Raw genomic sequence first — 70444 nt, forward strand, 5'->3', positions numbered from 1 at the left:
ATATTGGGGTTATTCATGCTCATCAAAACTCTAAGCCGGCCATCTTTCCAGGTCATACTTGTTTGTAATCTCTTCTGTTTTGCGCAGAGATTCTTTATCATTTTTCGTCTTCTCGCCGATTATTAGATATTTATCAGTATTTATTTCTTTGCCCTCGCTGTCAGCACCTTCCAATTTTTCATTTTACTGTCGATATATGTGTCCAATTCCAAAATACATGTACATGCAGTTATAATAGATACAACCCTGTTGGTATCGTGTTGCATGGACTACCTGCCATCACGCAGGAGCCAGGACTTTTGCACGCAACCACTCCAGGTCCCGGACACACACACACACTGATCGTCAGTAAAAAAAATTGGTCAGTAAGCAGCAAGCTGTCTAATCCGATGAGGAAAAAAAGAAAAGGGTACATGATTGATGATAAGCCTGGGCAAGCATGCAGATGAACAGTGTGGGTTAGGTGAACATTGGTTCCTTCAGCGAATGCGACCAGTGGTAATGACAGCACATCATAGGTGTGGTCACCCGATCGACGCTTTTTGTATGGCAAAGTGAGAGTACTGCATGATTGCATACGGCCTGCTAGGCAGGCAATCCTGCAGTCCTACAGGCTGGCCTGCTAGGCAGGCGATCCTGCAGTCCTACAGGCTGGCCTGCTAGGCAGGCAATCCTGCAGTCCTACAGGCTCGTCAGTGAGAGAACCGAAGGTACCAGCAGAGTGACAGTGTAGAGAAGCGGCAAGTTCTTAAGATAAATTTGCGTAGGAGAGCTGCTATGTACAGTACAGTGGAATTGGTATCGGTGATTGCTGTCAGTTGCTACGATAAACATTATGTAGAGCTACTAAGCTACGGGTGAAACAAAGAATGCCATCTCCGACGCACTAGACCGTGGCGATATGTGGTGCAAACGGCAAGAAGAATAAGAATGCTTGGGAGAGAGAGAGAGAGAGAGAGAGAGAGAGAGAGAGAGAGAGAGAGAGAGAGAGAGAGAGACAGAGAGAGAGAGGGAGAGAGAGAGAGAGGGAGAGAGAGAGAGAGAGAGAGAGAGGGAGAGATGTGAGATGTCAGCGCATGCGTGATGAGTGATATAGTTCAACCGTTGTGTCCGCGGACAGTCTTGTTCATGCAGTGAGATCATCATGATAAATATAGTCACCAAAGTAGCAGCAGTAGCACCAGTACGCGTTGTGCTTCTACTCAACAGCAGCTGGTATTCCGCTTCTACACGTGCCTAATTTGGCACTCGGGTGTCTTAAAGCCTGGCTATCTAGCTCATGGCTTTTTGGATGGGGATTGTTTCTTAGCCACGTGTTCCAGCTGCAGCTTGCTTGCCTGCGCAGACGTCGAGGAAGCCCGCGTTGGCCGCATGTAGCTGGGCACATGAGCAGAAGTGCTGGTGCTTGGGGACGTCTTGCGCGCACTCTGGGATACAGCGGGTGCCAGAACACGTGCATGTCAAGTATGAAAACATTGAAACCTCCATCATTTTGTACGATTGCCAAAGTACACTTTATCATAATTATAACAAGAGAAATTTCGGCCAATGTTACCAGGTGTTGTTGACAAATACTCTACTCAGTGCACAAAAACTGCACCTCCACACAGCCAATTTCATAGATGTAATCACCGAGAGTATTCATGGAACTATCACAGCTTGCCTTCCGTTTCAATGCACAACTGCTGGTTCTCTTGTCCACAGTCTGGCTTACACAACAACCATTCAATTAGTACACACAGCTCCACCATGGGCTGCTCCAAGTCTGGGCATGAGAACCACCAAGATTATCAATGTGCCAATCACCACAGTCTGCAATCCACATTCCTTTGGTGCTCTGAGATATCACACTGGAGTTAGCAACACTGCACACCGCACACACGAAGCTACAGTACTCACCGAAGGTCTTGCAGCCGCTGAAGCACCTCCATTCGGGACACCCAGGGTGGCCGAACTCTTGCTTTTTACCTGGTACGGGAACATGTTGATAACATTACACGACAGAGACTCAATCGCATTTGTATTGAAAGACTTTCGCATTGACCGGTATCAGCATTGATAGACATTCGTATTGATAGACATTGGCATTGAAGGACATCGGTTGTGAACGCATGCTGAATATATTTTTTTGCGTCTTGCAAAGGCGCAGATCTCCAATCACAGGCAGTGAATGCCGATGGTATCTTAGCCGTTGTCTAGGAGTTTACATGGCTGTACGGAGTGCCTTACCCCAAGCCATCTGTTGTACACCAGCAAGTACCATGGCAAGAGAACTCGTCTTGCAGTCATGTCTGTACAACTAAATGAAAAGCCAACCTCGTTCTATGCAGGCCATGTACTTGTTCTGACTGAAGATTTCTATGTGATCTGTAGTACATCAATTCGGAATCAGGTACATGTACTACTACACTGTAGTACTTTGCTACAGTTTCTTCAAACTACAGTACAGTTGACAGTTGTCTTCAGTGACGTCATCCTTCACTACTAGCAAGTATGTAGAGTAAAACCTGTCAAGGTGACCACCTCGGCACCTGTCCTAGAGGTTCACCGAATCCAGGACCAAAGGGTATCACTTCCACTAAAATGACCCTGGCATAGGGAACCACCTGAACACGGGGACTAGAGTTTTGGGGTCCCATGAGTTGTCGGCTCAGACAGGTTTCACTGTGCACACACACGCACGCACGCACGCGCACGCACACACACACACACTTCAATGACCACTAAAGACTTACCGTTTTCAAGCCATGCTGCGGTGACAGTTTAGTGGGATCCTGCGCCTGCAGCTCACTTTGTGCATGGGAGTGCTCTTCACTGGACTCATCCTATAGGCAACCATTACACAATCCATAAACAACAATCACCAGTGCTTCGTGTATTCATCTTGGGCTGCAGTAGGGACGACATGCTAAAACAACGCATATTCCACAGACGGCATTATTCGTTTGTCGACATGGCTATACTATAAGGAGCCATGTTTGTTGGCCAAGGACCAGTTGAAAACACTTGCTATTCTGCCGATGGTGGATTGTCCTTAGTGGATGCACTGTAGGTTGTGGGATTAGGTAGCACTGACTCACCAATTTGGATTTCTGCTCCAAGCTCATCCCTTGACTCATCTCGCTCATCAGTTGCAGTACATTCAACTTGTAGTCTCCCTTGCGGCCCTGTTGCACATGTTGCACACGATACACACAGCAGATGGCACAATTCAATTACATGGGACCGGCAGAAACACAGATCATGCATGCACGCATGCGCCACTTATCTAACACAGGACGATATTGGTGATTCAATTTCCAAATTATGCCAGTCCATCCCTGGCACGACTACGACGAAGACACACCACAGGCTCTTACCGTTATCCAGGGGTGTTGTAACGCTTCCTGGGCTGTGGTCCTCTTTGCCGGACTGACGTCCAGAAGCTGTAGAAGAAGCTCTTTCGCTGCAGGTAGTAGTGAATGGAAAATAGGCAAAGGACAAGGGGACACAGTCAAGTCACATATGGGTAGTTGTGGGTAGATGTCAAGTGCACATGTTAGCAAGAACAATACAAATCAATGAAAGGTGATGCATCATCATACATCATCTATTGACATTTCCCCTCGAACCCTCTCCACAATGGTGAACCATTGAGCAGGCTAGAACGAAGCAGTGCGGTTTTCTTTTCTGACCTTCCTTGTTCACTTTGTGCCATATCGCTGCCGACATGTCAATGTTGCCCTTCATGATCTCCTTGGTCAGGTCCGCTGCTGTTGTGGATTTGAATGGCATTGATCCAGAGAGTCTGAGCAGTCAGCACACGCAGAGCAATAATGATAAAGAGCTGCTTTGCTTCTAAAGCTACAAACGTCAATAGACCTCATGTTACTATTATTATCTTGCAGAAAAGTACATTGCTAAATGAAATGATCTACTGCCTATGGCTGTGCGAAGTATGTCGTGGAATAGTTTGTCCAGTGCCCCCAATCCAACGTTTAACAACATGCCTTTGCAGCGACTCTAACACTTGAAGTGTTGGCGATATTGAACAATGGTCGGTGCACTTCATTAGCTACTCCTCTCCCTTCTGTTTGCTTTCACATACGTCAACACGTCCTTCAGTGCCACCATGAGTACATGATCGATAGCTTGCAACTTGCCAATGCCTAGCTTCGCTCACGGTGGAATTTTATTGATGACATCAATCTGTTGAAGACAAAGTCTGACACGACTCGTAGGTAAGCCCATCACAACTCAAGATAGGAGTTGAACACCCTTGAAATGGTGTACTCTAGCAAATGTACTTTTGACTGTGGCTATGATTATTGCATAGAGTTACGCCATTTTGTACCAGGGTATCTGGTGCCGGGACTGTTGTATAAAAAAGTGCAGTGTTTTATGCCACTGCGGCTAGTCTACGATGTTGAATTGTTATACTCACAGCTTGAACATAATGATGCCTAGACTCCACACATCACACTGCTTCGTGTAGGTGCGGAATGAGTCCAGTACCTCCGGTGCTGCAGGAAAGGATACAATTACATACGGGCATCACAAGTGAGTTGACAAGAGTTCATGTGTGCAACCAAGTGGCGGTATGATAGTAGGTTGTCATTTATTGTACAGGCGCAACATGTTGATAAGGAAGAACATGAGAATGAGGATGACCTGATCATTGGCATACATACCCATGTAGAGAGGTGTGCCGCAGTAGCTCTGCATTATTGCCTCCGGATTGTTTCCTTTCTCCACCAGACAGGACAGGCCAAAGTCCGTCACCTGCAGCGCAGAATGCACAGGATGCGGCAGTGGATTCACGACCAGCAACACTGCCAGCTTTTAAAATAGCTCCTTAACCATGAGTGGTGCCGCTGGTCCAAATAAAACTTGTACACACGTCACAATCAATGCTTCAAGTTTCAACACCGTGCATCACACACATACATGTAAATACAAGCCATATGCATGTGCTATGAACTTCAACATTGCAAATAGATTCTCCGGTCTTCTTCAAGCTATGTGTACAAACACATAGTATGCTTTGAAAACGTTGAGGAGGAGGTCGCATTCGCTTTCCTTGACGCACAAGAGGAGAGCTTCTATTCGGCTGGAATAGTATGTATGCTGATATGAGAAGTACATCAGGGTTTCGTGTTTGATTTTGTGGCAAAGGCTCAAAGCTTTACAAACCCCCTTGATATGTCTCCAGCATCAAGCTACGCTACCTTGATGTCCCAGGGATCGTCCTCGGTGACCTTCAGCAGTATATTCTCCAACTTGAGATCACGGTGCACCATTTTGTTGTCGTGCATGTAGCCGACTGCACTGAACAAGCGGGTCATGACCGTCTTGGCTTCCTGCAGGGCACGCATCATAGTGCAGTCAGTACATACATGTATACCGTGCACACAGTGCATGCACATGCATACACATGGATACAGTGCAAACACACACACATCATCATACACATGCATCCATGTACAGCACATGTCACAGGGCATAGCTTAAGGATTTCATTTAGATCGGACAAACGTCCTTCCATTTTGAAATCTGTCCGGACATGCCCGGACATTTTCCACAGCACATTTTCAGGGCGTTTCTTCTTTTTTTTTTAGTAGTACAGTGAAAGAGTGAAAAATAAAAGATGACATCTTCCTCTCAAGAGCGAACAACTGCACTAGCAGTCCAACCCATCGATTCAAGTGCGAAGTCGACACCAACGGTCGAAAGTGTGAATTGACTGTAGCAACAATGCGTTGGTACAGGTGGATCAAGTAAATAATTATAGTGAAGTCTACGCCTGAGACTACGGTGTACGTGTTAGTTGTACGATATGCAAGTCGCATTTCGCGGCAACGAAGCTCCGAAGAAAGCCCATCTCTGCATGAAAAGGTCGAAAGGTCGCTGCTCTTTTTTTACTTTTTGACCGGACACTATGTCCGGTGAAATTGAAAACGTCCAGTCAGTGGCCGAAAATGGCCAGAAAATGTCCGATGTCCGGCCGTTAATCTATGCCCTGTGTCACGGACAACACATGCATGTACGTACAAGGACATACAATTAACATGTGACGGTATCTGTGTACGGATAGCTGGCACCATTTCAAAGCCAAATTGGGATAATGGTCATCACTTCTGGACTTACAATGACAGCTTGGAATTGTTCTTACATGTACAGGATAACTTTCCCGTAGCAGGCACTTCTCAACTCAGGACACCTCCACATTCTGGACACAGTTGTTGAGTTCCAACCTGGTACTGGTGTTCTCCCGCGATCTCTATAAACCATGCCCTGCGTCAGATCTCATAACAAACTTTTAAATCTCCAGTGCCAGACACAATGCTACCCTCGCTTGTTCCGTGGCGTGTTAAATAGATGGAGGACAAAGACAACAGAAGTGACTTACGTCATTTGCTAATCTCTTTCTGACAGCCAATACAGCTTCCAGGTCTCCACCGCCGCAAAACTCAAGGACCATCATTGTTTGCTGCGAGAAAGTTGCACACAATGACAATTGACAAGACACCTAGCTTGTTGACCTGTATCTAAAGAACAGCACTTACAATGCCATCCTGTGCCCGCAGTTTCCCTGGCAAGTCAAGAACAGTGGGTTTCTAGTAACTTTCTACGCTTGGCATTGTAATTAGTATTACCCGGTAATTTACACCCTCGCCAAGACATGTATATCCAGTAGATGCGGAATTCGTGACAACATGAAGATGAGCAAAGGAACAAGAACAATACTTGGTGCGGTGATGAATATTGCTACCTCGGTGTACGACTAAGAACTCTGTAGCCTCCGTTTATCGAAGTGCATGCTTCTAAATTTGTCAGCCGCTCGGAGTGGAGTTTCATCTCGTACAGTAGTCATTGCACAACACGAAACATCTCTACTCTCTACCAGTCAGTAGTCATTGCACAACACACGAAACATCTCTATTATCTACCAGACTGCAGTTGCAGGGCTGCTCACGTACCTGGTGGGTTTCGAAGACTTCGTGCAGACAGACGATGTGCGGGTGCTCGACTTTGCGCAAGATCGTCAGCTCGTTCTCCATCATCTGCACGGCCCGTGTACCCGCCTGTCCAGTGGAAACAATCATAGTCACAGCAGCCACAGTAAAGAAGAATACGCATAAGATAATCACATTTGCAAATCATCACAGGCCTGGCAAAACACAACTGAGCATGAGCATCAGAGTGGGGTGCTGCAGTACTGCCGGGCGCCGGAGAACGCATAGGCTGGGATATCACCAAGCACAGCATAACGATATTCATGTACATGTATGTGCAGTGACTCTGCTGCGCAGAGACTGTACATGAAATAAGAACGAACTGCCTGGGCTACGAGGCTGACGCCCAGTTCTCTGGCACCTGACAGTATTGTATCATGGGCCTACTTGGGCCCTTTCATACACTTTTTATCCCTGGATTCTCTGCATGATGTTGCCAGTCGGTTGGCTTACGACTCATACATCCGGCGAAACGAAGAAGTGACAAATGCGGTCTTGTCAATATCAACATCTCAATATGAATGGTGGTAGCGTGCCAGTGCAGTGGATCATGCAGCCAAAAGAGAGTGCTGCATGGAATGGGAGAGTGGACTAACGGGTTGTTGTTGTTGTTGTTGTTGTTGTTGTTGTTGTCTTTATTTTAAGTGCATCACGAAAACAAACCTGACATACATGCAGTTGCTATTTTTCTCTGGGCACAAGACAATGTCAAAGAACCCGCAGAGCTAATTGCCGGCCCAAGAAGGCAATTGGAGCATGTCGAGGCACTACGTGCCGTGCATGATTGCAAACTCCTTTACAAGTAAGTAAGTACCAAACTGCATCTCGAACTGTACTTTACTTCAGTAGCAGGAGAATTTCGTGTGCTGGATGGCCTACATACATGATTGTACAAGATTGTACATCTAGGAAGGATGGTCTGTTGCAGTGGATGATAGATTGTTATTGTGTTGGCATTATATCACATTAATTTAATTTTTTATTATCTTATCACAGGACGCCTTCCGGATTCAATGGATATAATCAGCATGTCATGATCCAAGAAAATCTAGGGCCGTTGGTGCTTTGCCATTGATAACATTTCGAAGTGTTACGTTTATTACAGACTCCACTAAGAATAGGTAAGACCACTCCCTCCAAGTTCCATAGCAAAACAACAATGATGGATCATACACGACGTTGTCACCGTGTAGACTACGTGTGTAACTGGGTATCACATTTTTGCATCCGAATGGCAATTCATCTGATCTTCCTCATCTCAACCAAATGCCTCGAACATGATCCCAGGCACAACGAAAGTTGACTACAGTGTAAAATGGAGGAGAACACGTCGCCCATTCATTGTGCTGCCTTTGTACGCAGGTTTCGACGCTATTTTGGAAATGCTGGGGAAAGTCTCAAGGGCATGATTATTTGAACACAATTGTTGTGCGAAGAATACAAAGTACATGTACCTCTGCTTTGACGACGATTTTCACTGCCACCACTAGGCTGCTGACCAGGTGCTCAGCTCGATGGACAACGCCGAACGTGCCATGGCCAATCGGTTCGCGGTCCACTCGGTAGTAGCTGGCCATCTGATTGGCTTCTTCCAGACGCGTCGTCTTGACCACTCGGTTGCTAACAGACGGCCGCCGCCATCTCGGCCAGGGTTCCTTGCTGGGGTCGTCCAGCCTCGACCCGCCACCGGACATTGTGACGAGAATGCGTCGGGTGTCAGCCAATGGCTCTTGTTTTCTCCGCGGCTAGATAGTAGTGAATGGACGTGCCGCACTGCTGGGAGGAACAATCCTTCCAAGCTACAGGAAAGAACGATCGCTGCACCTTTTCTACATTGTGCTATTTGTGGCTAATTTTTCCAGTGAAAACGCTGTCTTCTGTGTCACTCGTTCAGAGTCGTTGAGCTGAGCGAGTCGTGCCAGCATACCTACTACGTAACCTACAAAATGTACAGTGTAGTACCTGCTGTCCAGCTTAGCAGCTAGCTGAGACTGAGAGTCAGACTTGTGAGAGTTCAATCATGCAGAACGGATGAAGGATCGATTGTAACTGAATGTTGAAACAACATTCAACATACATCTAGATCTGCAGACTGCGCATGCCATGGCACTTGTCATGTCGATCCACAGACATGTCTGTCTTCGAAGCTTCGCGAGACTGGTCTGCGGTCCATGCACGTACACGAGTAAAACAATAAAAATAAAAGTAGTCATGACTCTTGTCTGTGCCATGGCCATGGTCATTATAAAAATATAATACAAAGACTAGTATTATAGTATACTGTGGAAAGGAAGCAAGTAAGTTAGTTTTACGGCTTGTCTTTATTCAAACAACAATGTTCTGATGTGCTAGGAGGTAAAGTTCCCAGCTCGGCCATCGACCCGTATTGTAGGCTGTACTGGCCCGGCTGTGTCGACCATAAACGTGTGTGTGTCACATTCACATGAACTCACGACCTTTACTGACACTATTTGACTAGTCTCTACTCACGACTACACGAGTAGGTCTACTAGTAGTACTGAGTCTGTTTGTCATCAGATCTTATTGCAAATCTCACGTCAGTGACAAGAGACAAGGAAGAAATGGTGAGAATTGGAAAGCCTTTCCACGGTAACGCCAAGTTAGTCGCCGTGTGCTTCGCTGCGACCAATCAGAAGGCGAAATGTGGCTTCTTTGTTTTAATGCACCGGCGGGAAGAACCAAAACAGTAGACACTGACAGGATGTATCCACGGTTACAGGACAGCATGTATTGCATCACAGGATTCTGCACTGGTTATATGAGACAAACAATTATGCATGGTGTTACAGCCCATAAACAGAGAAAACAGAGGAGAGAGTGTGCACGCAAATGACTGGTCCCTCGCAGCTCAACGTGAAACCGTGACAACAGGCTGTCACTTCTTTTGGTGCTTCACATCCTAGCCTAGGTTCATGAAATAGTTATTTATGTCACACGTAGATCTACTGGTCAAACTGGATCAAGAGAGCAACTGCCTGGTCTACCAGACCGCTATATCATATGTACTCTTTGCATCAAAAGCGTGGAGTGCACAGGGGTCACCTTGGTTTCAGAGGTAGCCCTTGGCGGATTATGCCGGCATAATATTTGGCATAATCTTGGGATTTCGTCAAAAAATTATGCTCCGGCATAATATACGGATTCCAACGTGTAAGGTCGGCATAATCTTTCGGTTTAGACAAACATTATGCTTAGGGGCATAATACAGCTTTGTCAGAAAGCCTGCAGATGTTTTTTTTTTAAATACCCCAGTTACGATTCCTTGTCATAGCCCTTGGCGGATTATGCCGGCATAATATTTGGCATAATCTTGGGATTTCGTCAAAAAATTATGCTCCGGCATAATATACGGATTCCAACGTGCAAGGTCGGCATAATCTTTCGGTTTGACAAAAATTATGCTAAGGGCAGGGCCGTGTGTGTATGCGTGGTTTCTCAATCCTCTATGTACAGCGTGAATACATCGTGGAACCGAGCATAGTTCAGCATAATTCAGCATATTTGTTGGCATAATTGTGGCATAATTGTGGCATAATCAAAAGCATAATTTGACGATTAGCTGAGCATAGTCCGCCAATGGCTATTCAGAGGCCACCTTTGGCCAGTTCTATGGGTGACTATTGAAACCAGGTTTTGTTTCAACATTGTGAGAGCGGAAGGTAACAGGTTGTCAGCACGATGTACAAAAGGCTAAAGTACATGTGAGTGGGGTGGCATTTGTACAGTTGAGCGAGAACTAGAACACCTACCTATTGTGCACCGTTATTATCACAGCGCCGAATGATAGAATGCATGGTGCGCTGTAGTGTCTATATTGGTGAAGAACGTGTACATGGTGATAAGAAAATCTCTAAGTTCGCTAGTAGTCGCCAGACGGAAGTGACTTACATACACTGATCGTACTGTACACACAGTATGTTCACTATTGGTTCGTTTTATTTACCTGGCTATGAGCCTATGCTGTAAAGATTGCCCATTTAATTCCCAAACAGAGACCAACAATGATCGCACGTCCATAAATCTTACCTCTTGCACAACCTGAACAGCCCAGCAACTCCGTCAACCAATGCTCTGTAGTATTGTCAGGCCTGCCAGGGTCGACTCATAACCGTCTCGTATTTATCCATTCGTGGTTATCCTAGTTCTTCAACTGTTTCACTCATCATTGTCCAGAACTTCCGGACACTGCGACGACAATGCAAACTTCTCACGCGTCGTAAGCAAGCCACTTTAGACATGGTCAGCATTTTACCGTTCACACTATTTTCGGCGGTAGGCCTGCACCGTTTTTTTGTGTGTGTAGACATGGCATTTTGCAGTTCACGCGCTAAATCCAACGGTACTCGTACCCCAAACCCAAAATACCGTCGGTTTGGTACCGTTTCGACGATAGAAAGCTGTTTTTAGCGGGAGAACGAAACGGTAAGATTCTAACTTTGGTTACCTCACACGTCTCTCGTTGCGTCAGGAGTCAGGACTCAGAAGCCGAACTGCTAACCGTGTCTCGAAAACACATCAAAAACAGTAGACTCGCCCTCTACACGCCGACCGTCGAAATAGCGTGAACGGTAAAATGCTAACCAGGTCTATTCTTTCAGGACGAATTTATTTACAATAGGAAGAACCCCAGAGGCCAATGGAATGTTCTAAACACTCTGTTCTAAGCACTCTGCTTGGTCGAATCAAGATCCACCTTGAACCAGGTGCAGAGGTCAAAGCCATCACAGCTACATTCTCCGAAATAGCATCACCGGGTTCGCCAAATGCACCAACCGCTATAACGCACACTACACTGCCACTAGGTCCGATTCCTGAACACAACTAACTAATTACTTACCGGTATGTTACTTCTGCACTTTTCATCGCATCCCGACATGGACAAGCCTCGTAGAATTCTACCTAAAGCCAGTAAAGGCGTGAAGCGGTTGGACTGCCGCAAAGCGTGCTGTCCCGACAACGTACCGGCAGCAATCTACAAGTCTGCAGCTGACGGGATTGCCCCTGTTCTCGCTCCGCTATTTTCAGTCTCACTGCAATCTGGAACTTTCCCAACTCCTTACAAACAGGCTAACCTCCGGCCAATACATACGCGAGGTGACCCCAGCAATCCTACTACAAGTAATTACAGACCAATATCGCTCCTTCCGCAAATGTCCAAGCTGTTAGAACGCTGCGCCCTTGACCAGCTAATGGAATTCGTAGATCTACGCGACGCTCCACAAACAAACCAAGCACTGCCGCCCGAACAGTTCGCCTACAGAAGACAACACTCCTGCGATGACTTGCTAGCCTTGGTGGCGAATGACTGGCAGCAAAGTCTGGATGCCGGTAAATACGTGGTGGCAGCGTTTCTTGATATGTCGAAAGCAGGGAGTCGTAAAGGCTTTTACGACTCCCTGGTCGAAAGCATTTGACACGGTCAATCACGACATGCTACTGCAGGAGCCGGAGCTTTTCGAGATCGGCGTTGGAGGTAGTGCACTGCAATGGTTTGCGAGGTACCTACACTGTAGGAGGCATGCAGGCCGGGAGTCGTAAAAGCCCGGTTTACCCGTAGATCTACCCACACGACGACGGTTGTTGTTCGCACGTTTTCCTCCGGCAGGCTGCTCGTCTAAACCGTCTGTCTCAGTCTTACTATCTTCTCCATGCGCTGAAAGGTGCCAACCGCAAACCGACTTTACACTAGAGTCTACGGACGGCGGTCTGTGCGTAGAAGTCCCAGTTCGAGTAGCGTGGCCTACATCATACAGTACATGATTGTAGATCTACATGAATGCCCGCGAAACCAAAATCCTCGGTGTGATTCTGTGAATAGGCCGAGCAGCAGCCAGGCGCAGCACTTTCCTACCTTGTGAAACTTTCCCGCGCAGGTTTCTCGTCGACAGCTGAGCTTGATGAAAAGAAAACCATGTGCTTGACTTCGCCATTCTCTTATTCTGCATGCACTGCGCGACACGACATTTGCAGCGCTTTGTCGAAAAAGGAGCGAGAAGTAGAAGCTTGTTTTCCGCTCCTCCTTCCGTAAGAACTTGAAGAAGCCCTTCCTCCCTTATTCCTCCTAAATAACTATTACTTCAAAGAACGTTCCAGGCCCCTTCTCTTCCGCACCGTACACGCTATGTTGACTTCACAAGGAGCGTGGCACTGTTAGCGGTAAGTCGGTACATGAGAGCTTTTCTCTCTTTTGATACTGTTTTTCCGTGTTGTCGTGCTTTAGTGAAATACTTGCTGACGACGCTCTAAGTCTGACTTACCAGGCGCAAAGCGTTGTCCTCACTTCCAGTGCTTCCAAACACTGCTATTTAGTTATTCTGTTGTTCGCTCTCACCACCAGTTTCCGCACCTTGCTGTGCTGTAATGTTTACGAGTGTCCTCATCTCTCCTGACTTTCCCCGTTTCACTTCCTCAATGAAAAGAATTCGGGTGGACACACCCAATCCCATAGCGCTGCACATCACATCCGAACCAGTTCCGTTATTGTTATTACCTGACGATGGCCGGGTGCCGAAACGTTGTAAAAATAACGGAACTGGTTCGGATGTGATGTGCAGCGCTATGGGAATGGGTGTGTCCACCCGAATTCTTTTCACAGATGAAGCTGCAGGAAGCCTCAGCCCTTCTTCAAACTCACTTCCTCAAACTTACGAATTTCTCTTTCTCGCACTTATCACTTGCTCGCAGAAGACGGCATGCCTGGTTACCAATATTTACTGCAACCTTCCAAGATGAAAGCATAGACTCCGCATATCCGCAGCAAGTAACGTTAGTCGAGTCGGTTGTTCTGACTTGCTGAGGACTACACCATGAACATGTACTGTGGCGCGGAGCGTATCACGTGGCAGAAGATACTACTACGATTATGGTGAGTTTCGCTAGAACACAGGCATAACCATGACTTGGCAATTAGTCCAATCCTGTCGTCGGAATGCATTACAGCACCCGTGTATCGTTGAACAGTCCCGGTGAAGAACCCTACAAAATTGTAGTCACTGTGCTCGTATGCACTACATGTAGAGGAGACGGCTCGATACCGGGACGTTTTGACAGCCAAATTTGTATAGACCCAAACCGATCATCAGCGTTGATTTTTCACTCGAAATATGTTTGTGGAAGGAAACTGGCATGTTGAAGTTTGCTCTGGGGCCAGAGTCAATCGAACTGAGCCACTCCTTTGTGTTGACCCATTGCCTCCAAGTTGCCCAATTTTTCGCTTCAAAAAAGTTCAAATCAGAGGTGGCTCCAAACCGGACACGTTTTAGAGTGCACGTCAAATTCACTCTGGGTCTGAAATTAGGTAATTGCTATCGCTCCACGACGGCCAGTATAGAGTAACAATAAGCCTTGTGTGTGCTTCCATTAGTTTTGATTGGTATGCGGTGCTTTATTGGCGAGAGGCGAGCCGCTGTTTACCTGCGACAAGAAGTTGATTTTTCGAAAGTCGTAAAACTCAAGTCGCAGTGCGAAGCAACACGTCAAAAACTCACCTGCTTGATATGGCGCTTCTGGTCATCGCAGAGCCATGAAATTTTGGCTCGGAGTATAACACATAGTAGTCTCACTGTGACATATGTTTTCTAATCAAAATACCAAGAGAGAAAGTGAATATTGAGTCCGTTCCGGTTTGCAACCGGTGTCCTATTTGAAACCGTCCCCTCTACATGTAATGTAAAGCTGGCTGGTATCATTCATGGTACATGGCGTGGCTTTCTATGACTTTTTTCTGCAAACTGGAATGACCTTCCTCCCAAGTACTTGTCCATTGGCACAATAAGGGTAGAATGTACCTGCACAATTATTCTTTGCCAGTTAGTGCATCCATGATCAGTAGTGCGCATGCGTGCATATGTGACTCTCTGCATGTAACTGACGCCCTGTTGACGCCCTGTTGACCCAAACATGGTGCTAGTTCTGTGCACACGTACCAATGCTGTGCTTGTCCTGTACATTGTACTGTGTGGGTAACTCATACCAGTCTGCATGCTTTTCGTACCTCCTTGCATTGAAATTACAGAAGTCAACAGTCAACACACCTGCGGGCATATTGCATCTACCGATCACCGATCACCTTCGCATCCCAGTCATTTGCTGTACTCGTCTACATACTTGGTACTGCCTGGCAACTGCACAACACCGTGCACCTTCCCGCACCCGACAAGCACGGCGGGGTTCGCTATCAACGTCCCTGCCATAGTCGCCGCTGATGAAAAGCTGAGCCAGGCTGATGATCGGGATTCAAACTGCAAGCAATGTCAATGTAAGACTGCTGTACCTAAGCTGAGCTTAGTGATTCCTTCCTAGACTAACACGACCTGTGTTGCCTGTGCGCGCATGTCTTGCTCTTACAAGTGCTTCATGAGCTAGATCCGAGTTCGTGTCTTTTGTACTGCAGTGCTGGATAAGCTAGTGTCATCATTCATGACGATGCATAGCGGGGACTGACAGATGAAACGGGTGCAATGACTACATACATCTACTTGTAAAACAGATTTACTAGGTCCATCCAATCCCAATCCAACGAGGGGTGTTCACTATAAACATACATCGGTGAATAGTAGTGTTCACCAATGTACAGTCATGGTCAAAGAAATCCGACCCATGTGCCAAAAGCAGCGCCAAGGCTCATGCGGCCCCCTGCAGCCCTCAGATCTGTTTTCGGAGCAGGCATGATGTAATTTAAAAATGGAAACACAGCACTACTTTTGGCTCATAGGTGGGATAGGTGGGATTTATTTGGCCACAACTGTATGTTTACAGCTGGAGCATCGTTCCATTGCAGCTTCAGTGCCATACATGTACATTATCCATATAAAAATCGCTCTGTGAGCGGTTCTGAAAAACCTTTACTGGTACTGCCCCGTCGTAAAAGTAAGAAATTAGAACTGGCCCATTGTCCCCCCAAATGCGAACTGATCCACCTAAATCGCGAATGACGGGACCCGAACGCACCAGTAGCACGAGGTTCCTACCTGTGGATGCAGATGGGGACGTTGGTCCGGACCATAGGCCATGTACTGTACTCATGGTACTAGCGGTAGGCTTCCCTATCAAAATAATAAATTCTACTACTACTACTGGTGTTAACTGTTACCCTATGAAGTATGATAATTGCCGTGATCCTGTGCCCTCCCGGCCTCGTGCTACTGGTGCGTTCGGGTCCCGTCATTCGCGATTTAGGTGGATCAGTTCGCATTTGGGGGGACAATGGGCCAGTTCTAATTTCTTACTTTTACGACGGGGCAGTACCAGTAAAGGTTTTTCAGAACCGCTCACAGAGCGATTTTTATATGGATAATTTCAGCTCTTTTTCCGTTCCCTCCCCACCCCAACCCCGAAGGTAAACATGATGACCACGCCCGCGATGTACTGTATGTAGCCATGCGACTGCAATAACACACTGATACATACCAGCCCTCCCCGCCTCGCTACCCCGCACACAGATACACAAACATGTGTGTGCACATGGCACACACACGTGGCCACGCACACATACGCACATGCACACGACACAAACAGGAAATTCTTCATGTATAATGCCATGCAAAGCAGTGGCCACCGTACTTGAGGAAGTCAGTTGTGAAACAAAAATAATTCAACTACAGCGTGTAGACAAGCTGACGGCCAAAGCACAACATAGCAAACATGACATTTGCCCAAGGATTGCAGTTTGCAGACCATGCCATGGAAGCAGCGAATACAGAATGTAATATCATACAAAGTGACAAGCAAGGACGTGGCCATCATACACCAGAAACTTGCAGAAAGTCACATATCCAACAGATAGAGAAGTGAACAGCAATCTGATACAGCCCACACAGGACAAAGCGGACCTGATACTCGTCCCAGGATCGCAAGTGGCAAACCCTTTTCAATGCATAACATGCAGGTGTATGTTAGACGCATGAACATCTGACCGTGTCGCCAGCATACAATGTCATAACATGTTTACCCCACAATTTACACACATGCACAGTAGAAGCACAATGAAAGCAATGGAAAAGTACGATGTAGTTGCTGAAGCATCTTCAGACTTCAAATTCAGACTTCAATGTGGTCGTCACGGGATGATATACCTGCAAGATACAAGTGATGAAGAAAGAAAGCAGAAGGTCGTGAGGTAGGCTATGAGACACCACAAACGGTTCACCTACATGTCTGTTCAGGGCTAGTGCACTCACACGGAGAATTGTCATAATCGAGCATTTCCCAAACTGAGAAGTGCAATGAAATCCACTTGCATGCACAGGAGCAATTTTGCAATATTATGATGCGCAATTCGACACGATCTGCGATGCTGCGTGCGATGTGCCCTGCTGTCATGATAGTGACAGTCACCGCGGTATGTTTTGTCAACGTCGCCCTTGCACTCTTCTGTCAAGTCCAAAGTGCTCACATACTTGGCAATGTTTTTGCAGTGATTAACTTTTATCCTAGTTATGTCACGGGTAACTTTAAAGGGGAAGTTAAGGCAAAAATTAAAATTTCACCATTTGTAGTCTTCGGGGTGCGGAGTCGAATGGTCTTGGTCCGAGAAAGCTGAGACGCTCCCTTCCTACTTGAATCCCAATCGAACTCACCCACTTCCACCGAAACTGGGTGACTGCGCCCTACTAGATGGGGATTTGTATGCAAAATGTCACTAAAAGCGCCATTTCGTTCTTATAAAAGCACGGATGACCGCGATTGGCCCATATGTTGCAGTCTTTTGGACGCTGAGTCGACTGGTTTTGGTCCGAAAAGGCTGCGATGCAGCGTTCCTCCTTTATTCCCAATCGGTCACGTGCTCCTGGATGCCCAAATCACCTGGTCACCACGCCAGCAGGCGACAACTTTCACACCAAGGTTCAACTCGAGGTCAACTCGAGTGACAGGACTGCACCCAAAAAAGGTCAAACAGGCTAGTAAGTTGTACCCTGCAGGCACGGTGACCAGGTGACTGGTGTACGCAGGAGCAAATCCCCATCTAGTAGGGCGCAGTAACCCAGTTTCGGTGGAAGTGCGCGAGTTCGATTGGGATTCAAGTAGGAAGGGAGCGTCTCAGCTTTCTCGGACCAAGACCATTCGACTCAGCACCCCGAAGACTACAAATGGTGAAATTTTAATTTTTGCCTTAACTTCCCCTTTAATGAAGTACTAGTACAGTGTACCCGCAGGCTGTGTCGATCTGCACATCGTCCACTCTCTCATGTACTTGGCCTGCTTTGTCTGTGTATCCATTTCATGTGCGATCCACAAAATCGACTAGAGAGTGGGTGCAATACGCTCTCTACCTGAAGACGTTCTTCTGGCGACATCTCGCCATGTACTTGGCCTGGCTTTGTCTGTGTATCCATTTCATGTTCGATCAACAAAATCTCAATGCACTACAGAGACTAGACAGTGGGTGCAATACGCTCTCTATCTGAAGACGTGAACCATTAAATTTTTTGGAAAAGTTATAAGTACACCTGAAACGTAATGAAGTACAGGAATAGAGAGAGTGACTACAATACGCTCTCGACCTGATAATAGTGATAACGTGAGTACAAGACACTCTCCACCTGATAACGTGTTAGAAGGTAACATGTCTACAGTCACACCGTACCCTTCCGACACGACTGTAGACCATTGCATTTTTTTGAGAAGTAACTTAGTTATACGTACACCTTAAACGTAATGAAGTACAGGAATAGAGAGAGTGACTACAATACGCTCTCGACCTGATAACGTGAGTACAAGACACTCTCCACGTGATAACGTGTTAGTAGAAGGTAACAGGTCTACAGTCCCACCGTACCCTTCATCATTCCTCATTCACCATCGCGCCGATACCCTGGCACACACTGGCAACATATCAATTAAATGGGGTGCCTTACCGTCGTCTAGAGGAGACGTCTTCGCAGCAATATTTTCCCTCCTGCGCATTCAGTCGCCGACGCGACAGCGTTCACGGGGCCGTTCCAGTTGCGGAAGACATTCGATTCATCGGGCCAATTCAGAAACAGGGCCGTGGACACACAGGGGGCAGAGGAGAGACATTGTTAGTGGACAAGAAATATGCAGTGGCAAGTGGCGAGTGCCGCATGGATGTCAAGTTGTCATGCACAATTCAGCTATTACTTACGGTCCAGGTAGTCCTGCCATTGCTCGCTCGTCCTGGTTCCTCCTCGTTCGTCTTCCTGCACGTCTGCACTTCTCCTTCCCCACCGTTGGCTTTGCGGTACGAGGGTGCCGGAAGGAATTCCCACCATGTATCCATGTACATGAAGTCCCACCATGACTCTCCATGTACATGTCCACGGCCACGTCAGCAGTTTGTATAGTACCGGAAGGAGTTCCCACGATGTCTCCAAAGGCCTAGAGCGGACGTCTTTGCAGCAATTCTTTTCGCCCTGCGCATTCAGTTCGCCGACGATGTCTCCAAAGGCAAAGGCCTAGAGCCTAGTAGAGGGGACGTCTTTGCAGCAATTCTTTTCACCCTAGTACCCTGCACATTCACTCCGCCGACACGACAGCGTTTACGGGGCCGTTCCAGGTGCAAAAGGTCCACGTCAGCAGTTCTCAACTATTTCGCGTACGGGATAGTCGCCGCGACAGCGTTTAAGGGGTCGTTCCAGGTGCAAAAGCTTTGAAAAGGTATCCATCAATGGCACTTTGCAGTATGGGGTACGGAAAAGGGGCCTCCTCGTTCGACTTCGTCGACTTCTGCAGTTCTCCTTCCCGTCAGGGGTACCGAAAGGGGCCTCCTCGCAGTTGTCCTTGCCGTCAGGTCCACGTCATGCAGTTCTCAACTATTTCGCGTACGGGATAGTCGTCTTTGTCGTACGCGACATCGGCGTTTACCGAGTGGCATTGGCACAAAGCAGACCGTTGACGGGGTCACGTGTCAAAAAAGTATCAACAACGTGTCGACTACGTGTCGACCACGTGTATAGCGGTACACTCAGCGGTACACTAATTCTCGTGCCATTCTCGTGTCACAAAACTGGAACATCGAGTACCAGTATGGAAAGGCTTCAGACAGGAAGCCTTTCCAATCCAAGGACCATGATATCTGTACTTCATGGAGCTTATGGCTTTTTATTAGTGGACTGTGCACTCATGGTACAAGGCAAGGTTATATTCCAGCCTGGGTGTGCTGGTTTGCTGCGTCAAAATTATATCACTGACGCTCGTAGTCGCCATTTGTGCATAAATAATAGGGCTCAAACGATTAGTCCGATTAACCGGTTGCAGACCGGTTACGAAGAATTAACGGTTAACCGATAAAGATAACGGTTACGCAGTAACTTTTCAGTCAATTTTTCAAGTATCAGGTCGTTGCAAAGTGTGCACTTTCGCGGGCTGTCGCGCGCGTACGCAATTTCTGGGCTGTCAACTCGGTCATATCTGGTCTCTTGGTGTGAGAGTATGTATGAATGAGCATGCAAGAGAATGCACACGTGTGCGTTGTACTGAATAGGGTACATTTTTTGAATGAGTATAGTCAAATATACGGTTAAAAAAGAGTCCGCAGGATTGCCGTGGCTTATAGGTTATAACCGGTTAACCGACCGTTAGCTTAGCAGTTAACCGTCAGGGGTAAAACCGTGACCGTTTGAGCCCTAATAAATAACTGTTGCCACGGAGGCCGGTTGACGTGCGCTGTGAAGTATACACAGATTTAAAAAATCAAAATCCAACCCGAAATCGGGTTTTCCTTTGCTCGAGATAGCATTTTCAAAACGCAGTTTTACTAAAATTTGACAAACAAATTTTCGTAAGGAAAACTGCTCCACACGTGATCCATCAGCTCAAACGCGGGAACTCTAGCTTCTTCTTCACCCTTTTTTCAGCGCATTATAGATCTTATTAGGGAGGGTACCCGGGTGGGACTGTTATATCTCCGCTCTCCGCTCCTCATACAATCCCCACTTCACATCACAATGCACAAGGCAACGTTCTTCGAAGTACTTTGTATCTGATAGAAACAGAAGTATAATGTATGCCTCATGGTACCTCATACCAAAGTCACTTTACTCTAGATTTCAAGACCCTTGGTACTAACGGCTATTCTGTTTGCTGTTTGTGCACTTCTGCTGCAGAATTCAAACATGAGCCGAAGTTGCAATGCCCATGAGGATTGCAATACCCCTTCAGGCCGATGTCAACAACTCTAACTCAATGGACAATTGGATAATGGACTGTGGACAATTCTCTCGTTCAACTAAATCTGGTTATACGTACCATGCACACATAGTGTCACCAGTGGCTTAGCACTATAGATAGGTACACGCCAAGGAACAGATACATGGACCATAGCCAGGTGCGAACTGGCTTAGCTTAGGGCCAGGACAGATGCATGGATCATAGCCGGGTGCGAACTGGCTTAGCTTAGGGCCGAGATACCTTAGGGCACACGCTGAGCCACTACTTTTCCAGGCATAACGTGTAGGATTGTAGATAGGAATGGACATGTCTGTGGTGGGCATGGTAAGGTGAAGATCAATCCAATCCTGGTGGTGGACAACTACGCCACTATTCGTCATGTACAATGCATTTATTTTGATTTTCGTGACCACTCTCACTCCTGGATCAAACAACGGCAGCATGGGAACGTCAATGCAACTGATGTAATATACTTCACCTTGCCATGTGGCCATCTTTTCTCTCCCTATTGCAGATGCGATGTCCACAAAAAAAGTGGCGATTTTGTGTATGCGCAGCAGGTAGAGAGCAAAGTTGTCCAGTCAAAGCGTGCGCCTGTTTTATGCTCTTCTTGTGTGGCCTAGATTATTGTGCTGCAGTCTGTGTTAGGTCAGGTGTTAGGTCAGATAGGATATAGGATAGTGCAGTGTAGAGAGTTAGGTAAGGGTAGGGTTAGAGGGATAGGATAGATGACATTTCTAGGACTCGAAAACTGGACAATGCGCTGGCAGGTGCGAAGGAAAGGAAGTGTGGACCTGGTAGTAGAACAGGACTTGCTTCTCCTTCGCTTACGCTTTCTTCAGAGCAAGATCAGGTGTGATATCAGGTCGCTGTAGAATATCTCCACAGTTACAGCTAAGTCCAGGCCACACATCGGGTTGTATCCGTCACTGCCAGACAGCTAGTGTCTGTGACAGTGTCGCGTGAGTCAACACGTAGATGTAGTGTAGTCACCACAAGGTCACTGGGAACGCACGCGCGTAATGACCTTCAACGAGGGCCTTAAGACTAGGGAAGCAGCCCTTCAGGACATCTGCTGATGAGTAGGGCGGGGTGTGCACTTGGAGAGGTCCATAGTTACCAACTGCACACAGAAGGTGCTTCTCTTCCGAATAACCTTTCTTTTGTTACTGACATACACACTGGAGGCTATAACAACATGCACTGGGCTAGGCATAGAATAGGCACAATGACAACAGAACACTTATCATTTCCGTTTTCTTATTATTTCCAAGGCTTCTTCACCAAGATCAGCGTAGGTCACTGCAGGTCATCGTTGCGAGTTTGCGCAATAGTTGCGTCCTGTGTGTCGGTGTGATCTGGTGAACCCTTGTGGTCCACCGTCTTTACCTCTGGCGTCCTACCCTGTCTTTTCTCTCCTCCTCCCTGTTGGAGCTATGTGGTTAAGTCGTGCACATGCTTCATTAGGGAGGACTTGTGTTGTGGCGTGCGTGTGTGTGGTGTGGCCATGCGGGCATGCTGTGCGGCTTCCAATGTCGATTGAACAAACCCATGCTCTCGTGTTGAGTGTTGGGTGTGATGCATGGTTGTGCTGGTCAGCTGTGAGGATTGCAGCTAGTCGTGCAGTGCAATCCCAGGCTGTTCAGCTGAGCCATGTGTCATGGGTATGGGGTAGAGTATCATACAGTGAATAGTGCATGCCCAGGTGTGTGTGTATGGTGTGATACTGGTGTGCCCATAATAAACTCTCTGAACACTGCGTGGAGCGGCTTCTGTTTTGTGTGCAGGGGCCAGGGTTGGGTACATGGAGTGGTCACTTTTACATGTGCCATGCCATGACTGTGGGAAAAGGTGTATGGCGGGTGTGTGTGCGAGGCATGGTGAGCTCAGGCAGGATTGCGAATAGTCCTGCCAGTCTGTCTCCTCTCTCTTTCTTGAATAAACTTCAGTCTGTTGATCAGTTTTGCTGGTCATCTGTGTTCACTGTCTGTGTGTGACCTGTACTTAGTACAGCATGGGGAATGGGTAAGGTGGGGATACCATTACGACCATCCGCCATATTCCGCAGTCCTGGGTTACTGTGAGTTAGAATAGAAAACTGTGCATGTGTGTGTGGGGGTGCATGGTGTACTTCACTTTATGACATGATTTTATACCTTTGTTACACATCCACTGCTCTTCAATCCATTCTCTCTTTTCTTTTCACTGTTTACTGCAAACATGATGCCTTTAGGTAGCAATTATTGTTGCCCGAAATTGTGTGCTCTGCTGTGTGCATGTGCGTGTGTACGTGTATACTAGGTCAGGGGTACCCTGCATGCTTGCTATATTCACTTTCCCATCGACCTCCAATTCCCTGTAGTGCATGAAATGCACTAGAGAAGTTAAACGCCAAACTTGCGCCACAAACTCGCATTTTTGCTAACATTTTTCTGAGAGGTGTGCTGGTGGTAGTACTCTCAGTCGTGTTTTTCGATGGAAGGATCGAGGCGAAGGAACGTACCCAGGGTGCCGTTTTGTTGAAGTGGAAGGAGATTGTTGTTTTATGTGGATTTTGAGGACAAGCCCGAAGCTGAACAGGGATATTTTTGAAGACTTCTTTCTTCAGGCTCATTTGCTAACTTGTTTTCATACTTTATTGTTTCCATTATTTATGATGTCTAACTTGTTTGTGTCTGTGTGTGATTTGTATGTTATCCCATGCAGGACTAAAGTATGGCTTGGCTGAATTCTATGCATTTGGTTTGGTATCACGTGCATGCTTTCGTACATCAATTCTTATTGCGCAGTGCTTTTGAGTTGGTTTGTGTGTCCCCCTGCAGTTACGCAATGCTCCGCCACATCGCATTCTGGATGATGCCGCTTGCATCCGTAGTCATATTTCTGGACTCGTGGGCTGAGCCTGGCTCCATATCCTCACTATAACTGATGCACAATGACCTTGGTCAGTGTAGTGTTGGGATTGTGACCTTGTTGAAGTGATGTGCGTCATTTTGTTCTGGTATGCATACTTTCGGTTTGGTCTCAATTGTGTACCATGCTACTACCACTACCAAGATATGTGTGCTAGCTTGTCGTTGTCTTGCACCCCTACCTAGCTATAGCTGGCACCTGGCGATCTTGGCAATAGTGCTGTGTGTGTGTGTGTGTGTGTGTGTGTGTGTGTGTGTGTTTACCACACTTAGTTTTGTTCGATATGCAGGAAGACTCGCGTCGTGGCAAGCTTGCATCAGCCGAGCCATCAGCGCCAGCTTGCTTGACGACTATTGGTTATGTGTATTGTGAGTTTGAGGGATAGGTGCGTGTGTGTGTGCACGGGGGTTTGTTAATAAACCGTGACAGTGTCTCTTGGGGTGGTGTCAGCCAGGGCTCAGTCCACTGTGATAAGCCCAGCCCATCATGTGCACAGATGCCATGTTGCATGCTATCATAAATTACACACTGGTGCCGCAGTGTTCTAAGATTTCAAGGAAGCAAAACTGGGTCATGTTGAATGGATTTGCCATCACTGAGGGGCACTGCAGCATTACTATTATGCCCAACACTATGATTTTTGGCTTAACGGTTTTAAAAGCATTGATGGCTCCAACATTATGCACACGCATTCGCTTCTGTGTACCGTCCAGCTGATCAATGTGTGGCCTGTATGGACCGGCAAAACAAGTTCATTTGTGACTGGTTGAAGTTGGACAAAAAGGTAAGGTGCTGTACTGACAAGGGCACATATCCATTTCCAGTGTACGATGTGCCAAGACAATCAACCCGATCCTGCTATTTATCCTACCTGCCTCCTCTTCCTCCTCTCCCTCCTCCTCTCCCTTCTCTCGGTCTGTCTTCCTTCATCAAAATGGTAGTATTGCAAACTAAGATGTATGCTAATGGAAGTTTTCCCTCTTCTTTCTTCTTGTTGAATTTGCCATGTGTGTGCGTCTACTCCTGGTGGACACGAGTGTGTACACACACATCATAATTATACACATCATTGTCTTGTACAGATGATGTCAATGCTGAATTCGAGGATCAAAATTGGTAAGGAATCCATGGTCAATATCCGCATAGTTCATTTGTTTCTGCCATATCAGTACCCCCAGTACACTATACCTGACACTATGTTGCTGCCAGTACCCAATGGAAAGTTCTCTGATTTGATAGTTTCTCATGATTGCTTAGCAGAGCGCTTGTCTAACGCTTCTCTAACGGTACTTATCAGGACCGCCGGAAGCAGTTTTCAATTGGTCCGATCATACCATAGTCTTTTGTACTTTGTGTATACTTTGATGCCCTCCTCAGCAGTGAACATGCATTGGTCCAGTGCTAACCTGGCCAACTGAACTCGTTCCAGCGGGCCTGAACTTACATTTGCTGTGCGCGGCGATGTTGCATGTGTTTGAATGTGCTATGGATGTGTTCGGATGTGCTATGGATGTGTTGCATGTGTTTGGATGTGTTGCATGTGCTATGGATGTGTTGGTTGTGGTGTCTGCATGCCTGTGTGTTTTGTGTTTTAAAATGCCTGGCGATTTGGAGCATGCGGGCGAGTGAACAATATTCCGCTGGTAAGGGCAGTCATCCAGTGTGGTGTACCTTGCTAGCATTATAGTGATGTGGCTTGAAGCTGAGACCAATCACGCAGCAAGCTGTACAACGAAGTCAATTATTCCTCCTTGATCGATCTTCTGTCTCCTTCCCATGGCAAGTTATCAGAATGACTGTATATACAAGTGCTATTAGGAGACACTAATTCCTCGCGTCTTTCCGGGTGTGTGCGTGTGTGTCTCCCTCTCTCCTTCTCTCTCTCCCTCTCTTTCTCTCTCTCTCCCTCTCTCTCTCTCTCTCTCTCTCTCTCTCTCTCTCTCTCTCTCTCTCTCTCTCTCTCTCTCTCTCTCTCTCTCTCTCTCTCTCTTTCTGTATATCTGTCCATGTGTCTCTGTCTGGGTGTATGTGCATTTCTGCTACCTGGTGGCCATGAGTGTATGTGTATGTTCTGTACAGCGACCACCACGATTCCTTCTACCTCAGCGACACATGCATGGTAAGGAATTCACCGTAACGACATACATTCTCCGCCGTGTATGGGTGGTTAGTAATAATATCTGTGCAATGTACACTAAAACAAATTTGAACTTTATGTCGGTTCAATCATGATTAAACTGTTACCATGCAGTGCACCTCTATGTTCTCCTTTGTTTGCACCCCATTCTACCTATTCAGTATTCAGTACTATTAGCTTGCAGACTCACACTACTGTGTAAGTGGCCGTATCTGACCGAGTCTCCTGTCTCTTGCTTTCTGTGGATACGTGCTGGTGTATGCAAATTCTGGCGGCTGTCTCGAGCTTGGATGTGCGCGCATGTATGTCCCCAGGTTGAAGCTGACGCCAATACCTGCAGTCAGTAACGGAATTGTGGTAAGGACTACTGCAGGGCATGCGCTAAAGGATTAAAATATGCTCTGACACAATGTCCTGCCAGTTGCAAAAATGGCCAGACATGTCCAGACATGCAAATTTTCACATCAAATCACACAATGTTCAGTGTAGAATTAATACCATCGAAATGTTATCACGACGATGCATTTCAGAAGCAGCATGATCTTTGAAGGCTGACGTTTTCAGGTTCCTTGAGCCAATGACAGAGTCAGAAAAATTCTTGCTGCTGCGAATTTTATCAACAAAACGGGAACACATCTTACACTTCAAATTTTCGACAACGCTACGATCTGAGGGACTGCGCTCATAGCTCGGCCGAACAGAAGTTGAAAGCTCCCTATCAATTATCATACTCGGCGACCCACTTGTCACAAGTGGTCGTCTTGACTCCTCTGGGCTTCTTTCGAAGAGGAGCACCCGCATCAGCGGTGCTTGGCTTTCTCTTGCCAGACAACATCAATAATGACTATGAGACAAAGGATTGAAGTGCCTTTTCTTTTTTGTACTTTGCAAAAAAGTGCGCGGACACTTTGTCCGGATATGTACAAAACATCCGGAAACTGACCGTAAACGGTCGGAAATTGTCCGACCGTTATTTCGCGCCCTGCTACTGTAGTACATCATGCGTAGGATACGGTGTTACCATGCCATACTGGCATACATTTCAGTAGCCTATGCCTCGTCGTCATCCAGCGCGGCTGCAGCCGCTTGTCCCTCATCGATCTCCTCGTAAACATAATCGTACCTCTCCGAAAGTAAGCGGAAAAGCAACCGAACCGATTCGGACTCGCTCTTCACGACAAACACATGTCGCAACGTCGGCGTATGAACTCGGTCCGACAGGTTACCGTACATCATCCCGCGGCGTCCCAGATTAGGAAGTCGGTGACAAACTGCCCGTTTATCACAAATGTTGGTAGCAGACGTTCACTGACGTTGGGCCAACAGCGCCGTAACACGCGGTTGAGGACATTCATTTTTGGGTGGAGCTCTGACAACGCCGCCTTTTCTTTGGGTGTAACGGTCTCCAACTCTTGCAGAAAGGGTACCAAGTCTTCCATGAACGATTCGAAAACCACTCTTTGCGACAAGCTGCTGATGGCAACTTTGAGTTCAGCCAACTCACATTTATAGTTGAAATGGAGGTCCTTCTTCATCCATCTCCTTGACCTTGAACATCTTCATCTCCTTGACCTTGAACATCTCCATCTCCTTGACCTTGAACATCTCCATCTCCTTGACCTTGAACATCTCCATCTCCTTGACCTTGAACATCTCCATCTCCTTGACCTTGAACATCTCCATCTCCTTGACCTTGAACATCTCCATCTCCTTGACCTTGAACATCTCCATCTCCTTGACCTTGAACATCTCCATCTCCTTGACCTTGAACATCTCCATCTCCTTGACCTTGAACATCTCCATCTCCTTGACCTTGAACATCTCCATCTCCTGAACATCTCCATCTCCTTGACCTTGAACATCTCCATCTCCTTGACCTTGAACATCTCCATCTCCTTGACCTTGAACATCTCCATCTCCTTGACCTTGAAGTTGAAATGGAGGTCCTTCTTCATCATCTCCATCTCCTTGACCTTGAACATCTTCATCACCTTGACCTTGAACATCTTCATCTCCTTGACCTTGAACATCTCCATCTCCTTGACCTTGAACATCTTCATCTCCTTGACCTTGAACATCTCCATCTCCTTGACCTTGAACATCTCCATCTCCTTGACCTTGAACATCTCCATCTCCTTGACCTTGAACATCTCCATCTCCTTGACCTTGAACATCTCCATCTCCTTGACCTTGAACATCTCCATCTCCTTGACCTTGAACATCTCCATCTCCTTGACCTTGAACATCTCCATCTCCTGAACATCTCCATCTCCTTGACCTTGAACATCTCCATCTCCTTGACCTTGAACATCTCCATCTCCTTGACCTTGAACATCTCCATCTCCTTGACCTTGAAGTTGAAATGGAGGTCCTTCTTCATCATCTCCATCTCCTTGACCTTGAACATCTTCATCTCCTTGACCTTGAACATCTTCATCTCCTTGACCTTGAACATCTCCATCTCCTTGACCTTGAACATCTTCATCTCCTTGACCTTGAACATCTCCATCTCCTTGACCTTGAACATCTCCATCTCCTTGACCTTGAACATCTCCATCTCCTTGACCTTGAACATCTCCATCTCCTTGACCTTGAACATCTCCATCTCCTTGACCTTGAACATCTCCATCTCCTTGACCTTGAACATCTCCATCTCCTTGACCTTGAACATCTCCATCTCCTGAACATCTCCATCTCCTGAACATCTCCATCTCCTTGACCTTGAACATTCCATCTCCTGAACATCTCCATCTCCTTGACCTTGAACATCTCCATCTCCTTGACCTTGAACATCTCCATCTCCTTGACCTTGAACATCTCCATCTGCCGCTTGAACACGAACAGTGGAAATTTCGTTTCGGGAACGCCTATTTCGTGAGCGTCCTCTAATAAAGAGTTGAGGGTGACGCTGGGACTGGTAGCACAGCGCCGGGCCGGAATCGGAGGTGCCGACGTCGACCTACAAATCCAAGGAAAGCCTCGTACCAGAGTGAAGAACGATACTTTCTGCTCAAATATGTTTAGGGCTCCCTGGAGCTGATGAGCTTTTGGAGGATGTGCACGTGCAAGTCGACACGCGTACGCCATGTTGGATTTCGTTGGGCGCATCTGCATGGTGCTCTTCATGCTGTGGCCATGGCAACAGCTGATAGCAGGGTCATTATGTATGACGCCGGCGCGCAGCGCAGAGCCGAGCAGCCCGGCGGCGCGGCAAGGACTCGAGCTCGCTTGACTGCGCGCTTAGCGCTTGGGACTGCCGGTTCTCAGTAGTGCAGCCAGTTTGTGGACGTGGATCTCGCTAGTGGAAGCACTGCTAATGTCACGTAATGAGCTATCGTGCAACCCGGCGCGACCACAGCTATAGTTACTGTCACGGTCGAAATCATCACCCCTGTGTGGTAGTGGCGGGGTTGTGATTCCTCCGGCCCCGCCGGTTGTTGGCGAGGTGGTCCTTTGTTTTTGTGTTGGGGCATGGGGGCCTTTCTGGGGCGCGGGGCGGCTACCAATAGGTGCGGAAAATATACTTACGTTTTGGATGCATATATGTTGCCAATTGGTGACATGATTGTTGTAGGCACTTTTTTGCCCCTGTTTTGGTACTGGGGACCTTTGCGGAGCGCGGGGCGGCCAGTACAAGTACGGTTTAAGGACGCGGAGTACGCGCAGGGGTTCATGGGTGCTGCAAATGGTGCAAGTGTGCAACAGGAACGCATATAGGCCATGTGACGTGCACAAGCAGAACACAGTAGATGCAGCGGTGTACATGTAAGGCAGGGGTATTACACTCATTAACATCTTAGCAGATGCCAGAACAATACTCGAGTCGGCTTCTGATCTAAGTATAGAGGTTACGCAAATGATTTCACGGGGTGAGTCAGCGGATTTTCTAATGGGCGCTACGTATACAGCGCGAGTCGCTAGTGCAAGTGCAGCGCCATGGGAGTCCACACGGGAGTCCATGACTCCGCCAAAACATCTCGACTGATGCTGTAATCGCATAACCTCTATAATAAACAATAGAATTCACAAACAGGGTAGATGCATGAAAGTAAATTAGATCCACCATACCTCAACATATCCTGACAATGGGAAGTCTACCTCGGCAGTACGATCAGCAACGATGGAGAGCTGGATACCGAAGTCACAACTCATCTCGCCAAGGCATCGAGGGCGTTTGAAAGCCTCCTCCAACCAATTTTCCGGAACTCGGGTATCGCTTGGAATCCGACGTCAGGTCTACCAGGCCGTGGTTCTTACAGTGCTGCTGTATGGTTCTGAGGCATGGACGCTAAAGGCACCCCTCCTGCGCAGGTTGGACACGTTCCATCGACAGTGTGTTCGCACGATCCCGAGTGTTACCCGAGACCAGCAGTGGCAGGAACACCTGTCAAGTGGAGACCTGGCGAAGCGCAGCGGCATGCCAGCCTCGCTGGAGGAGGCCATTCGTGTGAATGGCTGCGATGGCTTGGTCACCTCGCAAGGATGGACGACACCAGGTTGCCAAAGCAGATCCTGTTTGCTCCGGGCACTAACACGCGGCCCCGCCATGGACCCAAGCGTCGTTGGAGAGATGTGGCAGCTTCAGACCTGCGTGCGACCGGTATCCCGGAGGCGCAATGGTACCACCTTGCACAGGACCGGAGGGACTGGCGCGAGCGTAGCCGTCAGAAGCCACCAAGCCAGCCCCAACCAAGAGTGTTCGTCTGTGTCTGCGGCCGCGACTTTCGCCGTCCGAATGATTTATCCCGATACAAGAACTACTGCCTCGCCTAATAGCTATCATCGCCTGCGGCGATGGGCTTTCCAAAGGTCCAAAGGTGTGTGTGTGTGTGTGTGTTGCTTGTCCGTGCATGTGGTTGTTGCATTCTTCTGTCCACATTTGCTTGAATTCACTGCTAACATGGATGCTCCTTTCCAAATGGACGAACTTGGACAATCCTCCATCAAGGTAAGCATAATCATTCAGTGCCAGGTCCGTTTCAACATGATATGGCGGTGGAAGAAATAGTTCTATCAATTTTCAATCAACAACGTAACCGTTGTAGAGTTCCATGCTATCCTACTGTTTTACTGCAATGAAGCAACCGTTCTCAGTCCACCCAACTGCCCTCCCTGCCCCTCTCACCATGACATCTAACTAAACCATCATTAAGCTTGCTCGACTAACTAACTTAAAATAAGCTAATACCTCAGCCGTAAACTTCCCAATTTCTAATAAGTGATTCGTTTAATTTAAAACTAATAAATTATGAAACCCTAAACTAACGGATTTAGCTAAACAACCAGTTGCTGTGGACTGAGAATGGATGCATCTTGCAGACTACAGGTTTGTCGTTGCATGCCTCAAACGTCTAGCTAGCTTCATTGCATAATCACATATGTCTTGATTAGAATTGTGGATCTCTTTGTTTGTGTGTCTTTCTCCTTTACATGTACCGGTCATCGACAATAATTATAACACATGAGCTTCAATGTGGCTCCTCACCCGGCAGCAACTATCGGATTCTCACAAGGGATCTAGCCAACGGCGCAGAATGGTAAGAGCATAAGTGTTGAAGCAGTTGAAATTCTACCTTGCTCTTTTCACCCGCTTCTGCAGTGGTCTCACAGACAACACAATCGTTGTGGACCCTCGCTACTAGTAGACGTTACCGTAAAGTAACATCTTCTGCATAGCTACTTCGAAGTACATGAATCAAATTTAGAAAAATTTAGTTAGTTGCTGTATCAGACTGTACTCATAATAATTGTCAATACGTGGACATGTTAATCCCTAACCCATGCATGTAATGGTATATACATGTTAATTCCCAACCCATGCATGTGATGGTATACACATGTACAGCTTCCATTTGCTGAAAATCATGCCCTGAAATACATGTGCGAAGTAGCTTCCACAAAACACCTCTTACCAATGTTCATGTCGTTATTACCTCCACTACTCCCCCCCCCCCCCACCCCACACACACGCACACACGAAGGAACCTCGACGAATTGCATCCTTACTCCTTACAACACAGTCATGTGTTATCTCAGAATAGGCTCAGCTTATCATCAAATGTTTGTACTAGCTTGTATCAGATTATCATTGCCATGTATCAGGCATTATGCAGGTATAAATGGAAAGGTGAAATCATGCATGAGGTTAAAAATTTATTACAACCACACACATGATGAAATTTTTCTGGTTCCTTGACTTTTCCCATTTTCAACTGCATGTACCTCAACCTTATGAATGTTCAATGCTATTATTAAATTTTGTATGATATCCATTACAACATGATCTCAAAGCCCAACGAGGGCACTGGGCGAGAAAGTGGGTCCCAACATCAGCCGACTCGGTATGGCCTATAACTGTTTCATAACTTGTGACAGTGTGAACAGCAGCAGCAGCAGCAGCAGCAGCAGCAGGAGGAGGAGGAGGAGAATCCAGGAGAAGAGGACTTATCAAAGCTGCACACATGAACCGTGAGTAAGGAAAGCAGATGTGTGATTGTGAAGCACGCACAGCGTGGATGAGTACCGGTCGTGGAGAACACCACGTGTCGCCGTCAGTTCAGCAAACCCAATCTCGACTAACTTGGCTGGATCGGAAGGACTTGAAATCAACCTTCTTCTTTCCTCCTGTTTTCGTCAAGATGGTTATCAGTACATCTTCTTTCTTGGTTGACATAGCAGACAACCGAGAAGATTGCGCTTCTAGAAGGTTTTGAATCCGCGCCTCGGGCGGCGGTTTTTCCTGAAGCAAGAAAGAGTAAAGTCAAGCATTCATCAGTTTAAGGATAAGGAAAAATCAAAGGGAAACATTGTATTACTTTTCTTATACAGTATTCATGTACATGTATGCTGCTTTACTCTGATCCTTACTGTGGCTACATTGAAGCGCACTTGAAACACCAAGGGCAATCTTGTTCATTCCGTAATGCTAGCACTTGTACTGTGAAATCTGTCTAAGCAGATTAATTTTAAAAGTTGACTGTTCAAGGGACCTTCAAAATGAGATCTTTTTGTACAGGACTACTGGTGGTCTTCTCATCCATCCACTGATCCAGGGATCATTTGACTGGAAATATGATGATCCATTATTATTATTCACAGGAACAGGAAGTGTGAGTTACGAAGTCTGAAGAAAATGTTGAACGGCCTCTGCTGGGATGACGACTACACCATAGCTCAGTGGTTAGAGCATCGCTGGCTACAAGCGAGGGTCCCTGGTTCGAGTCCTGGTGGTGACAGTCAATTTTTTCTTCAGACTTTTCCCGTTTGTCTCTTTCCCTCAAACCAGTTAATATTTTATGACTTGGGGCTCCCCGCGTGCTAGTTTGTACGTGAAGTGTGTGGGTTACAGTGAGGGCTGCGTCCCACCCGCCTGTGTGGATTCACAGGAAGTGTGAGTTACGAAGTCTGAAGAAAATGTTGAACGGCCTCTGCTGGGATGACGACTACACCATAGCTCAGTGTGAGCATCGCTGGCTACAAGCGAGGGTCCCTGTATCGAGTCCTGGTGGTGACAGTCAATTTTTTCTTCAGACTTTTCCCGTTTGTCTCTTTCCCTCAAACCAGTTAATATTATTTTTATGATTTGGGGCTCCCCGCGTGCTAGTTTGTACGTGAAGTGTGTGGGTTACAGTGAGGGCTGCGTCCCACCCGCCTGTGTGGATTCACAGGAAGTGTGAGTTACGAAGTCTGAAGAAAATGTTGAACGGCCTCTGCTGGGATGACGACTACACCATAGCTCAGTGGTTAGAGCATCGCTGGCTACAAGCGAGGGTCCCTGGTTCGAGTCCTGGTGGTGACAGTCAATTTTTTCTTCAGACTTTTCCCGTTTGTCTCTTTCCCTCAAACCAGTAACATTATTATTATTATTATTATTATTTTTTATTTATTTATTTCTGCACCTCGTGGCATGTCAAGACAGCCAATTGAATTGAGCAGAGGGTGAGACCAACCACGGAAGAAGAGAAAAAAAGAAAATGAAGAGCACGTACACAAAGTGGGAAGGGATTAGCAACTTAAAAAGCAATGGGATGCTCAGCGAGCTATGCAGCGGAAGTGGTGACTGTGACTTTGTTTACTGGGAGATACTGAAGTGCTGTCTGACGAGGGTACGGAATTTGGGCATATCTGGAGCTTGTCTAACACTGGGAGGCAGTTGGAGCCACGTGGAGTAGGAGGAAAAGAAAGGGGAATTTACGAATAGGGTAGACCTAGCTAGGGGGAGACGAACGCAGCTTCGGGTGGTGCCACCTGAATTGAACCAATTAAGGGACTGTAAATGAGCAGGGTGCTGGTCAAGAAAAATTGAATATGCCAGGGTGCACTTGGAAGCATCAAGGTAATGTTGCAGAGTGGTAGTGGATGCAGCAGCATACAAGTCTAGATTTGTGATATAACGATCAGTACGAAATATGATGCGCAGTATACCGCGATGAGAACTTCTAATTTACCTATGTGGGTTTTGTTAATGGTGGACCAGGCAGGGAAGCTGTACGTGAAGAGGGGAAGAATGTATGATTTATAAAAATTAATCCGGCGATTTTTGGGCAAATGGGACAAGTGACTTGACATTATGTCGACAGATCGGCATACTTTGGACGACACATGATCAGCATGGTGAGACCAGGAGAGGGCGGAATCTATGACAATGCCAAGGTGTTTATGGTGGGGCGCTACAGAGATAGGGTGACCGGGATCATCGGGAAAGTGGAAGATGGGCACTGGATCTGTGGGAGGGGGAAAAAGGAGGAGCTCGGTTTTGGTCACATTTGGCTTAAGGTACCAAGTGCTCATCCAGTGAACAATGTCGTTGATACAGGTCTGAACTTTGGGGTACAGGGTGGCGTGAGATGGGGAGGAAGCAAGGACAGTGGTATCATCTGCAAACAAAGAAGTATTGGGAATTGAATAGGGGAGGTCATTAACGTATGTGAGGAAGAGCAGGGGACCTAAAATGGAGCCCAGAGGCACTCCGGATGTCACAGACTCGGGGTCAGATAAGGTTCCATTTACTGTGACGCACTGATTTCGGTCCAAGAGGTAGCTAGTTATCCAGGCGAGTAGGGAGCCGGAGACACCATGGGCACGAAGTTTGGCGATCGGGCCCTTGTGCCACATTAGTCCCAGTTGTAGTGGTCCTGTTGTAAGCCATTCACACGACGTGCAAACACATGCACGTGTGTGACCAAGAAGTCACTTGCAAACCATGATCCAGTTCACACGGTGCTGGGAAAACTCTGCACGCGTCAATGTTTCCGCAGTGATCTCCTAAAAAATGCCGGGAAATTTTAATTTTTTAATTTTGCTTTTAGAAATAATAGTACATGCATTGCATTTGTTGCTCGCACTTTCAACAACTGACACTTTTGCTCGTGTGCAAAGTATAATCATGAGCTCAAAGGCCCCTGCCAAGTTCAAAAATCAGTTGCACGTGTGTATCCAAGTTTATCGTATGCGAGTAAATACTAAAAATTAATATCTTTGGAAACGGAACGATAAAAGTGAATTTGCACGTCGTGTGAATGGCCTACTACTATTAGGCAGGTGGTTACCTTATCAGAGTGAGTGGTCACTGTGACAGGTTTTACTGTACTTCTATGGGTGAAAACTCAAGCAATTTATAATTATAACCCAGCACAATTTTGCAAGATATATTCGTAGCAGTCAGCATTTCATGTGGGAAGACAGGACATGCAATTTTTCGATATGGCATTACTAAACTCTAGCGAAAGCACTCCTTTCGCTGAAACCGCAAAACAAGCTGTATTAAATTACAGCACTCCACACGGTGCAGTAAAGTGGAGTTCAATGCAGCATGACCCACTACTGGCATACCTTCAACCACGAGTGCTTGAATGCCTTGGTTGACGACGTTCTCTCGTCACCGTTTGGCTTCAGCAGTTTGCACAGGTAGTCAGTGGCTGTGGACAGAGATCAAATGCGGCACCACACACCTAACGTTAGTCGGCTCAAGCTTCTCGAACTGGACAGTCATCTATACAGTCAGACTCACAGTACTTTTTCTATACAGTCAGACTCACAGTACTTTTTCTCCGAGAAAAAGCGAGTTACAACAGTACTGTACGCACTTGTAGAACTCTGATAAAACGTACCCACATGCTGGGCAGGAAGGTATACTTAGTATCCGAGGTATACTAGTACATCAATATGGATCAGTACGCTCGTGCTCCGAACACGGTCCGTACTAAACAAGACTCAGTATTTGTTCAGAGAGTGTACTAAGTGAGTTGCACTGTATTGCTACAAGTACATGGCTCTGTGTCATCTCTACTTATCCATAGAAAACAGAATTGATAGTCATACCATTATGCAATTGTATAATTATAGTGAATCCATGTACTGAAGCTTTGTACACTAGTTACATGGACAATGCGAGTTCCATACCTTCAAAGTTCACCTCTTTCCAGCACGGCTCCCAAAGGTCAATGCCGGAATGATCGAGCTTTTCTCTGACGTCTGCATTCACATCACCGGTGATGCTATAATACAGCAGCAGTAGCAGCAACACATCACATCAAAGACACAGGATTTTATTTGAACATCACTAATTCAAGCATTTGCATGCTATCCTAATTGGAATCCGGAAAAAAATGATGACTACAGCAGGGATATACAAAATGCAAAGAGAGTTGACATGACTTCACAATCAGGCAACATACTGAACTAGCGGTAAGCCTTTTTTTATTTACTGGCAATCACAACCCTGCTAACAATCAGGAAAAGAGGACAAGAGAAGTGACACTGTACAGCAAGACAAAGGGTGGTAGGGGTGATGTGCCCATGTGTGTGTTGGCGAAGCTCATCCGACCAGAGGTCTCGGAATCATATGCAAGTTATATTTCATTAGCAGTCCGTCTAATGATTAAGATTACTATCTCGGCTGGCTATTGAAAGGGTCAGTATGCGAAGCCCAACGCTATAACTGCAATTCTCACATAGCCTTGCTAATAATGGTGCTACTTACAGTCGATACATGATAACTCCCATGTGCCACACATCACAGCAATTGATATCACCGTGAACCCAGCGGTATTCCCTGCGACTACCTGTCAAGGACACACAATCGGCAAGGGGAGAAATTACCGTGATGGGTGAATAACTGACTATCCTGGTTTTCACGGCACTCAAATAGTGAACACAAACTACAATGTAACACGCACACGCATGCATGCATGCACAGACACGTATACGCACGAGCGTGCACACACGCACACACACACGCACACGCACACACACACACACACACACACACACAAGAGAGAGACTTACGAGTATTTGTATATCTTAGGTCCCCGCAGGAAGGGCCAAACGCGTCTCGATATTGCCTATTCTTTTCCTCCCTCATCATCACTGACAGTCCAAAGTCAGACAACTGAACAGCACGGCAGCAAACAGAGTACACCCTCTGAGTCTATAGTGGCAAAATAATGGCTTATACGTATTGGAAATATGGTGCCAGTATCATTCATTTGGGCTCAATGATCCGCAATAGTATATAATGGCTTTGAATGGTTGGAATGGCATGCAGCCAAGCATGTAGACGTACACGTTCAAACCCCAACAAGCTCAGAAAATGGCCACCAAGCAGCGGGAAAAACTAGGTTTTCCGATGCTCTTTGTAACATCACGCCCCTACACCAGAAGTGTGTCTAGTCTCTAAGACCGAGGGGGGGGGGGGGGGGGGGGCGGATGGTTAAAGGGGAAGTTAAGGCAAAAATAAAAATTTCACCAGTTGTAGTCTTCGGGGTGCTGAGTCGAATGGTCTTGGTCCGAGAAAGCTGAGACGCTCCCTTCCTACTTGAATCCCAATCGAACTCGCGCACTTCCACCGAAACTGGGTGACTGCGCCCTACTAGATGGGGATTTGTATGCAAAATCTCACTAAAAGCGCCATTTCGTTCTTATAAAAGCACGGATGACCGCGATTGGCCCATATGTTGTAGTCTTTTGGACGCTGAGTCGACTGGTTTTGGTCCGAAAAGGCTGCGATGCAGCGTTCCTCCTTTATTCCCAATCGAACATGGTTGAAGAAGCGGTCACGTGCTCCTGCGTACACCAGTCACCTGGTCACCGTGCCTGCAGGGTACAACTTACTAGCCTGTTTGACCTTTTTTGGATGCACTCCTGTCACTCGAGTTGAACCTTGGTGTGAAATTTGTCGCCTGCTGGCGTGGTGACCAGGTGATTTGGGCACCCAGGAGCACGTGACCGCTTGTTCAACCATGTTCGATTGGGAATAAAGGAGGAACGCTGCATCGCAGCCTTTTCGGACCAAAACCAGTCGACTCAGCGTCCAAAAGACTACAACATATGGGCCAATCGCGGTCATCCGTGCTTTTATAAGAACGAAATGGCGCTTTTAGTGAGATTTTGCATACAAATCCCCATCTAGTAGGGCGCAGTCACCCAGTTTCGGTGGAAGTGCGCGAGTTCGATTGGGATTCAAGTAGGAAGGGAGCGTCTCAGCTTCCTCGGACCAAGACCATTCGACTCAGCACCCCGAAGACTACAACTGGTGAAATTTTAATTTTTGCCTTAACTTCCCCTTTAAGTTGACAAAGACGCAGGGCGAACTATGCCATTATTCTTGGCGTCTTTCACCATCAACCGTGGGCTGGTGACTGCAATAAGAGACTTTGTTGAGTACTCACTACCGATCATTATACAGTCAAATAAAACAACTGATGGTGTGTAAGTTGCACAATCCACTTAGACTGTGGTTAGGAAAGAGTTGGACAGTACATGCGCTACAGTGGGAGAGGTCTTCAAGTGCACCTCACCTTAATTCTCCACGGCTGATTGGGGGTTGAGTGCATCAGCACATTCTCCAGTCTGATGTCACGGTGGAGAATTCGTTCCGTGTGCAGATGCACCATGGCACAGTTCAACTGGAACATAATAAACCTCACTTCCTGCGTAAACATTCACATACGGACATACCGCAAACACAGGCAATCCTCACCTGTACATTATACATGTACTGTGCACGCGTTTTTTGTCTTGTGCAGCGGGTGCACATTCCCTACTGATTCAGTTGGTTGCAGCACATGGCGATAGAGACACAAATGTAGATGCACAAAAAATTTAATTGCAGCAGCGGACAGTTTCGGCAGATATTGATGCACCATCCGCAAAGTTTAAGAGCATAAATGCACTGCTAAAGTTGAAGGAAAAATAATTACGGAGACTGGGACATCACAATGATGTCATAGTTACACCAGACCACAATATCACAGTCAGAACTACTAGTGAACGCTCCTTGTGTGCAACACATACTCTGATGTGTAGACGTCCAATAGCTTGCACAATGCGACTCAGGTCACCCAGGTTGCAGTAGTCCATAAAGAACATGTATTTCTGCACAGCACACAGCACCATCACATAAACTTGGACACGTGAGCCCAATAACAAACACCAAGGATGTCATGTCTACACACAGGTGTAAATCACAAGGGGTACTCTGATCATGAAATGGCTTGTAACGTTAAACCCTGTAAAACTGCTACATACTGGTGTGCTCTTCAACACTTAGAACATATTAATTTTATGAAAATACACCTAAATGAGCAAATCCCAAATTCGTCCTGCAGCATGCTTCTGAAACTAGGCCTAAATCGGCCTGCAAGTTTACCTTGAACTGGCATTAAGCACACAGTTGTGATGTATGGTCTCCGAACAGAGGGGGGGGGGGGGGGTACATGCATTGGTGCTCGGTATACCCTGGGGAAACACACGTGCAGAATACCTCAACGCTCAAGCTCATGACGCGTGGAGAACAGCAGGATCGGACTCACATCCTTGGTGGTTAAGACTTCGTGCATCGCTACGAAATTGGGATGGTTAAGCTTCCATAGTATCGTCTCTTCCGTCTCCACTGCCTTCTCCAGGAGCGTGTGCTTCTGCATGTGTAACACGACAACTAGAACAGGTTAGAAAGCACACACGGCATTGCAACATGATTTTATCATTGCCCTCCACTGAGCGTACTGATGTTGTTATTAATTTTGCAAACCCCTCCATTGCCATCTGCGACCTGCTGAATGTGTTACTGTTATGGGGTTTACAACACAACACATGATTCTTCCATAATGATACCTTGCCCCCAGTCCTACCGGTCCTACTGACCTACCGGTAGGACCGTCCTACACAGACATGACATCCTTGGTCCTTTTTTCTTCTATAAAAAATCCTTGGCACTCCATCCGAGTCCATTCGTATAAGAAGACCAGGCCCTACATGTATAAGACGACCAGGCCCTATAAGAAGACCATGCCCTATAAGAAGACCATGCTATAAGAAGACCATGCCCTATAATAAGACCATGCCCTATAAAAAAGACCATGCCCTATAAGAAGACCAGGCCCTATAAGAAGACCAGGCCCTATAAGAAGACCATGCCCTATAAGAAGACCAGGCCCTATAAGAAGACCAGGCCCTATAAGAAGACCAGGCCCTATAAGAAGACCAGACCCTATAAGAAGACCAGGCCCTATAAGAAGACCAGGCCCTATAAGAAGAGCATGCCCTCTACGAAGACCAGGCCCTATATGAGGACCATGCACTATAGGAAGACCATACCCTATAAGAAGACCGTGCCCTATAAGAAGACCGCGCCCTATAAGAAAACAATGCTCGTCTACATGTACAGTCAAATCTGTCGTAAGCGACCGCCCCTTGGTGCAAGAAAAAGCGGTCGCTTACGGCAGATGGTCTCTTACGGCAGATGTATGGTAAATCCGGCATACCTAGAGCTACAGCACAGCCTCAGTACAGGCCAGGCGCCAGTCGATCGCACTTGCAAGACAGCGCATTTTCACACTTTGCAGTTGACAGCGCACTGGCAAGTACAGTTTCGCACCTTACTGAACCTGGGTCGCGGTCGCTTACAGCAGATTTGAATGCAGCCACCGTGCATGAAATCGCGGTCGCTGGTCGCGCACAGCAGATGGTCGCTCTGGACAGATCAGTTTGTATGTGAAACCGTCGGTGCACGGAAAATCGGTCGCTAACGGTAGATGGTCGCCTACAGCAGAGGTCGCTAACGGCAGATTTGACTGTATAACAATCCCCTGGAATTATGCCCTGGGAAACGTACCCTGCATGAGCAGGACTAAACATTGAAAGATCAGGTGCAAATATTGGACCACACATGCGCGCGCACACACACACACACACACACACACACACACACACACACACACACACACCACCACCACCACCACCCCCCCCCACACACACACACACACAAACACACACACACACCATGTACACACACACACACACACACACCACACACACACACACACACACCACACACACACACACACCACACACACACACACGCGCGCACACACACACACACACACACACACACACACACACACCACGTCACACCACAGCATGTACAGTGTATACGTCCGTCGCAAAAGAAGCACACAAATCTCCAAATGCACTGGATGTGCACCCACAGAGTTTCTCCCCACACTCACACGAATACACACACTCACACACATGCACACAAACACACACACTCATTCTCACACGCATGCATACACACACATACCACACACACACACACACACATACACACGCGCGCGCGCGCGTGCGCGCACACACAAAGTCACACATACACACGGCCATGTCTTCAAAGTTCTATGCGTGGAACCGGAAGTACAGTATACCGATATGAATCCTGTCCTTACCTTGGGGTGCGGCATGATTTTCACGGCCATGATCTGACGATCAGACCAGCGCAAGGTGCGATGAACCGAACCAAACGCTCCCTTGCCAATAGCATCACTCTCTGTGCAATATATTGGTTGCACGTACTCAACGAATGATATCTGAGTAAGAAGGCAACAACCAATGCATGTCGGTTGAAGTAGTTCATGTAAAACGCAAGCAACAACTTGAACAAGTCAATAAAAAGAACGTACTGGCATGATGCGAATAGCATTGGTATTTGCAATGGCCGTTGGATCCGGTAGTGTTTTCAACTTTGGCAGTTCCACGCATTGTCTGCCTAGCTTGGCTTTGGTCGACCATCTGCCCAACGTGCGACACGCGTCTGCCGCGTCCGCCACCTGCTGAGTTGCCTGCGACGTCTCTTCGTCCAAGAAGTCAGCGTAGCTGCCCAGTGCAGCACCCATACCGCAATCTCAGTCAGCAGCTGGCCAGCTGGCCGACGACCTTCCGTCGACCCGAGCAAGGAAACGATGCGTAGATCTATTGGGCAGCGCAGCAGCAGCAGGAACGATACGGCTAGCTGTGCGGTGCTTATCCACAGCACCACCACAGCCAGCGCAGCACGCTCCCTGTTGAAGACGTAACGGGTAAGCTCGTATCGATTGGGATCACGGATGGCCCCGGGCCGGGATGGGTGTGTTGGTAGTACATTATGTAGATATCTGTAATACTGCACTCAGTCATGTGCAAGCTTTTATACTAGTAAGTAGTACTAGTAGTGTACCAGGTGACTGTCACTAGCGCGCGTTAGGGTCGATACTCGTACTCGTAGTGATGTCCTGATGCCGTGATGGCGAAAGTGTGTATACAATCATGTAAACAGTTTAGACAGTGAAAGTCCACACAACCGGTAACCCAGGCTACACTCTACTGTCTACACCATTATCTCAAGTAGACTTCCCATACTAATACTATTACTACGTCTTGTCTTAGTGGTTTCTATCTCATGCTTTTCAGTGTGTGAGGCTTCGTTCACTCTTTTTCTCTTTCTTCTTCTTCTTTTTGGGAAATTGGGTGTTTCTCGCATGCCTTCATTTGCTGTTGCTTTAATTTATGCCTTCTTTTTGATGGTTTCTATTGCTAATTTGGATTGGAATAAAATCGATTCGCCCTCTTGTCTTGTTGTAGTACACAGTCATGTACATGTACATGTACATGTACATGACTGTGTAGACTTTGTAGTGGTACTGTCACCACCACTATGGATTTTTCAATAAAGTAATGTTGTTCTTCGTCACCGCCACTGCACTGGCTGGGTATATATCATGAGAAGCTGAACCACGAAGGTCATATCGCGCTGTGTATGTGATTGTATTGTACAATCATGTGTGTGTGCTGTGCGCATGGCGCACCCTGTAGGCTGTATGGAGTTGACATGGTTATGCTACAATCAGTAACACTCACAGTTACCAGGTTACTGTTACTAGTACTAGTACACTGCATGCACTGACGTCATGACCTGCTGACCTGAGCTGCTTGGTGTATTTTGTGATACATAGTCATCATGGTCAGATCATTCATGTGCCTACGAATGACGTGTCTGGTGTGCACATGTACATATGTGGTGATATTTTTTGCTAGTTTTGTGATATCAGAGCACATTTTTTGACAGAAACATCCGGATGCACGAGTCGATGATTTGAGTGAGATGCTCATGGCATGGCATGGCAGTCATGCGCTGCCGTGATCATGGTGATATGATCCGATCGTTACCTGGCACAAACTGTAGATCTACCGTACCAAAGCTTGCTCCAGCTTAGCTCTAGCTCTGCGCTGCAGGAATCGATTTGCACGCAAAGTTCATTACTTCCACAGTTCCAGCGCCAATGCCAATGGCTATTTCTCTGTCGTGCTGGAGCTTGTGGAATGTGTACACGGTCGATGTACTCAGTGGCAATTGTGAGGAATGACTATGGATGAGAGGAGTTAGCGTGATTGATCGTCTGATATTTCCTAGTGCAACCAAGAAGTGCTCGTCAAATAATAATTGTTTACTGCGGCAGGAAGTGCTGTACGACCTACGATTAGCGGGTTTCGAAAGCTACTCGGTCTGCGGACCTGCTGTTGCTGGACGATCTAGAAGAGGTGGAAGAGCGCTCTGTCTTGCTGTAAACATGGCCGGTAAGTCGAGCGTCGTGTCTGCCCCTCCATGCGCATTGGGCGTAGTGAAATTGTTGGAGGTCGTGCACCAGATCATGTTTGCTACGAATGTGCTCAATGGTGTTTCTAGTGAAAATTTGTTTGGTTTGTTTTGTGCCAATGCTGACCATCGTGTCCTGGCCTGATGAGTGATGAGCTGAGAGATTAGCTTGCTGAAGGCACGTCATTTGCCCATTAGCCATGTTCATGTAACGAAACCCTCGCTGCTGCAGGTGGTGTGCGTGAAATGCGTGTTGTGAGTTGTGTTTTGCTTGGTGGAGGGGCCTGTTGGCAACTCCGCCAGTGGCTAGTCAGACTTCTGAAATTTGTTTACCCGGCCAGTCTTCCTTGAACTTAGTAGCAGTGAGTGGAGAGATAAGCTAGCGGCCATGATGCTAGTAATGGCAGGCATCCAGCCTAGCGTAGGTAATAGAATATGTCATGCTACATGGTATGATCTGCCGGCTATAATTCAACTGTCCCTGGTCCGGGGTGTTGTTGGTGAGTGGCGCAGGGATGACAGCCCGAGTAACGTTCGAGTATGCGGCGGGCAACGATGACGAACTGACGCTGAACATCGGTGACATTATCACTGATATTCGCGAGGACGAGGAAGGTTGGCTGGCGGGGACCCTAAACGGAAAGAGAGGTGTCTTTCCCGACAACTTCGTTAAAGTTGAGCCAGCAGCAGCAGCAGCGCCTGCCGTGCCAGCAGCTCCGTCAGTGGCAGCAGTCCCAGCAGCGGTAACACCTCAGTCTCTTACTGGCAGAAGTAAGTCACTAAGTGAACGTGGAACAGTTCCTTTTCAGGAGGCAAAGCACGTCTTTGGTAGTACTAGTAGTAGTACCTATTGAGTGAGCAATGGTGAGCATCTAGGCTAGAATAATTCTGCATGGGTGTTTTATTTTATTTATTAGACATGGTTAGCATTTTACCGTTCACCCTGACTTCGACCGTCGGCATGTATCGGTTTTTTCTGTGTGTACAAGACATGATTAGAATTAACGTTTCTACAAACGATCGGCATGTGACAAATCGCCGTAGTTGGAATCTTACCGTTTCGTTCTCCCGCCAAACAGAGCCTTCTACCGTCGAAACGATAGCAGACCGACTTTTGGGTACTGGGTACGAGTACCGTTGGATTTAGCGTAAACGGTAAAATGCAAACCATGTGTAGCATGAAAGTATGAAGTTTCAAGTTTAATAATAGATGAGAATATGTCTGCCAGATGTTTTAATGAGGTTCTGCTGCAATCAAATAATAATAATAATACGGTGAAACCTGTCCAATTCTAAGACGACCGCTCAAGGGACCTTCAAAGTGTGGTCTCTATTATCAGGTGGTCTCCTTTTCCGGGGTCATTTACTGGAAATAGCATCCTTGGTCCTGGTTGCAGTGGTCTTCTGGGACAGGTGGTCGCCCGTTGACAGGCTTTACTGTATGTGTAGGAATGTTGGAAGCAACTACTTAGTTTCGTGGTGCTTGCATCATGCGGCTATTCAAGCTATGTCAGTAGACATGTAGTGAGCTGAGGGTCAATGAATAGGGTAGCAAACTAGGTATAGCTAGGAATAGCTTAGCTAGCTTGTCCTCCTGAGACAATATCAACAATCAGATCTGAGGCAGTTCGATCTAGGAAGGCATAAATGCTTGACCATTGCAAAGTTGCAGTTTGTGTTGGTTAGTGTATGTATAGCAGCACCCAAGGCCATACACGCCCCCATCCAGCCCCCCATCCTACCCCTGAATCACACACACACACACACACACACAGGCCATGCACTCACACTCACTGGCTTGCCTGACTCTACTTTACTTACAAATCAGTGCAGTTGTAGTGGTGGCAACGTGCAAGGGTGTGTTCCAGCCATCTGCGCCAGCCTCCTACCATAGTATAGCCTAACGCAATCCACTAATGGCCCATTTAGCCTCATCAAGTTGTTTTGCAAAGTGTCTCACTCATGAGCTCAGTTTCCTCTGCTAATTTGCACAGTCACTGAGTGTGAGTCACATTGGTGCAAATGTACCTAGCCTCAAAATGACTTTTAAAAGCATGTTGTTCCAAACCCAGTGTTACCTGATGCTAATAGATGGTGCCGGGCCTGGCAAATTTTCCATGATTATCAGGTAGAACCCGGAGAGTACCGTACATGTAGTGAGTGGTAGTGGCTGAGGAGCTAGTGGTTGATATGGACCACCCAGTGGCTTCAGCTGACAGCATTGAATGGCAGATTTTCTAGCAACGACTTACCTACTGTAAGTCAACAAACGTTCGGCGCACCTGGGCGTTTTTTGGCCGAATATTTGTTGTCGCTGAATTTTTTTTAAAGGTTTAGTGTGACAGTGCATACAGGCAGCAGGAGTACAGGCTGAAATTGTAATGCAGTCGAAATGTGTTTTAGCCCTGGGAGGCCAAAATTTTGTAGAATTGCAGTACCATCCCGGATTGCTTGTAGCCCATACCCTGGCTGCTATGTTGTGGCTGACATCGTAGCAGCTGCTAGCATAGCTCACAAATCACTTCAAACTAGGAACATTACCGTTTGAACTGAAACCATTTGCTGATTGAACTGTCCCCGAAGGGAAGGAAAGCTATAGAGGAGTCAATAAGGCACCTGAAGAGTATGTTAGGCAATCGGTGCTATTGATGTAGTGTGGGTCCTGAGCTGTTACTACGTTGTTTTGTGTGTACCATGATGAGCACGTGTTCATGTGTATCTGTGGGTGTGTACGTGTGTGCTTGTTTTGGAACATTCATGCGCCGCTGGCTTAGCAAACAAGAAGCGGCGCTATTGCAAGGTGACCTTCGGCTACGCAGCAGCCGCAGATGACGAGCTTTCACTGAATGTGGGCGAGATAGTTGAGATAGTGTGCGATGACGAGGAAGGCTGGTACCGTGGACTAAAACCGGACGGCTCTAAAGGCGTCTTTCCAAACAACTTTGCACAGGAGATTAGCGCCGAGGAGGCGACAGCAGGTCAGTAATACATAGCCTGGCTTCTAACGCTTGAGCCATTGACTGGACTTACACTGGTTTCTTGTAATAGCAGTGTGACGATTTGATCTTAGGCTGATCTTAGGCTGTGCTGAAACCTGAGATTAGCATTTAGTACTACATGTACTGGTAGTGCTATTGCCTTATCGTGCTAGTTTCCTACGTCTGTTTGCGGGCTTGCTGTTAACACATCCACACATTGTACAGAACCAGGAGTGAATGTACTTGCGCCAACTACAATCAACTGCCAGAAACGAGGATTGTAGTGAGCATCACGGGAAACTCTTGCGGTCCCAACGTGGTGTAGATCCTGTAGGTGACCTATTCCGCACGGGTTTCCAGTGGTGCTCACTGTAATCTATTATGGTGTGTGCCCCCCCCCCCCCCTCCCTCCCCGGTGCATGTTCTCCTTTCTCTAATTTCTCATCCACATACATGCATGCTACTTGCATGGCATAATCACATGCGTAATTGATATTTCTACTTTGAAGTATTTTCATATAGTGCTGCAGCTACCGTTGTTATTCTATTTCTAGAGCAGAGAAAGAAACTAGCAGTCACCGATGTGTACTCGTGATGGTCTGTTGTAGGTAAATCCGACAGTGCCGGTGCAGGCAACACCGGTGGAGCAAGAATGGGACCGCCTGCAGCTGCTGCAACCGGTGCAGCATTAAAGGTTCGAGTTCGCATGTTTGGGGACTTGGTGTTTATATGATGAGGACAGCTTATCACGGGGCGGAGGATACTATATTGTACTTGTTCTTTGTATAACATTGATGTCGTAGACTTCACTAGCTGACTAGCTGAAATAGTATTGCCGCTCTGTACCGCATTTGGAGCTGCTTTGATTAAACTGCGCTTGTAGTTCACATCATCATCTTATGCTTACCAAATTTCCTGGGAGGTCGTTAACATAATTGACCAAGGCATATTCATCCCGGGCGGCTGCTAAGCCCCCCTCCCAGATACTAATAGTGCCTTGTGACCAGTTCAGAGGACACGTGGGGTGTGTGTTTACATGAATAGCCAGGCTTGTCAAACTTGCCTGGGCTTATTGTTGTATGCCCGGGTCTGTTGTTCACTAAGTCATGCCATGATCTAGAAAATATGTCCTGGGGCGTATATCAGCAATCAGACTTCCCGTTTCCCTCGAGGTTATGTACTCTTGATACTAGTGATGGGGTGCGTGCATGCACGGATACTACACTAGAGCACGGGCATGCATCTTTGCACTTTCCTTGTGCTTATATTGAAGTGTGAATGTGTGTGTGTGTGTGTGTGTGTGTGTGTGTGTGTGTGTGTGTGTGTGTGTGTGTGTGCATGTCCATGGTGTGTATGTGCATGTGTGAGAATGTGTATACGCATGTCTGTGCTTGTGTATCTGTGTATCCGTTTGCTTCCCCCAGAAACCAATGCACCCGCCGACACCAGCAGCTGACAGTATGTTCTACTAAAGTGGTGGCTCCCACTGCAATAAAGTATCCTTCTTTGATTTCAGCATGCATAGTACTTGCCGGATCTAATGTTACCTTTTGAACTTCATCACCATGAATACATAATAACATAGGGAACTGGACCTTGCTCGCTCGCACACAAACGCCTCTCCTGTTTCTCATATACACACACACACACTTTTTTCTTTTGACGCCCATCGCCGGAGGTGATGATAGCGATGCTACAGCAGAAGCCATAGCAACTAGTGCTGGGATCGCACCATTCAACAGCTTTCAAGGCTGAAGAATTGGCCGCCACTATTCAACCTGATCTACACCACACAGCTATTTGAAGTGGTTTTTCGGGCAGCGAATCCCTAGACTCACACACACAGACACACACACACACACGCGCACACACACACACACACACACACACACACACCTTGACCTTGACCTTGATCTTGCCCATTGCGCACACACACACACACACACACACACACACACACACACACACACACACATATATCATACCACACCACCCCACACATCACATTGTGGACACTAGACTATTCATGGTGGTGTGACTTTTCACTGGCCAGGACTGTATCGCACATCAATACACTGTATGGTTGAAATTGAATAGAGGGACCCAGGCTCTCTACCCCCCCTCCCCCCCCCCCCCCCCCCCCCCCCCCCCGAGTCTTCTGCTGCTAGCTGCACTCCATCAATGACCAATTTGAAAGGTTTATTTTCTTTCATCCCACCCTTCCGCCTTGCCGTGTTTACTGATCATCCTGTTTCACAGTATGGAATAGTGGTCACAAGGTGTCATAGAATGTGTAGTTGGATTAAAAAGAATGAAATTGTTGCGAGTATGGATGAGCTTCAATGGCAGCCCTGAGTGCACATCTTCAGAAAATATACTTTAGTACGCGTTATCAAATGTCTCCTGTCACTAGGTCGTCTGAAGACGTGTGATTGTCTTTGTCCAGTTGCATGACTCTGCTTAAAGGTACAAGCTGCTATGCTTGCCGCGTGTCTCCTTTGCACAGGTAGCAAATCCGTGAAGCGAGCAAAAGTCCTGCACTCCTACGAGCAACAAGCGGATGATGAGCTCACGTTGAAGGAGGGTGACATCATCGAAATCCTGTCCACTGACATCTCGGAGGGTTGGTGGGAAGGCAAGCTCGGCACCAAAGTTGGTGTTTTCCCGGATAACTTCGTGGCGCTAATTCCCAATGCAGCGGAACCATCTGAATCGGTATGTAGGCAGGGTAGTTGAACGTGCGTATCTTGGGATGGACTTAAAGCCTGGCTTAGTACATGTACACATGTACTCACTGGGTTTCACTTCTACTCGGATTTCTACTAGCACGTGTATACAAAATGCAAGTGCATAGACAGGATTTGTCAGTAGTTTTCTAATGAGTCATGGATAGGTAGTGCATGTGGTGTCCGCTCCAGCTCCCGCTCATGTATTTTAGCGAGTAGCTGACCTTTTAGCACAAGTATGTATACCTTCAAGATAACTGCTGTCTTAGGATAACAAGCGGGTTGGTTCTTGGATCAGTAACATAGACCTGTGCCATTGTTTTGGTCTTGGGGTTGACGGCTGCCTGAAGATGTGCACATTGGGATGCCAGCTTTCTTCTTTCCATTCTTCTTTGTTCCCCTCCAGAAGCCACCACCTGCCATGCCACCTGCCAAGCCTACGGGTCCACACCTGCCAGCACGGCCAAAGCCAGCGTCAAAAAGTGAAAAGCCACCGCCACCGGCAGCTGCAAAACCACCCGGTGTGTACCTAATGTGGACGTTGCCCAGTGGCAATTGGGTCGTGTTAACATGACATGTTCCCCTTCTATATCCTGCACACCTATGTACTGATAGAGGAAAGACAAGAAAGTTGAAGAAACCACTTTCAAACCATTCTGAAACTCTGAGTTGCAAGTAATCCGTAAGCAGTTTCTTGTCTTCTATTATGCACTGATGCGGTGGTCGGTACACATGTACGAGTTCTCATTCAGTTTACTTCCACTGCCTGTATGTTACTTTATGCGCTGCCTACTCCACAGCTAAAGTTCCGAAGAAGCCAGTGAAGGAACCGACGAAGTCACCGGAGATTCAGAGGTCGAAGAAATCTCCCGAAGAGAAGCGCAGCATATTTCCGAAACGTCCAACGATCACCAGACCTCGTGCAAACACGTTAGAAGGAAAGAAAAGCGCCGACGCGGCAGGTGAGCGGTTGCGTCCATGGGCTTGCGTTTAGGTGGTCAAACAGTTTGAAAGTATGATTGATCACAGCCACGCCTGCAGACACCATGACCATTCCTATCCTTCATTCGCTATTCTTCCCAACAAGAGGGGGGGGGGGTCATGCATGTTGGACCCTGCTACTGCTGCGAACCTCGTATTTGCATGTGTTAAAATCTGATCTGTTCAATGATAGAATGATTCCATTGTAAATTCTGCAAGTAGTCTAGGTCAGATGCATTCTGCAATGTACCGCAGAGTCGTATATAAATACATGGCGCGTATGGTCTGCAGCTTGATTTGAAAGGAACACAGAAATTTGCAGAGCCTATTTTAAAACCCTAGCATACCTTTATGCATCAGTTATGCACATGCTTGAACAAAGGTAGGGGGTCTGGACGTTGGCTAATGTGGCCGTTCAGAGCACTTCTTTATACCCGATTTTGCACTACTTGAAGTGGAATTCACAGCTACATTTGCCATCAGTGAGGGAAGTGTTTGATAGCTGATGTGTCTAGTTGATGGTGTAAACAGAACCAAGTTGGTCTATTGCATGCTGTGTTGTAGTTTGTTTCTTGCCCCCGACTATGTATAGCTTGTGCTTGTCTTCACATATGATTTTGGAATCCATGCAGTAGATGGCGACGGCCTTTCGCTAGAAGTGACCAGCAAGCCGCTGACGCACATCACACAGAACCGAGCGGGGCGGCGACATGGTCAGCGGCCACCGTCTCGCTTTACGAATAGAGCTTCCATGGTAGGTGTTCTGGAATGGGTGAGCGATTAGTGGCAATGTCATGGAGACGGGAGTGGTAGTCATAGAGAGAGTGTGTGTGTGTGTGTGTGTGTGTGTGTGTGTGTGTGTGTGTGTGTGTGTGTGTGTGTGTGTGTGTGTGTGTGTGTGTGTGCGCGCGTGCGCAAGTCTTGATCTGTCTCATTCAGATCTTGTTCGCTATCGTTGCTATAAGAGAAAATCTGTGGGTGCTTATCCAGTGCATTTGCAGATTTGCGTGCTTCTCTTGCGACGGGCGTATACAGTGCGCATCGGCTATAGGGTTGTCGGCTATAGTAATATTACTAATATACCTCTTATAGTGATCGTATTCTCAAATTCATTTTCGTAAACCACCCCTTTCTATACATATCGGATCGGCTATAGTATATCGGCTATAATGATACGATTTCTGTGTCAAAATGATCTTACTGCATACATTTTTCATCGGCTATAGTGATGATCATAAAAAAAAGTATACATCGTACATGGCGAGATCTGATCGTGGCAGCCAGGAAGCGCTGGTACGACTATGATATCCCTCGGAGAAAATTCGAAATGTTTGGTGTTGGCTGTGCTTGTTGTTTCGGGGCATCCTCGAGCGAGATTGGAGGCAGTAATGAGTACCAGCGCTGAAGCGCTACCGTGGTCTCCGCCGAGATGTTGGAGAAGGCATTCAGGTAACAGTGAAGACGATCAGGGACGCGGAGAAGCTTCTCCGTGACATACGACATCACGCGTCGATCGACCTGCCACTTGGAACGGTTTCAGCGGTGATGAGTCGAGCGATGGCGACCCAGACTGAGACTCTACTCCCACTAATCGATCCTGTAGATATTGTTGATATGTCGATTGAATGTGTTGAAGTGTTTCTCTTCCAAAAAGACCACATAATTCCTTGAAAACTCATGTCAAAAAGTCACGAAGTTTTTGCTTCCGCAGGGAGTAGCTCTGCACTGCGCGTATTGCACAGTCACATGCACAGCACGCTTCTGCACGCTGCACTGATTCGAATGACACCATACACGCATTTGTCAGGCATACCTAAGTATGCATATCGCCTATAGTGATATTTTCACGAAAATCAAACACCAACGCTATAGCCGATCCGTACTGTACATGGTACATGGTACATGGTGTGTGTGTGTGTGTGTGTGTGTGTGCGGGGGGGGGGGGGGGGAGTGGGGAGGTATGAACAGTAACGCACATGGCAGAAACCAAAATAATAATAAATAAAATATAAACCCGACCGGCCGGCCCTGGTACAGATGAGTGAAGTGACCCAAAACAACGAGTTAATTCTGAGTGACCTTACCGGTATGAAAGTTTTTCCTAACCAATTGATTCTGCTTTTCTCCGATACAGCCGCCATCCATGATGGACCGACATGAAGTAATGGCTGGAGGTGTTCAAAATGTGAGGACATGTGTTGTCTTGGTCCACTGAAATTTCCCAAGTATTTGTATTGTCCAGTCAAACTTCAAAAGTGCAATACTTAACTTACAATGGTGTTTAGAAATTGACTAAAAGGAAAGGAGCAAGTGAGCATTTACAAGGCACAGCTTCTTTGTTTGATCTTCAGCTTTTTCACGGTGTGGTGGAAAGTGTCCACAAGTGCAATGCCGCAAGTTTTCAAATCTAGACATGGACTCCAGTAGGCTTGTACATGTGAGGTATAAACTGAGTGTGAAGTTTGACAGGCTCACGGTAGTGGAAACGTGATGGTATTTACTAGGCCTAATCTTTACTAGTCCATGCGTGTGTGTGTGTGTGTGTGTGCGTGTGTGTGTGTGTGTGTGTACATGTGTGTCGACGTTGCAGGAGTCTGGTGGCCACCTCGATGTGAGCACTCCTAGTCAGCCCGCGCACTTCAGAAGAACCTCGCCGTCAAAGAGTAAATTGGCAACTGGTAGTGTGGAGCCTGCAAGGACTGCTCCTACTGGCACTGTTGTGTTAGGTGTTCTACAAGATCTTCAGGCGGAGGTTGCACAACTGCAGAGCAGAATGGCCGAGCTGGAAAGGAAGTGGCGCTCAGAGATGAAGCGATTAAACGCCGAGCTGCAGGACGAGCGCAGAGGGAGCAAGGCAATGCGTGTCGAGCTAGATCGAGTCCGCAAGGCACAGCCGCGGCTACGACTTACGTAGCTACCGACGGTGTCGTATCCACTATCACCGTTCTCGATGGGACAGTGCAGCCATCACCTGCATGGCTGGGATTTGGTATTGTGAGAAGGGACTGTGGCAGTGGTTCAAATGATTGCTCCTGTGTAGGCCCGGTGTGAGCTTGCACATTTCTTCCAGCTCGCATACTCGCATTTCTGTACGGAATGGAGTTTCAGGCATAGTTGAGCTGGACCTTGACTACTGCGATAATACTCAGTTGAAATAGCCGTGTCCCTGACTACCCTTCGACTAGTATTTGAGCCGCAAATCATGTGACCAGCTTTCCAATAGTGAGTTTCACGCTCTTGTGGTGTGCATGAAAGTATTCAGTCTTTGGACAGTAACGTTATTGCCCAGCCTGGTGTTGAGCAGCGACTTGTGACAGTGTTGACATGACTGTATGTTGCTTCCCAAGCGGCATGCAGGCTCCTAGGCTCCAGTACCCGATTCAGAAAATGGGCCTACAGCAGCAGCAGCAGCAGCATTGCTCTGCGAGAATTCCCTTTGCTTCAGGTTGTGACTCAGTCTTGCTGGTTATGCCAGTGTGTGTTGATTTTTTTTAATTTCAATTATCCCCCGTCACATGCACACTCAGTGCAATTGCAATTCACCGGCGGCATTTCGGTGCTTGTGACAGCCGGTTTTTCTTGCCTTTTCAGCTGCAATTTCTTGATTTTCTATCGATCACCGCTCTGCTATGGTTTGAACTTTCTTTGGCTGGAATTATCATTTTGACAGTTGCATTGCAGTGGCACATCAATTTCGGTTTCTATTTCTGCCGAGTCGACTTCTGAGTATCTTCAAGTTGTTGTTTGACTTCTCGAACAACTGCCGCATGATTATCGTGCTCACAAGCTTGAATGAAGTTGCACGGCGATCTTCAATGATGCCTGATGCCGTCGTGATGGGTGTGCGTTAGAAAACTTAGCATCAAGAGTTCATATAAACCCACCCGGCATGTCCATGGGGTCATGGACTCTTCATTATTATTATGAAGAGTCTGGGGTTGTTATGTGCTCTAGCCTCTTGTGTTGAGTCTTGACTCTTGGCACTACACTTCTACAGTAACATAATTACTCGTTTACATGACGGTTAGTAGCTGGCAGGGAGTAGGTCTACGGCAGGCATGTCGGTCTACTCTACCATGGTTTGCTTTGGTTCCTTTCTGATTTCACGCTTTGCGTTCTCAAGTAGACCTTCGTCAGGCTTCGAGGAGTGCATAAAAGTGCCAACGAGTTCATACTTGCACTACCTAGTGCGCTACAAAATAGTGCATCCTACAGTGCTGGCAACTGAAATCCGACCCCCCCCCCTGATCCTGAGCGGTGGGTTCACATTCTAGCGGTCTCTGTTTCGTAGTTTTACCATCCAGTACGAGGTGATTCGTAATTTGTTAACATTGGGTCATTTCTTAACAAATCGGTAAAATATCTCATTGCCAGCGCCTGCAAAAAGTCACGTGAAATTTCTTTTTACCATTGCCATTGCCAATGTTCTGTCAAGTTCGCCTCCAAAATTGAGACTGATATTCCTTCAGGAAGTGACATTGCAAGAGCTTTCAGTCTGCATGTGCGCGATGTTTACGGTAAAATAGAGTATAAGAGAGTCATAGCCGCTGGTTTCAACCTCCAGTGACAACATATTTAGCTGAAGAGGAAGCATATAATAGCTACATACTGGAAGCGACGCCTGGGAAGGAGGAATGTTGGTGTGTTGGCCCTGGTATTGGCCAAACATTGGCAATTACTGAATTTGCTAACAGATGTTGATCACAATTGCACATGAAATCAGGGTGATACACCTATTGCTATGCAAGCTTGAATGGCTTGTATTTTGATGAACATGATCTTGATCCAGTCTTGCTGGACCATCCTGGATACGTAGGGTCTCCTTCTATTGAAAACTGACTTGAAATTGTGCTGCTTAGGCCTATTTTACCATGATGTTAAGAAATGACCACAACAAATATATGCAGAAAAATTGCCATTTTTCAACTGCCACCTGCTTCCCAACACCAAGGATTATGTGAATAAGAAACCCAACATCCACCGCTCAGGCGGTCGGATTTCAGTTGCCAGCACTGCACTGTACGACTCGTAGATCTACGTAGTTCTGTGACCTGGTGACTTCGGCTGCATGACTGTGCGTGCTGCAAAACAACGCGAGTAGAGTGATCGTGACATGACGTGACCTGCATGCAGCAGGTGTCATCCGGTCCGGAACACACACTCCAAACCTGATGATTTTGAAATCATCTTCAAATAAAAAGTACATGTTCGCGCTCAGCAACAAAACGCCAGTTCTCTACAAGTCAGTTACACCTCTCTCCTTGCTCATGTGGAGGAAGAGAGCGCTTGCTTTCACCTCTCTGTGCATCGGAGTTGCTGCTATCTCCTATTATTGGTAAGCCTGCCTTTTCTTTGAACGAATTGGATTGTATATTAGCCAACAGCAAAATAATTTAATTATTTTAGTAAAATTGCCCTACATGCAGTACCCCCGGTAGTGTTGACTCGTGCTACTGAGAACTGATAGTTTGAGTACTGAATTAGGACTACAACATGTCATGTAGGCTGCCTAAAGCTAAGAACTATGTACCCTAGGCCCTCCTGGTATGGTCATGGCTACGCCTTCAAGTGTAAACTATGCAGTTCAGTGGTGCTTTTTGTTCACTTTTAAAAGGTTTTAATGCTCTCAAGATTTAATCTCTGAGCATGAGAAAAGTTACTTGTCTCCTGGAAAGTAACTAATTGTTCAAAAGTTCTTTATTTTAATTTGTTAAAATTTGTTATTTTGTGGATGCATTGTGCTAGTATGCTGTTTTGGGTGGTTATAAACAACGGCAAACGCTTCGGGTTGGTGCGATGCAGGATTCTAGACGGGAGCTTTTCTACGCATACTTCCTCTGCTAGTTGTGTTTCACATTTGCCTAGCCGGTAGAAAAACTTTCCTGTACATACGTGCTATTGTGACGATCCCTTTCCAATGTCGAGTGACGGCTTTGGCTAAGGATTCACTTTGAGAGCTGGACATTTCCCGGAGCGCTACAGAAAACTCAGAGCAGTGCGTATGGACTGCACTCTTGAGCTGTGTCCTCTTTTTTATCATTTCCTTCTTGATGCTTCACAGCCCGTAACTGCTGCCACCTAGTTCATCTTTCTAACCAGCTAATGTTGGCTTACCATTTGCTGGCCAGTCCGTGTCGTTCTGCTGTGTCACTGCGTGGTGTCGGCATCGCCCACAGGCTGCTGTACGTACTGTACATGTGCACTGCGCTAGTCACTTGTCCAGCGCTGTATAAGAACGGTGTGTGTGTGGGGGGGGGGGGGGGTACTGCTGGTTTACAACTGTTCTATACCGTATGTAATGATGCTGCTCTGCTTGACTCGTCATGTGCATGTGTGTGTCCCAGCCGTTCATACCACAGTCTTGTAACATGCTGACCGTTGGGAGCCATCTGAGCTACTCTGTCCGTTGCCTTGAGCTGTGCTGCAGGCTTTGGCTTCATTGATTGGCAAGCTACCAGATGTGCAATCTAGTCTTCTGTTGCGGTTTTGTGACCTATGGGTGATACTGGTGTTCACTGTGGTGTGTGTGTGTGGGTGTGTGTGTACATGTGTGCATGTGTGCTGTATTATACAGTATAAGTACACTAACTAAGTTTTTCTTCTTACTTGGGTACTACTGTCCCTGTAATAGTATCGTGATATCATGTCTGTGCACTATGTTGTTTGCAGGCAAACCGACATGGCCTCTGGACAGAAATCCCCCACTGCCGAAGAGCTGGCCAAAGTTGAGCTCAAAACGCTAGAGGAGCCAACCCGCGCCTTCCCTGCTGGCGAGCTTTGGGAGAAGACCGGTGCCGTCATCATGGTCATCCGCAGAACCGGATGATCTTTGTGCCGCGAGGTATGTGCGTATGAATGTGCTGAAAGGTTGTGTGCCCATACTAAATAATGTTGTTTGAAGCACCATAATTATAGGGTTGTGAAGAACGGACCTTTTTGTGTGATTCCTGTGTTCCTGAACGGATGTGTGTGTATGTGTGTGTGTGTGTGTGTGTGTGTTTCTGATCACATGTATGTACTGGGCCTTCCGGTGTCTCTGACGGCGGTGCAATTTTGTTGCTGCTTTTGGCAATTGTGTGGAACGTAGGAGGCTGCTAGCCTGGCCTCGCTGAAGCCCACCTTCACTGAAGCTGGGGTTCCGTTGTACGGTATTGTGCATGAGCACAGACCCACCGACGTCAACGACTTCAACAAGCACTTCCAGAGTGAGATTTTTCTCGATTCCGAGGTAAGTGCCCTGCTGTGCAACATGTGTTAGCAAGATGTTATCGTGCATGAACCCAAGAATCCACTGTACGGTGTGTTCAAAGTCCAGTCTGTAAAGGCTGAATGAAATCAAAAATAGAAGTGTCCTACCTGGTGTGTGTATAAGCCAAGTAATACCTCAGCTGTTGTTGATGAATTGAGGTAGAAAGTATGGACTATTACGGACTTTACCATAATTCTTGAACTAAGCTCCTATGGGCTTAGTTGTTTCAGGTCTTAATGGCTGCTGGGCTTGTAAAAGGCCAGAGGTTCTTGCAGTGTGAGTAGTTACTTGAAAATATCCACTGCATCAGAACACTCCAGTCTAGGGGGCAAAATACTTTGCCAGTGCACGGGGGTAGGTGTTTGTACTTTAAAGTTGTTGGTCATCACAACATTGATCAGTACTTCAGTACGTCATGTGCCAAATCACCCTGCTGGAGTTTTATCTGGGCAGGGGTTAAATTTCAACCGCTTCTCAGCCCAGACCTTATTGCAGGGTGGCGTTAATTTCAGTACACCTGTCTGGTTCCAATCACAGTCAACTTCGCTTATATCGACACTCGGCGGGGCATCAAAAAGGTGTCCTTATTCGCGAAGTGTCGTTATACCCGAAGTCTCATTACATGTATTACAGTGGGATGGGACTTTGCTCTGGGCATGGAAATTCTGTCGTTATTCGTGAATTGTCGTTATATCCGCAGTCGTTATTAGCGAAGTTGACTGTATGAGATTTTCATTTTCTAAATTCTAGCACTCGGTACATATCGTTTGTGTTGCATGCTGCACTGCGCTCTTGAGGAGTCCCGGTCGCCTTTGGAGTTCCACTCGCTTTCCTTGTTTTGAAGTCCATTTCTCCAGTCTACGTTCTCCAACACGTTCTACATGTACGCGTTTGGCCTGTGTGTGTTTGTGTTCTGCAGAAAACATTCTACAATGGACGTTGGGGTAGCCTCACTAGTAAGTTCCGGATGACCGTGTTATCTGATTTCTGGGTTGACCCGGAACAAGAAATTCCTCTCTGCTTTCTCGATCATAAATCGATCCCGGTCATTCACCTCATTGTGCTCAGGAATTGTCGAGGCAGCATCGCTTTGCTAATTCCTTCCGTGAATTGCATTCCCTCTGTTTTTATCACCCTTGGATGTCGCAAGATACATAGCATCCCGCATTGCATTGCAAAATCAAACTTGTGCTGCACAACTTGTTTTTTCCATCACTGTGTTTGAAAGAGAGCAACTCCAGAATGTGTCTTCTAATTCCGAGGCTCAGTTGACCCTGCGTCTGATAATGGCTTTGTGCGTGAAACTTCGAGTCACAGCGTGACTGGTTTCTTTGCCCTTCTCTGTACGTTTGATGTTGATCTTAGGCTTTGGCCACAGTAATTTTAAGAAAATCCGGTAGAGCGCTACAAGTAGCCACACGAGTAAGTTAGATATGTGGGAAGCAGTGTAGTTGTTGATTCGACTCTTCTTCTATGTTCTCCTTGGCAGACATGCTGAAGCCCAGCTTCTGGTCTCACTACCGTACTGCCTCTCGCACTTATCCTGGCAACACTGCTGGAGAGGGGCGACTTCTTGGTGGCCTTCTGGTCCTGGGGCCTGGGGACAAGGGTATCGTGTTTGAGTATCGCGAGAAGGAGTTTGGAGACCATGCACCCAGGCAAGATATCTTGGACGCCGTCATGAAGATAAAGGGTACTGGTGCGCCAGCCAGTGCAGAAGAGGCGACTCCTGCTCCCGAGGGTGCTGCCACTGCTGCAGCTGCAGCATCACCAACAGCAGAGACCTAGGATATACTGTCTCACAACAGTGTACATGGCGACACTGTGCTTGTTGGAGCTGCAGTCTTTCCCTACCTTCCGGCTTTTCGTGCACATGCCCAGCGTGACTGCCTCTCAACTCATCCCATCACCAATGGGAGTTGGGGGCATGATATTAAGCGCTGTCACGTCTGGCCGCTGTTAGTGGTGAGGTCACTAGTTCTAACAGCAGTGCAGCCTTGTACATATGTGTGTCCAAAGGAATATTCTGTCGTTATTATTATTCTGGCTGTGTTTACATGGCGGCGTTGTCCTTGTTGGAGCTGCAGTCTTTCCCTACCTTCTGGCTTTTCGTGCACATGCCCACAGTGACTGCCTCTCAACTCATCCCATCACCAATGGAAGTTGGGGGCACGATATTTTAAAGCGCTGTCACGTCTGGCCGCTGCTAGTGGCAAGCCCGCAAGTTCTAACAGCAGTGTAGCCATGTACATGTGTAGATCCAAGGGAATATTCTATCACTATTGTTATTATTCTGGCTGTGTTTTCAGCAAACCTGATTGTAGTTATTTTATTTCTACTTTTTACCTAGACCTTAGATCTTTCCTGGCCTCTTTGTTTGAGGTATTGGTTGGCCTCTTGCTCCCCGCTATTGAGTGCTTGTTGTTTACATTGTCAACTTTTGTAATTGTGCATATTTGCATCATTGTTGGTGAGCTTTTTGTGAGTGCCAAAGTGTTTTGTCGTCGGCTGCTAGCTAGCCTGGCATTTCATTTTGTTCTTCGTATTTGCAGAATGACACCAACTTTCCTGAATAATTGACAATTTCATTGCTCTGGCTTTTGTTATTAAAATTCACACTTGCAAATTTCACTGCTGTTGTTCTTGGTGTTATTTCTCAGAACTTAGGTTTTCTATAACAGTTCAATTTTGTATTAGTGTCCCAAGTTGAACTCAAGTCGACTTTTGCTGCAACGCATTGCCAGTGCGCAAAGTGATGTATAGGGCTTACCAGAGGAGGACCCTGCATTTTTTTCTTCTTTGCATGTTCCCATGCTGGTGTGTGTGTGTGTGTGTGTGTGTGTGTGTGTGTGTGTGTGTGTCAATATTTTTGTAAATGTATTATCTTGTTCATGAGGTCGAATTTCTCTGGCAGGACTGCATATTTGTAACAGCAGACAGTACAATGACTATGGAGTTCACCCAGAATCTATTCAAAAAATCAAGTCGAGTCCCAGAGCATGATTGACAGATTGTAAGCAGCAGTGCGTAGATCTACCGCGTGTAGTGCAGTGGTAGATCTACCGCGTGGCGTGGGTACGGGTCACGAGATATCTACAAAAAAAGTACAATGCATGTGTGGAGTATGACTCGACTCACGTAGATCTCGTACTGACGTAGCATAGTAGTCCAGTCAGCTAGTCGTTCAACTGACAACTCTAGAAAGTTCGCCTGTTTTTATAATGTCTGTACACGTGTAGGCACTCTGTGTTCACCTTTTCATTCAAGATCATGATGACTTGTTTGTGAGGATGATGAAGAGAAGTTTGAGCTGAATGTTTGCATTGCTCTCTTCTTTGTCCGCTGGGCGAGGACTCAAGAACGAGCAACATTCTAGAGATGCTGCGGTGAAGTTAGATTGTTATCGTAACGAGCCTACAACCAGTGTTTCTGTTGCTGCTGTCTTGAACTGCGGTGAGCTGAATTGTTCTCACTCAAAAATTGTCTGACTACTGAGTATGTTCTTTCCGTGTACCCCCCTTTCTGGGGTGTTTTTCTATGCGGATGAGATAATGAAAAGGCGATGCCTGGCATCGCAATGGGGCGGGCGCAAAGAAATGCGAAAACCAACAGTTGTTCTGTAACATCGGACCGGTTCAAATCCATTCAGAGTCGAAAATAGTTTTAAAATGGGTTATATGGACCCAGTCTGCACAGATGTCTGTAATTGTTACGCGTGTTCACGTGAATGCACATGAAATCAGGCGTGCAGCTAGCTGCACTAACTACATTGTACTGGGCGGACTAGTAGTAAGATTCTATATTCTGACTGGATGAAACAAACATAAGCTAGCCTACTGCTCTCTGCAAGAGTCTATCCTCTGGATTTTTTTAAAACATGGTGTGCGTGTGTGTGTGTGTGTGTGTGTGTGTGTGTGTGTGTGTGTGTGTGTGTGTGTGTGTGTGTGTGTGTGTGTGTATGGTATGTGTGTGTATGGTATGTGTGTGTGTGTGTGTGTATGGTGTGTGTGGCGTGTGTGTGTATGATGTGTGCGTACACGCGCATGCATGCATATGTGTGGATGACACCTGTGCATGCGGTGTGCACACTGGTATATGCGTGATGTGTAGACAGTGCAGTGCTAGTTGCGCACCGCCGCAGCTTCGCCTTGCCGCTGCTGCTATCGCCGCACATGATGCCATGATTAGCTTGTGATGGACAACACGTTTGTAGAAGATGGTGGCCACGCGGGGAACATCCAGACTGAGCTGGAGAGCACTCCGCTGCTGCGTTCTACCTCGGTCAAGCCAAAGCTGCAGAGGCAGATCACGCTCACCGGAGCCATTGCCATGACTGTCAGCACCGTCATCGGCTCTGGTATCTTCGTTTCGCCCAACGGCATTGTGAAGGAGGTCAACTCCGTTGGCGTGTCGCTACTGATATGGCTGGGCTGTGGGCTGGCTGCCTGCGCCGCTGCTCTGTGCATCTGTGAGCTGGGAACGGCCATACCAAGTGCTGGCGGTATCTACTCGTTCATCCTGCGCATCTACGGCAAGCTGCCAGCGTTCATGTTCATCTGGACATTTGACCTGATCTCGAACCCGGCCGGCCTGGCTATTATCCACCTGACCCTGGCTAAGTACTTTGTGGTATTGATAACCGATGACCCGCCGGACTGGGCACACAAAGTCTGCGCAGTTGGCTTCATAGGTGAGTGTGTGAATTGCTTGTTGCCAGACAGCAACCCTGTTTGATCTTCGGGGTGCTTGCTATTTATCGACCGTTTGTATGTGTCGCTTCCTGCCGAATTCGCAGACACTTGACTGACTCGCGGATGTCATCCGGGGCACCCGCTGTGTATTTAGCAGGGTGTCGGGCTTTCTTGGAGGTTTGCGGAGCGGAAGGCTCAGTGTGCTCCTCGTGTGCTTTGGGTGACAGTCATGAGTCAGTCAAATGTCAGTGAATTCGGCAGGAAGTGTGTGCTCCAGGTATAAGCAATCGATAGTTCGTCAAGTTGCCGCTCGCTACTTCTCTGCTTGTGTTTTATTTATCCCTTTATGATGATCGCCTGGCGAATATTGTGTGCCTGTGCAGTGTATTCTCATTGACCCGGCACTATTTTCACTGCTGTCTCCTGTTTCTTGTTCCCCTGCTTGCAGTGTGCCTCTGCGCTGTCAACTGCATCGGCGTCCGCTTCATGTCACACGTGCAAACGTTCCTCATGTTCTTCAAGCTGCTGGCAATACTCGTCATCGTCATCGCTGGCAGCATCTATCTTGGTGAAGGTAGGTGTACTTGTACTTACACTGCCACCGTATCGCCTAGCTGTGTGTGTGTGTGTGTGTGTGTGTGTGTGTGTGTGTGTGTGTGTGTGTGTGTGTGGTGTGTGTCACTGCATGTGTGTATGTGTGTGTGTGTGTGTGTTTTGTAGATGCAGAAATACAGGAGTGATCGTACAGTTCCATTCTGTGTGCTGGAACCAGGGTAGTTACCAGTATTTGTGTTGTCGTATTCAGGCTTGTCATTGCGCTTGTTTTATTTTTGCTGTTCCCGTGGTTCTGCAGGCAACACAGGGTACATCGAACACTTCTTCACTAATTCGACGCTCACTCCGACCTCGTTTACCAATGCCTTCTACACTGGCCTGTGGGCGTACAATGGATGGTGAGTGTGAGGTACATTGCCATTACTGAAGTGCCACGTGGCAAAGCTGGCAGTCAGAGTAGAGCTTGTGAAGCTGGCATGACTCTTTTCTGAGATTATTTTATGATGTAATCTACGTATATGCAGTTGAAATGTCACTAAACCAGACTTGGCTCGTCCGCACCACTGGTCGTCGGCTCTCACGTTTTGCTCCATCTATGGTGGTGGCGGGGCGTCTTCCAGCCCGCATTTGGGTGCCGAGCACACGTTGACATTGACGAAGCACAAGATGTTCTGCAGTAGTCGTTGCCTGTTTACCAGGACTTTGTCAAACCTTGTCCGGACTTAGACCTAGCTTACGGGGGCTAACCGCCACCGGACTACACTATCTACACTGTCTACACTATCTACACTATCTACGCTATCTACACTATCTACACTATCTACACTATCTACACTGGCTACACTATCTACACCATCTACACCATCTACACCATCTACACCATCTACACTATCTACACCATCTACACTGGCTACATGTATACAGTACCTACTGTAAAAGCAGAAATTTTCGTTGGTGTAATATTTTCAGTATTCTCCAAAATCGTCGATTCGGTGGAGGGAAATTTTTGGTAGACCCGTTTTCCAGGTAAGTGTACTAGTACTATACCGGAATTTTCGGTTATTTTCGGTAAAAATTTCGCCACCGAAGTTACCGAAAATAAAGCACCACCTAAAATGTCTGCTTTTACTGTAGTTGGCGCTTTTCACCAACCAAGTGGGCCAGCAGGATGGGGCATGGAACGTATCTAGTGTGGGAGAACTGATAGTTGTTGATTTGCGATCCGCATACTAACGTTGTGTGTGTGTGTGTGTGTGTGTGTGTGTGTGTGTATGTGCGCATGCGTTGATTCTGTGCAGGGATGCTCTGTTTCACGCTGGAGAGGAGATGGAGAACATGGCCACGTGAGTGCTGCATGATTGTACTCTGCTCATTCTCTAACTGGTGCGCGTGTGTGTATGTGTGCGTGTGTGTGTGTACGTACGTGTGTGTGTGTACGTACGTGGCTGTCTGTGTGTGTATATGTGTGCTATGGGTCCAGTTGAATTCGCCCCAGTGCACCATGTCCGGGGCTGTGGATGAATCCAGTGGCGGAGGTTACCCCTGTCCTTTTGGGTGGTTGTGGACTGCAGTATCAACAATCACTGAGACAGGGGAGGGGGGTGTTGGCGATGGCATGTTTCACCTGTAGGCTGTACACTGGCATGGTATCTATTGCTACTGGCACCAGGCAATGCGTCCCACGTCGATTTCTCTCAATCTGGCTGCTATTGTCGCTCGCTCATCCTCGGTATCGAGCTCTGCTGCCCATTCAGTTGTGTTTCTTGGGATGTGTGGAGGAGCCGAAGTAGCTTTGTTCCAGATGTTTCCCAAACTGTTTTTGGGGTTGGCTTTCAGCAACACATATTTGTTGTTTCAACTTTGTGCAGAACACTTCCACTAGCAATCAAGATTGGCATGTCCATCGTTACACTGGCATACCTACTTGCCAACATTGCGTATATGTCTCTCTTGTCACCATTCGATCTTATCAACTCCAAAGCTGTTGCAGAGGTTAGTTTTAATACGATAGAATTAAAATAGCCCTTTTCTCAACTCGTTCGCGAAAAGCTATAGCTAAAAAAAGCTTTTATAAGGCGACCCCTGCCTTTTCTCTTTCGGTTTTTAGTCGTAAAGGGTTGACTTGTAACCGGTCAAATACGGTATGTGCATTGCTTATGTAGAGCCTAGTGCAGGAGGTGTCTTACTCTTAGTGTCCAGTGTATGGTGTGCTGTGATATGAGGTCAAGGAGCATGTCAGGAATTGTGCACATGACTGCACAGTAGCATACACACACTACCTGCCTGCAAGTAGTATGAGCACTGAACACTGGCATTCTACTTGCGTGTGCCGTGTTTGAAACTTGGTAGGTCTTCTTTTGTAACGCTCTCCTTGTTGCTGCTGCTGCTGCTGCTGTTGTCCTCTTCCATTCAGGCTGCGGTCACTGTCAGTCTAGGTAAAGTGTACGGCAATATCATCATTCCGCTGTTCGTGGCTCTCTCCTGTATGGGTGCCAGCACCGGCAGTATATTCATGGTGGGAAGGTAAAGCGCTAGCAGTTGCTGGAGATCCTGGTCCGGTGACAACGCGGCTGGACGATCAGTTCTTTGCGTTGACACTGGTGGTTTCAGTAGTGTTGCACTGGAGAAGTGTTGGTATGGCTGCACTGCGTGGCTGCTGCTGCTGCTTTCATCACTTTCAAACTAGTGCCAGTAGTGGTCGCTTTTCCCAAATTCCGCATGCCCTATACAAGTACATGTATTATCAAGATGATATCTTGTCAGTCAGAGTCCTTCCTCGGGAGTACAATAACTCTGTAACTTGGACAGCAGCTGTTTGGCCCTATTAATTAAGACTCATCAGTGCAACTCAGAGAACCAAAGCTCATCTCCTCACGACAGGTCACACGTCTCTGTGTGACGAAGCAGTTTTATTGCCAGAGTGCTTGAAATGCTGCAAGGGCAGGGGTGTCATTTATGATGTATGTATGCAGATAGCAAGCAGTTGGCCCTATCTCTGCAACTTTGTTTGTTGTGCGCTGTCTTCACTCAGGCAAGTGTTTGCTGCCGCCAGAGAGGGGCACTTTCCGCATTTCCTGAGCCTGCTGCACCCCAAGCGTAACACGCCCATTCCAGCGCTGGTCTTTCCTGTAAGTATAGTGTTGCTGTGTGGATGCTCTATTCAAGTTGCGAGTGCAACGCATTTGTCTAGTTGACCAGAGCTTGTATGATGTACCGGTATTCGTTCGTCAGTGCCGGTAGCATGGAGCCTGTGTGATGTGTTCGTTTGTCAGTGTTGGCTGCACGGAGTCTGTCCCCCCCCCCCCCCCTGGGAGATTTGTTATTTTTTAATGAAAATAGTCGCACCCGGAAACAGGATTGTCCACGTTTTCCATGTGGTCTCTGCCTCCTACAATTGAGAAGTTGATATACGTTGTTGCCTAATTGCGCCTCTACTCGTCCGCTTGCCTGTCTTTCTGCCTCTCTCTCTCTCTCTCTCTCACTCTCTCACTCTCTCTCTCACTCTCTCTCTCTCTCTCTCTCTCTCTCTCTCTCTCTCTCTCTCTCTCTCTCTCTCTCTCTCTCTCTCTCTCTCTCTCTCTCTCTCTCTCTCTCTCTCTCTCTCTCTCTCTCTCTCTCTCTCTGGCTGTATACAGTGTGTTATAGCCGTGCTGCTGTTGTTCTTGCCGACGTCGGGGATAGAAAAGCTCATTCACCTCTCTCAGTTCACCATGTGGATCTTCTACGGGGCGTGCTTTGCTGGCATCATCGTTCTGCGCGTGCGTGAACCTGACTTGCATCGGCCTTACAAGGTCAGTGCAGAGCTGTGCCCACAATCCTTACATCTCCGTCCTATAGACGAGTGGTCATGCGATTACATCAGCGTTTGAGGTGTTTTGTATGGAGTCACAATGCCGTGATATCGCAAGCCCTGGTTTGCCACTCAATAGTTTTCCACTCAATGTAAATCCTAATTATGTGATGATGTTATTCGCATAACCTCTATACCGGTATTTACAGTCACCAGGCATCTCTACACAGGTGTGAACGTCTGCCGTGGCATTGTACAGCATCTGAGCTGTGTGGTCTCTCTCTCTCTCTCTCTTTCTCTCTCTCTCTCTGTCTCTCTCTCTCTCTCTCTTTCTCTTTCTGTCTCTCTTTCTCACAGGTACGATTGTGTTGCTTCAAGTATGACCTGTGATATACTAGCGCATGTGTGTGCATATCTGTGTGTGTGTGTGTGTACTCGTGCATGTGTGTACACGTGCATGTGTGTGCAGACTTGGATTGCGGTACCCGCAATTCTCACCCTCTTGTCCATATACCTGCTCGTCACGCCGTTCATCAAGCAACCGATTGCATCCGTAGTGGTGGTGCTGATTGTACTGGCCTCCATTCCTGTCTACTTTCTGGTCATTGTCCGCTCGTGCTTTGCTGAGCAGCAGCTGAAAGCAGTTTCAGGTGAGTGCAGATTATTTCAAACCTGAAAAAGTAGTACGTACGCAAAGTGTATGCAATTAGGTACAGAGAAACCCGCCTAAGACGACGACCGTTCAAGGGACCTTCTAAATGTGGTCTCTGTTACCAGGTGGTCTCCTTATCCAGGGTCATTTGACTTGAAATAGCATCCCTTGGTCCTGGTTGCAGTGGTCTTTTGGGACAGGTGATCACGTCATCCGAGTGGGCACCTTGACAAGTTTTGCTATACATATTGTGCCTGCCCGGCGTATCGCCACTCCACCAGTCTCCCAGTGGGTGCGGGGTGGAGTGGACAGGCGTTACGTTTGCAGTGTCTAAAAGACGATATCTTATTGTGTTGTCCTAGAGCCAGTTAAAGGTCACCATCTTCGTACGGCAACGTTTGCCGATTTTGATGGAGAAGTGGAATGATTTGCAATCACATGTACAGTGCTGCTCAATGAAATCCAATCATGCGAGACCATGAATGTCACACCGGGTGCCATGCAGCCTCAGACACGTGTGAACACTCTACTGTGCACTGGTGCAGGGCGCAAACCTGACTCGCATGATCGAATGTCACTGAGCAGTACTCGGTATCCAAAGATTCTTCAACAGAAATTACAAGCCCTCCCTGTTTGCAGAAGTATAGTAGTAGCCAAGGAATCCCCCCCCATGTAGGAGACGATGGGTTAAGCAAGCCAAAAACACGCACATATTTGGTCTTGTGGCACCCTCCAAAACACGGCCATGAAAGGATTCAGGTGGTAGGGCGCTCTTGCGTCGCTTTACGCCACTGCCTGTCCTATGTTTTCAGTCAAGTTGAAAGAAGAATTCCTGAGCTGCTCATATGGTGACAGGTGTGACCATTGTCGAGTACACTGTCATGTTATAGATTATAGCAAGACTCCCTAACCCTCCAGAGTGTTCAACTGCAGTCTATGGGTCTGCTACTGCAGAAATTCGCATTGCACTCTCTTTGTGTTGTGTGTACTCTTGATTGTACATTATACTCGCACAGTTGCGCTTGGTGAGATACGACCGAAAGTGCATATTTGGTGCCCTCAACTTCGAAAGCCATGGCCACTGGAAATATCAAGTCACCCTGCGAGTGGTGCGAATGCGGTTGAACGTACATGTAAAGTAAAAGAAGTAAAGTTTTTCACATCCGCGTTACCTCTGGCTATACAGTTGTATTGAGAAACACACACAACCAGCTTGGGAAGTTTCGCATGTGCCAAGCCACCACGGCATGGTGGTGGACGTACATGACATTGTACATGTCCACACATACCAATACACTACAGTCATGTCATCGGAACTGGTCCAGGGCGCCAGGTTGCAATTCGAGTCGGATTTTGTTTATTTATTTTTAGTCATCATTTCACCGATCGCGACTGTACTCATACATGTAGTTCATTGTCCACTGCTCTTGCCACCATTTTGTTGCTACAGGTTTCCTGAGCCGCATTGCCCAAGCAGTATGCTGCGTTACATCCTAGTTAGTCCCTAGTACGCAGTCTGCTGCCCACTGATAAGTTATACCTCACACGACCACGTTTCTAAATCTGTACCTGCCGTTCATGGGCTATAGTCAGGGTGTACGTGTGCTCTCCGTCGCCTCTCTACTACAGTCCATCATATAGGATAAGAATCACTCGCCGGCCATGACTACCCTGCATACAGCAGGGCTGATCCACCTGCTCCACGCTATATTCCGTATACTTTGTCCTCTGTATTCCGTAAAATTAGTACTCTCTATTTCATACAATTAGCTCTCTATTTCCTCAACCATTGTATACGAAATCATAGTGAGTCATTCTGTTGCTGGTCAACACAGTACAATAGTACCAGAAGTGAAAATGAAACAAAATATTAGTCTAGGCTTACCTTTATAGAATTGTTTTTTTTTATTCCTCTTCCATCTCCTTGGCCGTATCTCCGCACGACCCTGGGTCTAGCGAGGTCCTGTGCACAGCACTGCATGTGCTCCCTCCACTACAGGAGAATGTAGTGCATTTCCCGTCATGAACCTTTTAAAAATGTGCTTTTAGGATTAGTTACTCTTTGCCTTGCACGGATCGTTTTACGCTGGATTCCTCTGCCTCCTTTCCCCGTGTGCGTAGCACGTGCGTGCTGTTGCTTACAGTGGCTACAGACCGGTGACTTGATATTTCCTAGGTATACGTGCCCATCCAATGTTCTATTTTCAATACTCAAGCTTCATCCTTGTTACAAACAAACGAAACATGTCGTATCGGTGTGCCCCGCCGCTTGTCTCTCTTCTTGTTGACAAACTTGACATTGATATCCACACTACTGGACCATTCTCGGAGTGTTTGTGATACTTGTGTGCGCAAATGATTCCACACAAAGTTGAATGTTATTGCTTGATTTGCACTGACTCTAAGCCCATGGGAGTTGTGCTGCTTGTTAGCTCTCTTTGGTGTTTTGGCCAGCCCTTTGCCTTAATGCGGTCTTTTTCATAAATAAAAAAGTTTAAAAAAAACATGTGTTGTGTGCTGGTGTGGTGAATTTACTCGGCATGGCCGTGTGTAGATCTACAGGGCTGTCATCATGCCTGTATTAAATCTGAACTTTGTTTACGCATGGTGGACAGTTTGACACACCGTGTGTCTCCTGGATGACTCTTGTGTACGTGTGGTGCTGTGAGTAAATCTGCCAGCCAGCTAGTAGGTTGGTTGGTGTGTGCACGTATTCCAGATAGCGGC

General features: G+C 47.1%; 5 protein-coding genes and 1 long non-coding RNA gene across 12 annotated transcripts; 4 read left to right on the forward strand and 2 right to left on the reverse strand.

Annotated features, from left to right (window-relative positions):
* Positions 1-345: 345 nt before the first annotated feature.
* Positions 346-8858, reverse strand: LOC135815004 (myosin light chain kinase A-like). 2 transcript variants are annotated; one of them, XR_010553245.1, is made up of 13 exons: positions 8450-8858; positions 6960-7064; positions 6389-6469; positions 5208-5339; positions 4671-4761; positions 4424-4502; positions 3675-3787; positions 3360-3445; positions 3081-3167; positions 2736-2825; positions 1900-1968; positions 657-1427; positions 346-582 (listed from the first exon to the last, which is right to left on the reverse strand). XR_010553245.1 is itself a non-coding variant. In XM_065328218.1 (12 exons), exons 1-12 carry the CDS (start codon positions 8687-8689, stop codon positions 1278-1280), a joined length of 1323 nt encoding a protein of 440 aa, XP_065184290.1. In that variant the 5' UTR covers positions 8690-8858; the 3' UTR covers positions 346-1277. The 2 variants fall into 2 exon arrangements, 1 of the variants encoding a protein (XP_065184290.1); XM_065328218.1 differs by having other exon boundaries at positions 346-1427.
* A 17381-nt stretch (positions 8859-26239) lies between these two features.
* LOC135815006 (uncharacterized) lies at positions 26240-32635 on the forward strand. The gene is made up of 3 exons (XR_010553246.1): positions 26240-26550; positions 31660-31730; positions 32569-32635. It is a non-coding gene; the product is annotated as an uncharacterized LOC135815006 (long non-coding RNA).
* Positions 32231-42673, reverse strand: LOC135815005 (uncharacterized). The gene is made up of 10 exons (XM_065328219.1): positions 42147-42673; positions 41913-42053; positions 40005-40109; positions 39487-39567; positions 38991-39122; positions 37480-37582; positions 37175-37256; positions 36595-36689; positions 36025-36110; positions 32231-32932 (listed from the first exon to the last, which is right to left on the reverse strand). The coding sequence occupies exons 1-10, from the start codon at positions 42357-42359 to the stop codon at positions 32750-32752; spliced, it is 1221 nt and encodes a 406-aa protein (XP_065184291.1). The 5' UTR covers positions 42360-42673; the 3' UTR covers positions 32231-32749.
* A 1012-nt stretch (positions 42674-43685) lies between these two features.
* On the forward strand, positions 43686-54596 carry LOC135815016 (SH3 domain-containing kinase-binding protein 1-like). Of its 4 annotated transcripts, none has more exons than XM_065328232.1 (11): positions 43686-44076; positions 44609-44866; positions 46870-47073; positions 47682-47767; positions 48498-48531; positions 49580-49788; positions 50206-50320; positions 50600-50761; positions 51416-51534; positions 52915-52965; positions 53371-54596. In XM_065328232.1, the coding sequence occupies exons 1-11, from the start codon at positions 43872-43874 to the stop codon at positions 53692-53694; spliced, it is 1767 nt and encodes a 588-aa protein (XP_065184304.1). In that variant the 5' UTR covers positions 43686-43871; the 3' UTR covers positions 53695-54596. The 4 variants fall into 4 exon arrangements, with proteins under 4 accessions (XP_065184304.1, XP_065184303.1, XP_065184306.1 ...); XM_065328231.1 differs by having other exon boundaries at positions 43689-44076; positions 51413-51534; XM_065328234.1 differs by lacking the exon at positions 44609-44866 and having other exon boundaries at positions 43692-44076; positions 51413-51534.
* A 1358-nt stretch (positions 54597-55954) lies between these two features.
* On the forward strand, positions 55955-60740 carry LOC135815021 (peroxiredoxin-like 2A). Its single transcript, XM_065328241.1, is given in 6 exon segments — positions 55955-56115; positions 56842-56962; positions 57450-57621; positions 57868-58008; positions 58949-58985; positions 59519-60740. Coding segments are annotated over 5 exon segments (729 nt in total). The 5' UTR covers positions 55955-56115; positions 56842-56882; the 3' UTR covers positions 59818-60740.
* Positions 60741-61276: 536 nt separating this feature from the next.
* LOC135815018 (cystine/glutamate transporter-like) lies at positions 61277-70041 on the forward strand. 3 transcript variants are annotated; one of them, XM_065328235.1, is made up of 11 exons: positions 61278-61482; positions 62140-62719; positions 63169-63294; positions 63574-63673; positions 64574-64618; positions 65144-65267; positions 65689-65798; positions 66307-66403; positions 66911-67066; positions 67535-67715; positions 69168-70041. In XM_065328235.1, exons 2-11 carry the CDS (start codon positions 62224-62226, stop codon positions 69212-69214), a joined length of 1482 nt encoding a protein of 493 aa, XP_065184307.1. In that variant the 5' UTR covers positions 61278-61482; positions 62140-62223; the 3' UTR covers positions 69215-70041. The 3 variants fall into 3 exon arrangements, with proteins under 3 accessions (XP_065184309.1, XP_065184307.1, XP_065184308.1); XM_065328236.1 differs by having other exon boundaries at positions 62144-62719; XM_065328237.1 differs by lacking the exon at positions 69168-70041 and having other exon boundaries at positions 61277-61482; positions 67423-67554.
* Positions 70042-70444: the final 403 nt, after the last annotated feature.

The sequence above is a fragment of the Sycon ciliatum genome, chromosome 4, assembly GCF_964019385.1.
Source record: "Sycon ciliatum chromosome 4, ocSycCili1.1, whole genome shotgun sequence".
In the NCBI taxonomy this organism is placed as follows: Eukaryota; Metazoa; Porifera; class Calcarea; order Leucosolenida; family Sycettidae; genus Sycon; species Sycon ciliatum.

Excerpts from the sequence above, each read along its gene's own strand:
- LOC135815004 (XM_065328218.1), bottom strand. The coding sequence starts at position 8,689 with ATGTCCGGTGGCGGGTCGAGGCTGGACGACCCCAGCAAGGAACCCTGG. Across the intron at positions 7,065-8,449 it reads AAATCGTCGTCAAAGCAGAG|GCGGGTACACGGGCCGTGCA; the intron begins GTACATGTACTT and ends TCCACTGGACAG. Across the intron at positions 6,470-6,959 it reads AAGTCTTCGAAACCCACCAG|CAAACAATGATGGTCCTTGA; the intron begins GTACGTGAGCAG and ends ACTTTCTCGCAG.
- LOC135815005 (XM_065328219.1), bottom strand. The coding sequence starts at position 42,359 with ATGGGTGCTGCACTGGGCAGCTACGCTGACTTCTTGGACGAAGAGACG. Across the intron at positions 39,568-40,004 it reads AAGTCTTAACCACCAAGGAT|AAATACATGTTCTTTATGGA; the intron begins GTGAGTCCGATC and ends TGTGCTGTGCAG. Across the intron at positions 37,583-38,990 it reads ATCAGCCGTGGAGAATTAAG|TTGTCTGACTTTGGACTGTC; the intron begins GTGAGGTGCACT and ends CGTGCTGTTCAG.
- LOC135815016 (XM_065328231.1), top strand. The coding sequence starts at position 43,872 with ATGAGAGGAGTTAGCGTGATTGATCGTCTGATATTTCCTAGTGCAACC. Across the intron at positions 50,321-50,599 it reads GGCAGCTGCAAAACCACCCG|CTAAAGTTCCGAAGAAGCCA; the intron begins GTGTGTACCTAA and ends CCTACTCCACAG. Across the intron at positions 50,762-51,412 it reads GAAAAGCGCCGACGCGGCAG|TAGATGGCGACGGCCTTTCG; the intron begins GTGAGCGGTTGC and ends GAATCCATGCAG.
- LOC135815018 (XM_065328235.1), top strand. The coding sequence starts at position 62,224 with ATGGACAACACGTTTGTAGAAGATGGTGGCCACGCGGGGAACATCCAG. Across the intron at positions 63,295-63,573 it reads CAGCATCTATCTTGGTGAAG|GCAACACAGGGTACATCGAA; the intron begins GTAGGTGTACTT and ends GTGGTTCTGCAG. Across the intron at positions 66,404-66,910 it reads TTCCAGCGCTGGTCTTTCCT|TGTGTTATAGCCGTGCTGCT; the intron begins GTAAGTATAGTG and ends GGCTGTATACAG.